We start from the raw sequence: 72,089 nt of genomic DNA on the forward strand, positions 1-72,089 counted from the left end.
TCTCAATCATCTAAAAGAACTGCAGGAGTAAGAACACTTAGTGCTTGGGCGGGGTTCACGGGTTCTCAAGGTTCTAGTACTAGTGATTTTTCACAACTAAATGAGCTTGAAGTTTATTTGTCACAGGGAATTGAGGAAGTGAATCCCGACGGCTCCTTTAATATTTTGGAATGGTGGAAGGACAAAGAAAAATACTTTCCGATTCTTTCAAGGTTGGCCCGAGATATTTTAACTATTCAAGCTTCAACAGTGGTATCAGAGAGCGCTTTAAGTCAAGCAAGACTTCAACTTGGTGATTATAGAGCGTCTATGTGTCACGTCCCAAAATCCCACCACAGACGTCGTGATGACACCTAGTCTCTAAGACTAGGTAAGCCGATTTCTATTACATTTTGAAGCGATTTTTTTTAATTAAATAAATAATCAAAACTAACAGCGGAATAAATATGAATACACAACTTCCCAAGACTGGTAGTACTGAGTCACAAACTCTAACTAAATACATAGAATGATCATGAGGACCGAATATATAATACTGTTTGATTACAAATTAACAGTACAATGAAATGAAAAGACTCCAAGGGACTGCGACGACCAAGCAGCTCTACCTTGAATCCTTACGATCCCGCTTTAACTCTGCTCAAGTCCGATATTTCCAATACCTGGCTCTGCACAAAAATATGCAGAAGTGTAATATGAGTACACCACGGTCGGTACCCAGTAAGTATCAAGACTAACCTCAATGGAGTAGAGACGAGGTACAGTCAAGACACTCACTAGTCTAATAGCTTGTGCAGTATAATGTACAAGATAGTAGGAAACAGATAACAATAAGGATATCATAAAACATCCAGTGATATGCATAGCAAGACAACACAACACCGTTTAATATCGCTCAACAAATAATAATACAAGTACACCCAATTAAATCAAATTCTTCAAATAATGTCCTTCGCATATACTTCTACCAAATACTCTCTTTCAAATATAATTTTCCTCAAATAAATATCTTTCAAATATAATTCTTTCATAATAAAAATCCTTCCAAATAAATATTTTGAATATAATTCTTCAATTAAAAAGTCACCATGTGACACTTCATTTCATAATCATAAAAATACGGGTCTCAACCCATTTTCATATTTTTCATAAACACGGGTCTCAGCCCATTATTAAATTATTATATTTTTCCGGCACATCGTGCCCTCATTTCATATCTCAACTGCACGGACAACTCACATGCCAAATATCATTATCATATAATCACAGCACCTCGTGCCCACATTTCATATCACAACCACACGAACAATTCACATGCTAATATCCTCAATGTATATAAGATCCACATGATCAATTTATTTCCACTAAAGTGAGTTTAAAAATTTTTAAATCAAGTAAAAAATCAACAAAGAATTGAATTTATTTTTAGAAATTATTTGGGTAAAGAAAATAACTTTGCACTTATATCAAAGCATCAGATAAACTACTGGTTTGGTTGTAAAACTATTTAATTTACAATATTATAATAATTCCTTTTATTTAAATCGACTCAATCATCGAAAATCAGTAAGAAAAATCATAAATATACTTCTTCAGAGTCTCGTGCTAAAAAGCCAAAGTCAACACAATACAACTAGGAGCACAAAACACACAATAATAAAGTCAACTAGTACATCACGGAAGAAGATAAGAATTTACATATTAAATGAAAAAAAATCACCCAAGGCAAGAACATGAATAAAGAAATATCAACAGGGCACTCCCGAGGTACCGCATCGTAGTCCCAAATCATAAATAATTTCACAATATCTCATTTACTTATATCACCGCGGGAGCCTTCACATTAAATTTTTAAAGAAATCATTTTTCCGAAATAGCATTCCGCATTTTAGCCACCCTTATCACACCGCATGGCTTCTAGTAGTTCCCCTACTAGCCACGCATTTCAAGCTACCCTTATCTCACCGTATGCGTTTCAACACCCTGACCTTATATCACCGCATGACTTCTAGTAGTTCCCCTACTAGCCACGCATTTCAAGCCACCCTTATCTCACCGCATGCGTATCAATATCACAATATTTTACAAATCGCACCTCAAGTGCCCAAATATCACAGCATAATATAACTTACACCTCAAGTGCCCAAATATCACGGCATAATATAATTTGCACCTCAAGTGCCCAAATATCACAACATAATATAACTTGCATCTCAAGTGCCCAAATATCACAGCATAATATAACTTGCACCTCAAGTGCCCAAATATTACAACATTTCACAAATTGCACATCAAGTGTTCAAATCTTATAACATATCACAGATTGCATATCAAGTGCTCAAATCTTACAACATATCACAAATTGCACATCTAGTGCTCAAATTTTACAACATATCACAAATTGCACATCAGGTGCTCAAATATTACAACTTGCCACAAAATCAACAATACATTATTTTATACAATAAGGAGCCCATGGCTCGACCATAATGTGCACAAAAATCTTAACAAAAATATCCGAAAGTGAACAACTCAACAAAATAATATTTCACATAAAAATCAAGGTGACAATCACACCAAATCATCATGTAAAAGCAATTTCAACAAACAAGAATCTAGGCATGACAAATAGAGGATTTAATAATTGCCAATAATTTTCAATTTAATACATAAGTGCGTCTAAGGATTTTTAATCCATGAAATTTGCACATATAAACTAAGTACGTATTCGTCACCTCGCGTACATGGTTTTCAATTACACAATTTGGCACATAAGACTCGATACCTAAGGGGTAATTCCCCCACTCGAGGTTAAGCAAGACACTTACCTTTTTGAAGTTAGGCCGATATTCCAAAATAGCCTTCTTGCTTGAATTGACCTCCAGACAACTCAAATCTATCCAAATTAATTATATAACTTCATTAAAATTCATCGGAAATAATTCCGGATAATAATACATCGACTTAAAATTTTATTAAAAAAAGTCAACAAAAGTCAACGCGGGACCCGCTCCTCAGAACCCGGCAAAATTTTCATGAAATCCGAACACCCATTCCGATACGAGTTCAACCATACCAATTTTATCGAATTCCAATAACAACTCGACTTCCAAATCTTAAATTTTCGTTTTTAGAAGATTTTACAAAAATCTTGATTTTTCCTCCATTAAATCCGAATTAAATGATGGATTCAAAGACATAATCATGGAAATTAATCGAAACTGGATAAGAATCACTTACCCCAAATACCCACGCAAGAATATCTCTAAAAATCGCCTTCTACCGAGCTCCAAAATTGATTTTGAGTTATGAATTCAAACCCCCATTTTTGGGACTTTTAATTCTGCCCAGATAGGCCTTCTTCGCGTTCGCGAAGGCCAAAACCTAACTGCCTCAAATCCTTCATCGCGTTCGCGAAGGCCAATTGTTTCTGCACTATCATTTCCTCTTCGCGTTCGCGAACCCCTCGTCGCGTTCGCGATGACCAGCTGACCAACTCCTTCGCGTTTGCGTTCCACTCTTCGCGTTCGCGAAGGCCAAACGACCCCAGGCCCCAAATCTTCCTTTCTTCTTCGCGTTCGAGTTGCCTGGGCCGCATTCGCGAAGGCTTGCCCTGCTCCTTCTTCGCGTTCGCATCCATAGCTTCGCGTTCGTGAAGGGTAAACCATCAATCCCTCAAATTCCTCTTCGCCAATGCAGGACTCCCTTCGTGTTCGCGAAGAAGGAAACCAGACTTCAGCAACATCAGTCCAAACAGCTCCAATTTTGTCCAAAACCACCCCGAAACACGCCCGAGCCTCTCGGGACCCCGTCCAATCATACCAACATATCCCATAACATAACACAGACCTGCTCGAAGCCTCAAATCACATCAAACAATATCGAAATCATGAATCGCACCCTAATTCAAACGTAATGAACTTTGAAACTTCAACTTCTACCATCGATGCCGAAACCTATCAAATCACGTCCGATTGACCTCAAAATTTGCACACAAGTCACATTCGACATTACGGATCTACTCCCACTTCTGGAATCGGATTCCGACCCCGATATCAAAAAGTCAACCCCCGGTCAAACTTTTCAAAAATTCAACTTTTGGCATTTCAAGCTTACTTCCACTACGGACCTCCAAATAATTTTTCGGACATGCTCCTAAGTCCAAAATCATCATACAGAGCTATTGACATCATTAGAATTTCATTCTGGAGTCATTTGCTCATAAGTCAACTCTCCGGTCAACTCTTTCCATTTAAGCTTCAAACTAAGGATTGTTCTTTTAATTTAATTCCGAATCTTTAGTAAATCAAACTTGACCACACCCGCGGGTCATAATACATATTGCGAAGCTGCTCGAGACCTTAAGTCACTGAGCATGGCGCTAATTCTTAAAACGACAAGTCGGGTCGTTACACTATGAGTGAGAGCTTGAAAAAATCAGTACTTTTCATAGATTAGATCCATTCGGAAAGAAGAAATTTTGGACTTCTTGAATCACAACCAGAGGTAGACGAAGCTTACGAAGAAATGCTAGCTGAACTTGCGGAGGATGATGCTTCGCCTGGAAGCGGTGATGACCAAGCTTCTTTTCCGCCACCACCAACGGAAATTCCTCCGGACCTTGAAGGATTTATGAAATTTGTAAGAGTATCCCATGTAAATTAATATGTAACTTGTATTTTGGCACATCTTGATTAGTTTCTTTTTCTTCTCAATAGTGGTATTAGCACCTTGTTGTGCTCATTCCATAGGAGGGAGGAAGACTAAGAAAGATATTGCCATGATTTTTTAATGCTATAATAAAATTATAACACATTGCTTTGAATATCTCTTTAAAATATTTTTGTCTTTAAATTTGAATTAAAAGTTTTAGGTCACAATTCTATTAAAAAAATAGAAAGTATCTACAACAAGATGTATATATCTTAAGATGTATACATAGTATAGTATAGTATATATATATAAGCTTATATATATATATATATATATATATATATATATATATATATATATATATACTATACTATACTATACTATATATACATAGTATATAAGCCATATTCGATAGTATACATATGGCTTATATACTATGTATATATAGTATAGTATAGTATAGTATAGTATATATATATATATATATATATATATATATATATATATATATATATATATATATATAACGCATTGCTTTGAATATCTCTTTACAATATTTTTGTCTTTAAATTTGAATTAAAAAATTTAGGTGACAATTCTATAATATAATTTACAAGGAATTGCCTTAGATATTTTTATTACCATTTTTTTCTCTAACTTGTATAAAATTAAAAAAAATAGAAAGTATCTGTTGGGCCCGCTTAGGCCTGCTTGGGCCCGCTTAGGCCCGGGACCGGCCCACTTAACCCAGACCATTAGTTCGTGGTCCCGGTCCCGGACCGGCCCACATAGGACCGACCACTTAGGGGCGGGCCTGCGAAGCCCACTTAAAATCGGGCCCGGCCCACATGCCACCCTTAATGTAGCCAAAACATGTGCAACTTTATTTCCTTCTCGGAAGTTATGCCGGATCATTGGATTCCCCAGTTCCTTCAGTGGTAATCTGCTCTCATAAACAAGGTTAGTGTAGAGGGAATAATTGTTATAGCAAAGCAATTGAAGTATTTCTGTAGCATCGGTTTAATTTCCAAGCTATGAAAATTATTTGTTTGTGCAACATGGAGGTCATTCTTTAGTGCAAGAAGTTTCATGTAGGTTGAGGTGTACCCATAAGAGGGGATATGATAGCCTAGAACCCAGTCCCTAGAGTTATTCCAAAAAATGCCACTAATCCCACCTTTTTAATAACTACCTTTGAACACCCATCAATGTTGAGTTTTAACTCTGTTGCGGTAGGGGGTGCCACTATACAGCTATTTTGGTGACATTGTTATTTTGGTTTGGTGAGTTAGTGGAGTATTTGTATTCCATGCATCGCATGGCGACAAAATTAAGGATGAGTAGGTTACACAGGTTATTGTATTGGTTGTTATTCCTATTGAGCCATAGGTGCCAAACGGTGAAAGGGAAGAATTCATTCCAGGTGAGATTTAAGTGGTCAATATTAATAGGCAAGTCTTTGAGATTTATGAGCCAGTGGTTAGAGTTGAGGTCTAGAGTTTGGTTCTGCGAGATTATTTCTTTCCAAAGGATTGGGCTATTGGACATTAGAAGAGTATATATGGATTATGGATTCATTGATTCCTTTACATATTGAACAAACTGTATCAATATCTAAGTCTATATGATGAAGATATGATTTAGTAGGTAGGCGGTTATGAGAGCATTGCCATAGGAAAAATTTAACTTTATTAAGTGTATACAGTCGAAATAGATTTCGTCCTTCCTATATTCGATCGAGTTCGAATGGTAAGCAACCGGAGTGGGATTTCGGAATGAGTTCCGAAGACAGTACAAACGAGCCTCGAGTTCTTTGAAATGTTACTTCTCGTGTTCTTTGAAATATTTTTTATGCTCCATTCATTACCGATTTCCTTTCATGCAGGTGTAACCAAGGATGCCGTTTTGAGGCCTTCGAGTGGTGAAGAAAGAACCAAGTCCCCGGTCCCGGAACCGGGGAAAGATAAGAAGCGAAAAGCTATCTCTCGGTCAGAGGACCCCAAGCCCAAAACTCGAAGGGTGAGGAGGAAGGCAATCGCTCTTTCGATGGACTCGGTCCAACGACTGAGAGAAGAAGAAGAAGAAGAAGAAGAAGAAGAAGAAGAAGAAGAAGAAGAAGAAGAAGAAGAAGAAGAAGAAGAAGAAAAAGATGATGCCTTGGCTTTGGTGATTCGATCTGCGAAAGCTATCGAGGCCGCCAGAGCTTCTGAGCCGATGGAGGCTGTACCGGTCGGGGTCGGTTCCGGTACCCTGAGTCTCGATCAGAGCGTCCCGAGCGATTCGCTTGGGACTATGACATGGGTCATTTGCCTTCTCTTCCAGCCTTTTTTGAGGAGGCGTTAAAGGAAGCTCGGGAATTGAAGACCCCCGATATGGGCGGAGGCTCTAGTGTAGGGGATCCTTTTTGGGATTGCTTTACTGGAGTCGATGATGCCTCTGACATTGGTGACGCTTCTCTTCTCCTAGAAGAGGCCCAACGTTTCATTTCTCGGGTAATGATTTTACTGTACTTGGTTTCTTCGTTCTTTTCCAAACTTGACTTGTGTTTTTCCCTGCTGTGCAGACCATTAGTAGGTTTCGAGTTGACCTCAGCCAGTGTGAGGTCGAGCTTCAGAAGGTCTCGAGGGAGAGAGATGCCCTGCGGCTTCTTTGCAGCCAAAAGGATGAGGCTATAAAGGACCTCCAAGCAGATTTGGCTAAGGCTCGTGAAGAAGAAGCTTTCTCCTTCTGAGGTATAGTTTTCGAAGTTTTGGCCATTGATATGAGAGAAAGAAAGGCAAAAGAAGATGAAAAGTTGATGGCACCAAACGCTGGTGTAGATGGCTCTGCAAACAGCGAAATAGAGAGAGAGAGGGTAAGAAAATGTGGAAGAGTGAAGACGTAAAAGTGGTAAATATTCGATGGAGGGGTTATTTATAGGCTTGCATCGTGGCGGTTCAATATCAGAGGTGGCCGACCACCGTCTGACATGCATTAAATATCTTGAAAGACTAAATCGATGGGACATCTATCACATACGTCATGATCGAGCCCTGTGAAAACGTCAGCTTATAACCCGATCGAACCGTCGAAAATCATATCGATTCTCACAACATCCTTCCTGAGAAACGAGGGGACTATCTGTATACGGTTGAAATAGATTTCGGTCTTCCTACGTTCGATCGAGTTCGAATGGTAAGCAACCGGAGTGGGATTTCGGGATGAGTTCCGAAGATAGTACAAACGAGCCTCGAGTCCGAAGGTTGATCGAGGAGTCGACTCGATACTATTATCGAGCCCATAACCAAATCGACCCGCAAGGCAACATGAGGATAGTCGGAAATGCGCTACACCCACCCCGAAGGTCGAACTCAAGCCAAAGCCGAGGGCTCGACCCAATAACGAGTTCAAGCCAGTATCGAGATCGCAGACAAAAGCCGTTACAACCGCACTAAGAGAGAGAATCTTGGCGGGAATCGAGGAAGAGACAATTCATCATGGGACCTCCACTATATGTTTTGTTTTATTATAAATAAAATAGGATCCCTCTACTATAAAAGGAGGAATCCTTGTAAGCATACAAGCAGCTCATACACTGTAACTAAAAGATCACTTCTCATATTGAAAAATATCCCCTTGTGCTTGTTTTACGTTATCTTATTCATTCTTTTTGCTCACTATTCTCATTCTCATAATCAAGAATACACATATTTCTATTTCTCAATACGATTTATATCAAATTGTAACGCATATCCTTAGAACCATACACAAATTTAACGTTATCCCATTTTTCGGGTAAACATTAAGAGTATTTAATTTCCAGATCCAGTAGAACTTATAGTTGATGTGGGGTGGCGGCGAGATGAGTTTATAGGTTGTTTTGGTAGAGAAGGAGCCATTAGGAGTAACGACCCAAATTGGTATATCTTTGGAACCTTGTAAGGTGGAAATACTAATAGAGCAGATTTTTGGGATGACATGGAGGGGTAAACCGTAGGAAATTTTGGAGAGGTCCCATCGATTATTATCCCAAAAATCTTTGACTTTGAGGGAAGAATCTAGTTGGTTTAGAGGTACGTGGATAAGAGAGCAAAGTGGAGAGAGGTTAGGGATCTGAGAACCAACTATATAAAATTTGTCTTTGCTTTTAGTATTTATAAAATTTTATATTATCTGCATTATATGTTTATAAGGTTCTCACTATTTTTATTCTCGATTGCGTAAACAAATTTTTGAAATTTAATTGCTACTAATAAAATTATTGATAAAAGTAAATTATTTTTATTATATTTATTCTGCTCATCCTTTTCATTATTAAGCATCGTTAAATTATATGCTTGATTACCATTTTTACTTTTTTCATTTTGAAAATAAAATTTAGTTATTATATAGGTAAGTTTATAGCATAGATATCGAAAAAGAAAAAAATATCTTGATATACTAAGAACATAAAAAAATTAAAAATATAAAAGAGATAGATGTTGATATTATAGAGGTTGAAATATGCATTTTAAAAAGGTTAATTGAGAAATAAGGGAGAGAATGACAATTATTTAAAGTAGAGGGGCAATTTGATTTTTAACAAAATTTGGAGGTGTAAAAAACTTCCATCCATTCATTTTTTTATGTTGTTCATTAATTTCTTCAAAAAAGGTTAGCAAATTTTGAAGATGGTGACCGCCAATAAATAAGCATAAGTATTATATGAAGAAATTAGTAAATGACTTGTTTTAATAAGTTTTAGCCAACATTTCAAAGCTATTCAAATTTAGCGAATTTTTAACAAAAATATCGTTAGCTAAAATACGAAAAAACTCTAGGAACTTTTATACAGTAACATTTATCACAAGTGTTTGAAAGGTGAAGTTCGAACTCCAAGAAAAATTCGTCGAGTTGGAAGTGTGGTAGTTGAAACTCCATGAAAATGAAGTCCAAGTCCACAAAGAAGAGAGTGGAGCAATCATCTTCTCTCACAATTTCACTATCAAGGCATCAAAACGTACTCATCTCACCTGTTTATTGCATTCTATTTGTTTTGGTTTGTATCAAACTGGAGTTGTCCTTCCATGCATCCGGAGATGTAGATGTTTAAGTTACCTTGGCCAGTGCTTCACCCAATTTGCTGCCCCAGGAGTAAAGATGCTGGAATACATAAATGTAGAATAGTATTTGGAACTTTAAAATCAAAGTAAACATCAATATACAGCAAAGATATCTCTGATGTTTTAATCAAACCTTATGAAGGGGTAGTAACTAAATCTTGGTTAGAAGGAGAATTGCCAGTCCATCTAGTAACAGTTATTGCTGTAATTTTAGAATACAGAAATAGAATTTTTTTCCTCCTATGGAATTGTTGTACAGCCAAGTACAAAGACAACCAGCCAGTCAGAATTACAGAAATGGCTAGTCTCCTATGTTCTTTGCTTTTCTTTCAGCCTGCAAACAAACATGTCAAAAATCCAGAATGAGTTTATCAAAGAACTTCTTAGCACAAACTGGAATGGATTTGACATTGTCAAAATTCTTAAAAATGTTGTCTTGCCGTTCTGAAAAATGGTTAGCAAATTTAGAAGGTGGTGACCGCTAATAAATAAGTATAAGTATTATAAGAAATTGGTAAATGACTTGTTTTAATAAGTTTTAGCCAACATTTCAAAACTATTCAACTTTAGCCACTTAAATGCGAAAATGAATTTTTAACAAAAATATCCTTAGCTGAAATACGAAAAAACTCTAGGAACTTTTATCAAACTGAACATTTATCACAAATTGTTCCTGATGTTTAAAAGGTGAAGTTCGCACTCCAAGAAAAATTCGTCGAGTTTGAAGTGTGGTAGTTCAAATTCCGCGAAATGAAGTCCAAGTCCACAAAGAAGAGAGTGGAGCAATCATCTGTTACTCTCTTCTCTCACAATTTCACTATCAGTGACTTGGTACGTACTCATCGCTGTAATTTTCTCACCCAGTTTCATACATATGGGAAATTGGAAGCAATAATTTTTTGAAGAGGAATAGCGGAAACCAGATTTGAAAAAGTAAGAAAAGAAGTAGAGAAATGAATTCACTGGGACATGCAGTTGTTTCCTTCATAGTTTTCTTGGCCAACCATACAAATTGTTTGAAAATGGCGTTCTTTATGTTAAACAGCCAAAACAGAACTTCAGCAGAGAAACCAGCCAATGAACCACATACTCGGAAGAAAAGCCAAAGAACACTAGTCCTAAAACCAGTGAGGAACCAGAAGCTAAAAATCTACCAGAAAAATATCCGTCCCGGAAAAGTAGTACAAGTGGCACTTCAGAAGAAGGAGAGAAAGCAAGTTCTTACAGTGAATCTGAAAATGAATCGAGGAATGCTAGTGAGTAGGCTGCAACGCGAGATGCTAAAGGAAAGCGACAAAATGACTCCTGCTGCTGTTTTAGTTCTTGGTATTGGACTCTATGTCACCACTATCAAAAATCATCATTTGAAATAAATCATAAATGCTAATAAGGTGAAATGATCTGCATCTCATGTATGCTCATTCAACACGACAGATAAAGCATAACAAGTTACGATAGAAGGGAAAATTGGACCAAGAAGCAGGATATCTCTGCATCTCAGGCCTGTAACCGTCAATGCAGCAGTTAAGAAAGAAGAAGAATACTCGGGCATGTCATTTAGTCAACTAAAATATGACAAGATTTTGTCAAATCCAAGACGTCAGTGACATGTCATGTAATTAAGAAGTAGTGCTAGAGCTCTTCACCAAATGCCATAACAGCATCCTTCATTTGCTAAAAACAAAGGGAAATAAAAGAGGGAGAGAGATAAATTAATAAGAGATAAACAAGACCGGTTGACTATTAGATGATGAAGTGATTTACCTTTTGCAAGGAAACTGTTGCCAGTGTCATTAATGCAAGATGTGCAACAGAATCTTCTGCTTCCGCTTCCTCTGCAGTCCAGTTTGCTCCAGGAGGACCATTGAACAATTCACCAGCCACTGCTGAGAGCACGGCTTAACTTCAGTATACTTGCGAGTCTTGAGGCCACAATCAAGGTTAAACCAGAGTATATTGGTATCCTGCAAGCATCTTCTTGATTCTGTCAGCAATTTCATCGGTGGATGGAATCCCGGATGTCGTAAATCCAGGACGAACGCCAGCACCATAATTCACTCTCTCGCGTAACACGGAAATTAGCTTCTCAGCTGACCTGGAGTTCTCAATGGTGTCACGTCAGCTCTATTGTCACAATTATGATTGATGTAATCAAGACCTTAGAAACTATCAAGAATAATGTTTCTACAGCAAATTCTAAGTTACAGATATTCAAAAAGTCAGAAAATGATAATACCTGAAGATAACTATATACCACTGAAAATGATAATCCTAGTAGACTTATAATGTGCACACATAAGGAAACTCACGTTACTTCTCATATTAAGAGTGCAATAAAATATGATCCGGAACCAAAAGCATAGTGGCAAAGGAATTAAAAATCAGAACAGGTGTACCTCTTTAATAAGCTAGCTTGGAAAGCTTAAGCAATGTTCTAATTGCATGCTTTCAGCTTCTGCCATTCCATTGGATGTGATTTCTTTGGCCAAGGTAAAAGGAAATTACATCATATTGATAACAAGTGAAATAAATATTCACTTCTAACTTCCTGAGTGAAATTGTGGTATCATGTTAAGCAAAGAAGGATCCTTTGCTGAAACGTCTATTAGTAACTCTACAGTACTTGCATCAAACGAGAAGTCCCTTCCACTCATTTTCTTCAAAAAAGTGTTCATTTCACTAATTTTGCCACACTTGAGAAATCCTTGCACAATAACATTGTAAGTGCAGTTGTTTGGCGAACAACCATTGTGCTCCATTTTTCTTAGCATATCTTTAGCTTCATCTAACAACCCTTCTAAACATAGTCCATTTATTATTGTAGTGTATGTAATCACATTGGGAAACAATCCAATCAAAGAAAGCTTCTCAAAAATAGCATGAGCTTTGTCGAGCTGACCATTTTTGCACAATCCGTCAATAATAACAGTGTAAAGTTCAATATCAATATCTTCTCTCTTTCTTTCCAACTCATGAAATAGAGACATAGCTTTTTCAACAAGTCCATTCTGAAAATAACCACGGAGCAAAATGCGATTAGTGCATAAATCAGGTATGAGCCCCATAGAAAGCATATCAGCAAAGAATTTTTGCACAATGTCAGTTCTTCCAACTTCAAATAGACCTTGTAAGATAGTATTGTAGGTAACAATGCTAAATTTCAATCCGTTTCGAGAAATTTCATGAAACAAATGCATGGCCTCATCCAATTTCTTTTTCTTACAGTATCCATTTATTAATATGTTGTAGCTAATAATGGTAGGCTCAATGCTCTTATCTATCATGGAATCAAAAAGTCTCCTTGCTCTATCTATTTGACCGCGCAAGCAATATCCATCAATTATCACATTGTAGGTGACCACATTTGGCTCTACACCTTTTTCGATCAAGTGTCTCATTATCTCTTCGGCATCTTCAACTTTCCCTTCTTTGCAAAGTCCATCTGTCACTATGGTCAAGGTGCAGACATCTGGATAAATATTAAGATTTACCATTTCGAAGAACAAAGTCCTAACCTCTTCCCACTGACCAAGCTTACAGAAACCATCAATCAATGAATTATATGTGACAACGTTTGGAGGAATGCCTTTTTGTTTCATCTCTTCAAAAAGGCTAATTGCAGCATCTAACTTTCTATCTTTGCATAGGGCATCTACAACAATGCTATAGATGTATGCATTGGGCTTAGTGCTTCCTTGTTCCATTACCCTAAACAAATCGAAAGTTTTTTCAGTATGGCCCATTTTGCTAAGCCCATTCATGACAATTGAATACATGACTTCATCAGGCTCACAAATATTCTCTCGCACCAGCTTTTTGAACAAGTTAACTGCATCTTTTATCTTACTTTCCGCAAAGAGTCCTCTTAGTAAGGTGCTAAAGGTGACAACATTAAATGGAATGCTCTTCTTCAAGTAAATGGCTAACACCGAAAATCCGCAGTCAGAACTATGCATTAGGCAATAATTGTTGATCGCGATACTCAAGATGAAACCATCAATTGGGATACCCGATTTCAGCATTTGTCGAAAAAGGGAAACAACAGAAGAGTAATGCTTCATATTTACCATATTCTTCAATAATTTGGAGAAGCTAAAAACAGAAGGAAGAGGCTGAGTTCTGACCATTCGACGAAAGAGGCTCAGAGAATCATCTAAACACTTGACATTCTCAATATTGCTATGAGAAGAATAATAATCTCTAATTATAAATTCCGAACCAGAATGAGAATTAGCAAAGAATGAAATAAAGCCGGGAATAGTACCATTGTAAGAGCAACGCAGCAGAGGAATTCTCGTCATCTTCAATTTGGCTGAGGATGGTGTTCTGCTCTATCTCGCTGTGCCCTAATTTCAGTTATAGTTTATGAGCAGAGGGAGTCTGAAGTACAAAATAACGGGTGCCCTAATTTTGCAAGGAAACTTGTTTCTGATGAGCGTGTGTATTAGTTTTTGTTTGTCATGTTTTCTATCCATTGTTTGGTTCAAAACCAGTATAACGAATTTTCAATTTATATGAGTTACGTTATACCAAAATTTTAGTATAATAATAATGATAATACTTCTTTTAGCTAATAATTCCAACAAAAATAAATTTATCCCCATAATTTATACTTGAATAACTCACCTAATCTCTTGAATCAAACTACCCCTTACAGTCTTAACATGTTCAAATCAAAATTTTAGGTGACCGCTCCCTTCCCAACAATTTAAAATTGATAGAATAGTTTTTTTTTTTTTTTTTTAAACGAGCAAAATAGCTAAACCAATTTTTTAAAATAAGTCAATTCCTCAACTCTCGTATTTCTCAATTTTTACACTAATAGTTGATGGCATAAGTACTAATATAAACATTTCTGACTATTAACAATAAATTATTAAGTAAATGTGAAGAAATTATCAAGTATTTATTTTTATCTTCACCGCGATTTAAATATTATTACACATATAATATATGCCGTTATTTCATTAATGATTATTAATGTGTAATATGAGCAATTAATTATTATTGTTATTAATGATGGGTAAATCTTTTGATCAACCATAAACATGTATTTAATCCAAGTATAGCTTTAGAGTTTTTATCTCAACGTAGGATGATTATACATCCAATTAATCGTAGGATGATTGCTCGCCAAAATTACCTTAAACTCGTAGCTCAAAGTCTCAATATTAAGTTAAAATATGAATTTTGCAAAATATGATTCTTTTATATAATTGGTTTATTGCAATTACGAGGCCCTTGACGCGATCTTGGGCGCAAATCGAATCCAGCTTTGTTGCAGTTGCGAATAACCTTCTGCCATCGCGGGAACGAAGAGTTTTTCTAATCACATTTTACTGCTTCTTTTTCCACAAAATCTAAAAGAGGAGTAGAAATAACAGAATTTCATTAATGGGAAATAAGGAAATTCTATAAACCTTAGTGAATACTTATATCAAAAATTTTGTCACCTAATTGTTAGATCATGCAGCCTCACTAGTCTTCTCTTTGAGTCAGAGAATGAAAAATTCGACCCTCGTACTTTACTCCCACACTTCAGATTTCTTATTTAGGAGTTCTTCTCTGTGTTTTTTTTCTAAAAAATTGTGCAAGAAAACCTTGTAGCTAAAAGAAAAGATTTATAAACAAAGTAATGAAATTGGTTAAGGAATAGGTATTTTGAAAGAAAACAGAGAAAGCATCTCATGAAAGTTCTCTTTGAGGATTAATTTTGTGTATAAATACACTACAAAATTCATCCTTTCCATCAACAAGAACAAAGGCAAAAGGGAAAGATTGCAGCTACTGTAACAACTCAAGTATATGAAGATTTTGTGCCTCCTTCAAAGTTGGTTCAAGAAGAACACTCTGACACTCTTCACCTTAATATTGAAGAGACTCATATAGTGGACTCCAACTTGCTGGGAATTATTGTCGTCGTCGTTGATTATCTGTTCTCCTCCTCCGAAACATGCATGCAATACATTGTCCTTTTCCTAGACAATTTATAAATGATTCAAAATTCAAATGCATAGGTGCACCTCTTAATATGTACACATACTTTCTAGAATTTATTTAAATTTTGTTAAACTCAGAGATTGGTCGGATTTGATGAAGCCATGATTAGGGTTTTTAGAGAGAGAATGGAGAAGAAGAACGAGTAAAAATGTGTGTATTGAATAAAGTGTCAAAACTGTTTCAGAATCTTCCTTTAGGCCCTTTTATATGTTGGGCCTCTTATGTACAAATAATACAAAGAAAAACAGATCAATTAAATACAAATAATGGGCATGTGGCCCAAGGCAAACTAACTAGCTAAACTATCTGCAGTCCAGTTATTGCTTTCGCGTAACTCCAACACCCCACCCCACCCCCCTCAAGTTGGAGGGTGGACACACGCCCAACTTGCTGGATAAGGTGCGATGCTGCAAACCTGTCAAAGACTTAGTAAAAATATCAGCCATTTGAGAAGAGGTGGGAACATGAGACAAAGAAATGAGCCCACCAACTAACTTAGTTCGAATGAAGTGGTAGTCCACTTCGATATGTTTAGTACACTCATGAAATACAAGATTTTTGGCTATGTAAATTGCAGCATGGATGTCACACAACAAAGGAACATGAGTAGCAGAAGGAACACCCAGATCAGCCAACAACCGGACAACCTAAGTCAACTCTGCAACCACTTTACTCATGGCTCTGCATTCAGCTTCAGCAGAGGATAACGAAACAATAGGTTGCTTCTTAGACTCCCAACTAATGAGGCTGCCCCCAGATGAATGCAAAAACCAGTAACAGACCTCCTAGAAGCTGGGCATGCAGCCCAATCACTATCACAACTAGCTAATAAGGAGAAATCAGAAGAATTGTTAAGAAAAACCCCATGATCAAGAGTGCCCTTCAAGTACCTCAAAACATGCAAAGCAGCTGTCATGTGAGGAAGTCTAGGAGAGAAATTGGCTTAGATGCTGGATAGTAAAACAAAGGTCTGGCCTAGTATGGGTCAAGTAATTCAGCTTCCCAACCAAGCTCCTATATTTGTCAGGTTGTGGCAACAGATCACCAAAATCAGAATGCAACTTATGTGAATTGTCCAATGGACTAACAACTTCAGAAACATCAGAACAATTGTATTCAGCAAGCAAATCATTAATAAACTTCTTTTGATGCAAAACAACACCTGAAGTGTGATAAAAAAAACCTCAATACCCAAGAAGTAATTGAGAAAGCCCAAGTCTTTAATTCTGAATTGAGCATCCAAGAATGACTTAAGGGCATAAATCTCAGATAAATCATCTCCAGTAAGTATGATGTCATCCACATAAACAACAATGAAAACAAAACAAGTTTCAGTCTTCTTAACAAATAATGAATAATCATTCAAAGAGTGAGTGAAACCTCTAGAGCAAAGGGCTTGTGACAACTTTGCATACCACTGTCTAGATGCTTGTCTAAGCCCATAAAGAGATTTTTGAAGTTTGCATACCAAAGGGACAGAAGTAGAAGAGGAAGAAGGAATAGAAAGCCCGCGAGGAAGCTTCATGTAGACCTCCTCATCTAGGTCACCATGCAAAAAGGCATTGTTCACATCTAGATGAAACAAATGCCAATGCTTTTTAACTACAACAACAATCAAATATCTCACAGTGCATATCTTGACACCAGGGGAAAAGGTTTCATTAAAATCAATCCCTTCTACCTGAGTGTCCCCTCTAACTACCAACCTATCCTTGAATCTTTCCACACTACCATCAACTTTATATTTAATCTTGTAAACCCACTTACAACCTATGGGCTTCTTTCCAACAGGTTGTTCCACAATTTTCCATGTCTGATTTGCTTCTAAGGCTTCAAACTCTTTGGCCATAGCTTCCTGCCAGTCAGGGCTGGCAGCAGCCTGAATGTATGAATGAGGTTCTACTGGAGCATGTTGTGCAGCAGAAAGGGAGGAAGGAGTGGAAGAAGAAAGAGAAGAAGGAAGTTGTACAACAAAATCTCCCAAGTGAGATGGTATTTGGTGGGATCTAGAACTCTTTCTAAGTGCAGGAGTAGGATGAGTTAGAGGTGCGGATTGAGCAAGGTCAGGAATATGTGGTGGGGAAGCTGGTTGAACAGGATCAGTTGTAGAATGAGCATGTACAGATGAAGCACCTGGAATAATGACATTAGGAGGAGATGAGGCAGGAGGAGAAGAAAAGGACAGGTCAGATGGAACATCAGAAGAGAATATGGGAATAGAAGGAGGTGAAGTAAAGGAAGAAGTAGTAGAGGACATCAATTGATAAGGAAACACAGATTCGTGGAAAATGACATCTCTAGAGAACAAGACTGACTTAGTATGCAAGTTGTATAGCTTGTAACCTTTTTTTAGCTTATGCATTATACAAAGTAAGCAATAGTAGCAATTATAGAAGAAAATCAGAGAGATTGTGATAGATTAATGATTTTGTAAGAAAAATGAAAGAATGAGGGGGTATTTATAGTTGAAAATAGGGAAAAAATATAATTATAAAAAGTTTGGGATTAAAACAAAATTTAAGGGGTTAAATGACTATTTTGCAAATAGCCAACGACTATTTTGGCAGACCAAACAGCTAGTTTTTAAATGGCCAAACGGTCAAATTTTTTTTTAAAAAAAATTATCCGTTGGGCCCAGATAGGACCGGCCCAGGCCCACTAAAACCGGCCCATACGGTCCTGGCCCGTTTGGCCCGCGGTCCCGGGCCTGGACCGGCCCACTTGCCAGCCTTAGTTTCAAGTGAGTATGAAGGTGGACTGCCAATAGAACTTCAAATGGTGCCTTGTTGGACAAAACTGATGAGGGAAACCTATTTATAGGGTAAGTTGCTGTTAAGATACAGTCACCCCAAAACTTGGTGGGTAATTTGGATTGAAATAATAAGGCTCTTGAAGTTTCAAGGAGATGCTTGTGCTTTCTCTCCACCACCCCATTCTGTTGTGGGGTGTGGGGACATGTGGTTTGATGAATTATTCTAGTTTCAAAAAAGAATTGAAGGGTTGAATTAGAAGACCCAAGTTCTAACGCATTGTCACTTCTAATGACTTTTATGGGAAGTTGAAATTGAGTTTTGACCATTGTTATAAATGCCTTAATCAAGGTAAAGGCATACCTTCTGGAGTACAACAGGTGTGTCCAGGTTACCCTGTTGTAATCATCAACTATAGTCAAAAAATATCTTGCCCCACAATAGGATTGAGTGTGGTAAGGTCCCCAGGTATCCACATGAATTAGTTAAAACAGAGCAGTAGAGTGAGAAGAGCTATTTGGAAAGGACAATCTAGGTTGTCTTGCCAAAGGACAAACAAGACAAATGAAAGACTGCTTTGCTGACAAACTAGAAGAAATAGATGGTATATTTTTCATTTGTGCAAATGGAACATGACCCAATCTGTGATGCCAAAGAACATCATTTTTATTTATATGTGGATGACTATTACAAGTTGGCAATGAAACATGATTATTAAGAGAATCCAGAACATCTACATTTGCATTCAATGGGAAATAATTTACTTTTGCTATGGAATTAAAAGTAGAAACAGGTGAATCAGAAGCAACAGAAACAGGAATAAACTGTTTATTGTTGTCCATGACATTATGAGAAATAGGTGCAGAGTTATCAAAATTATCAGAGATGGATTGTGCAGCAGAAGTAGATTGGTTGAAGTAGAATTTGTATACTCCATGGTCCATTCTACCAAGCTCTAGAAGCTTCTTCATAGAATGGGCCTGTAGAAGTATACATGAATGAAATGTGAAAAAAACATAACATTTGAATTGAGCAATGAGTTTACTTAATGAAATCAAATTGTGGTGAAAGGTAGGTATGTATAAAACATGATGAAGAGTGAGGGAAGGCAACAAATTAAGGGCTCCAGTACAAGTAACTTTTACTTTGTAACCATTAGGCAAGGAGACTAGATAAGGAACAGGTAGAGGAGTAATGTTGAAAAGAAGGGTTTTATTTGAAGTCATATGGTCAGTGGCTCCAGAGTCCACTATCCATATCCTTCCAGCTACATTAGTCAACATGCGCACATTAGAACTACCATTCAAACATACAGGCAAGGAAGAAGAACTACCAGCAAAATTTGCAGAACCCATAATAGTAGGTTGAGATGATGATTCATTGAGACCAGATTGCTGAAGAAGACTCATCAATTGAGTATACTGATCTCTAGTTAAACCAGGTACCAATGATTCCTCAGCATGTGAATGATTGTGATCAGGAACCCCAGAAGACTGCCCTTCAACATTAGCAGCGGTACCAAACTTCTTTCCCTTTGTGAATTTGAAGTTCTGGGAAAGCCATGCAACTTATAGCATTTTTCAATTGTATGACCACGCTTCTTACAGTACTTGCAAAACAATGGAGCCTTGTTGTGATCAGAATTGAATCTCTGACTAGGTTGATCGAATTTTAGTTTCTGTGGATATTGTTGTTGAGGGGAGAATTGAATCTCTGACTAGCTGATTCTGAATAAGTTTGTGCATTTGGAAGGACTTGTTTTTGTTTTTCATCTTGGAGGAGTATATTGTAGACATTATCAAGGGATGGCAATGGGTGCATCATTAGGATGTTGCTTCTAACTCCTACATAAACTTCATTCAGACCCATTAGAAATTGGTGAACCTTATCTTCTTCCTTTTCTTTTTGGAGACCTTTTTTAGCAGCACAAGCACAAGCACTAGCATGACTGGTGCGCATAATCTCCGGCTCATCCCAAAGTTTCTTAAGTTTATTTAAGTAGGAAGCAATATCTAGAGATCCATGGTAAGTTGAGGAAAGTTCTCTCTTAATCTCAAAGACTTTAGTTCCACTAACAGTCCCATATCTATTATTTAGTTGCTTCCAAATACTCTCAATTGTCTCTGAATATTGTACAGTCTCAGCAATGTCCGGGGATAAGGAATTGGTTAACCATGATATAACCATGTTGTTACATCTATCCCATTACCTATACTGAGGAGAGGTCTCAGCAAGTTTAGTGCACTAACCATCTATAAAACCTATTTTGTTTTTTAGCGGGCAGAGATACTATCATATTACGCTTCCAACCCCCAAAACCTGTCCCAAAGAAGGGCACAATGACAAGAGATACGCTTGGGACATTGGAAGGAACGAGAAACAAGGGACTGGTAGGTTCAGGGACATAAGGACCAGTATTTGAACTGGAATCACTCATAATTTTCAGAGAATTTCTCAAAAGCAAGCAGCTAATTTCTAATAACAAAGAATCACCTAACACAACAAAATCAATAGATGTGTAAAAGCAGGAAAGAGTGTACCAAACTTCTTCGCGACCTGAAGAAGCGAAAGGCCTTAAAATTACTCAGATCTGAAAACCCTAGCTTCGAAGAGAACCTCCAAAAAAACCCTCAATGAATGGATGAAACGTACAAGTCTCCTAGAGATTGACTACGCTCCAACGCAATCGTGTAGAAAACTAGCAGAGCGAACAAAACTAGAAGAAAATTCCGACCTCGACACCGGCGAAGAACAAACGAGAAACTCCGATGACTAAGGAACTAAAAACTTCATGGGGTAACACCGCCGAGCTTAGAGGATGAAGGATCAACGATTTCGTGGCTCTGATACCATGTTAAACTCAGAAATTGGCTGAATTTGATGAAGCCATGATTAGGGTTTTTAGAGAGAGAATGGAGAAAAAGAACGAGTAAAAATCTGTGTATTGAATGAAGTGTCAAAACTGTTCCAGAATCTTCCCTTAGGCCCTTTTATATGTTGGGCCTCTTATGTACAAATAATACAAAGAAAAACATATCAATTAAATACAGATAATGGGCCTGTGGCCCAAGATAAACTAACTAGCTAAACTGTCTGCAGTCCAATTATTGCTTTCACGTAACTCCAATAAAATTTTATATCTAGTGGGGTTCCGTCTTGTGCACATGCGACTGTTTTACCATAATGAGAATTTACAAGGACTTTTTAAAACAAAGATTTTGCTAAACTACTAGATGAGAATTTTCCACTATGCTCGGCATAATTTTAACATTCTCCAAATGAAATGTTCATAATTGGATGAAAATGTCACATTCAATAACTTATTTTCATGCCTTATGTCAATCTGAGAAGTCATGTATTGACATCACAGCCAAATGTCTCCTCTTCATAATTTTCATAGCTAACCTTAAAAGATTATCTTCTACCTTCTCGTACATACTGATTTCATATATGAGAACAAGATTGAAATTCATCGGGTTTCAAGAAGGAACAACTGAAGGTTCACTTGAGCAGAACGAGAATTCCGAAGATCAGCGAACAAAGGCCAATTGGGCAGAACAAGAGGTTTCAGAAGGAATATCCTGTTGCGGAAAATTGTGATTAAAAGCAAAATCAATGCAAAGATTGAAATGGCATTCTTCATGTTAAACAGCCAAAACTAATAATTTCGGCGGTGGCAAAAGGATAAGGAATTGCCAGCCACTGAAGCTGCTGAAAAGACAGAAGACCTCTCTAAGAGATGGATTTACTAAGCAGGATAATGTTGATACTAATACCCCTGCTAAGGAGCCAGCAAAGGAAGAACAAATGAACACTAGTCCTAAAACCAGAGAGCAAACAGAAGCTAAAAGTCTTACAGAAAAGTCGCGAGCAGATAAAAGTAGTTCTTACAGTGAATGTGAAAGTGATGAATCATCTGCTGATACGATAGGTGATGAAACAATCGGAAATGCTAGTTGTTTGACTGCAAACCTGAAGAAGCCTAGGAAAGTGATGAAAATGACTCTTGTTGCTCTGTGGTTCTCACAGTGAAACTGAAAGTGAATCATCTGATGATGCGACAAATGATGAAACAATCGGAAATGCTAGTTGTTTGGCTGCAAATGTGAAGAAACCATGGGAAGTGATGAAAATGACTGTTGTTTCTCTGTTGGTTATTGGTATCAGCCTTTATTTCGTCAACGTGATAAAGCCTGCAAACAAAGCTGAAGAATGAGAATAGTCTTTCTGTAGCCTAAATTTGGTTGGATATTTGCATTTCCTCACAGATATGATTGTGAATAGAATAACTAACAAAGGATAACCTTTTCATTTCTAAAATGTAATCAATAAATTTGTATGATTCTTAAAACCATCATTTGAATAAATCATAAGATCTAATGAGGTGAAATGGTCTGCATCTCATGTATTAGATGAGTAGGCTTCCCCTTTGATTCACAGAATGTGATATAGAATATGGTGGGAGTTGGCGTGTCTCGGTAGGAAAGAGATCACCGGAGTATAGGACAATATCATTCTTGTTGCCACGGGGGAGCTCATACATCCCTCCCCCCCCCTCCCGAGGGGGGTTGGGGGCTGGTAGGAGCCATCCCATCCCAATATCATATATTTGGAGCCCAATATGAAACCCTATTGTTCTAACTAAAAGGTAGAGCAAATGACCAAATCCAAGTCCTAAGTGCTCATCCAACTCGACAGATAAAGCAGAAAAGGTTATTATAAAAGGGAAATGGGATCTGAGGTCTGTAACTATCAAGCAGCAGTCAAGAAAGAAGAATACTTAGGCAAGCCAATTAGTCAACTAAAATATGACAAGAACTTGTTAACTCCAACATGTCTTATGATTAAGAAGAAGAACCGTTAAAGCTCTTAGCCAAATGCCAGAGTGCATTCCGCATTTGCCAAAAGAGAAAGGAAACAACAGGAGGGAACGTCAAAAAACAAACACATAGTTGAGCAGCTATTTAACAGACTACTTACTGATGATCATTTTTCATCGAATGATTTCTAAACCAAAATTATACGCAAGCATATTATGCAACGATCTATCAGTACAACTACAGAAATAGTAACTAACTTGGCATGTTTCTGAATAGTTAAATCTGCTCAATCGTAGCATGTAACGATTGCCTTAAATGAAACAGAAAGACATCTCACAACACCGAGGGGAACAGACCTCCCAGCCAACAAGAGCCTGACCAATCATCATCATCCGGCAGGTAAGGCTCCGAGGACGTCGCCAACTCAGGTGGGGGAGAATGTCATGGGCTGCTTTCCATCATCGACCCATGACCCCTTGGACGAGCCCCGTGGCGTCCCGGCAAGCCTCTCAACGCCTAACGCCACGGTCGGCCCCGTGGTCTCGGCAGCGCCAAGTGACAAGCGCGCATGCGCCTCTGTCACCCCACCGATAATCAGTGCCAGCGCCCAGCGGCTGGCGAATGCCATCAGCGCCGCGCGCACCGACAATGCCGCGCGCGCAGACCCAATGCCAAGCACCAGCGCCCCGCCGATGACAGATCCAAATAGTGCCACGTGCGCCCACAGCAATACGCGCGCAGACCCTGATGCTCAAGACAAAGTTGCTGCCATCGGACTTGCTTCCATAGAAGACTAAGTCCTTTTCATTGTAATTATAGAGTAGTTTTACTTCATTCATTTTCAGTGTGCTTCTACAGCTTTCTTAGGTCAACTCATGTAACTTTGGTTTATTTTTTTTAAGCATTATTAAGGGGGACCAAAGCATTCAAACATTCAAGCATTCAAACAATTCTGTGTACTGGTGTCTCTCCCCCCCGACACCGCATTGCATCTTGTAATAACTTTCGTCATCATCAATACAATCATCAGCTTTCATCATCAATTGCTCATTTTCCGCTGCTCAATTGCTCACGACATTGGTTTTCCCGTACGGCATTGACAATCTAGTCTAGCGTACGGCGAGTACCTCAGTTGGCGCATAGCAACCGCACTGACATCGGTTGCTTAGCCTTACGTCGCCCTTCCAAAGAACATCAGGAAGGCGCCGCGTAACAGTTGGTATCAGAGCCTAGGCTCGACATCGGACGAGGGAACTCATTGCCATCATCATCACCATTTCTGACCATGGTGAATTACGGGGATCGCATCACGACCCTAGAAGAGACGGTTGACGCATTACGGCCCATCGTGGATACGTTGCCTGATCTAAAAACCAGCCTAGTGCAAAGATTGGACGACCTGGACCGCAGAATGCGGCAGGCCGAAAATGACATAGCAAACATCAGTCGCGACTCTGATGAAGACCGGCAAACGGCTGCCGAGGAGGCAACCGAAATTCATGGCAAATTCAAGGACCTCCAACAGGAGCGTGCCGAGAATTTAGCCTATCGGGAACTAGAGGCAGACAGACTGACAGTCATGCAGCAAACCATAGACAACTTGACAGGCCAACTCAATGTTGTCAATGTTGCACTACAAAGCCTGCTCAAAGGAGGCGAAAACCAAATCAGGGGTGCCATGAACATCGCCCCCATGCCACAAAAGCTGAAAATTCCGGAGCCCAAGCCATACAACGGAGCCCGGGATGCTAAAGAAGTGGAAAACTTCATCTTCGACATCGAACAATACTTCGATGCCGTAGGACAGTTGGAAGAATCCAAAAAGGTAGCAACTGCTGCCATGTATCTTCAGGGTGATGCAAAACTCTGGTGGCGAGTCAAATACGAAGCCATCAGGGCCGGTGAAGATACTCTCCAGACATGGGCTAGAACTGAAGACCGCCATACGCCTGCAGTTCTTCCCCGAAAATGTGGAATACAATGCACGGAGAAAGTTGCGTGAACTCCGCCACACCAGGTCGGTGCGGGACTACGTGCGTGAATTCTCCGCACTCATGCTAAACATACGGGATATGGGGGACAAAGACAAACTGTTCGCATTCATAGAAGGTTTGAAACCTCATGCTCGTATGGAGCTGCAAAGACAACGGGTAGATACCCTGCCCAAGGCCATTCAAGCTGCAGAGTGCCTTGGGGATTATCAGTTGGAAACTCAGAAGGATAGGCCCCAGCCGCCTGTCCGAGGGGGATACAACGGGAGCCAACCTAGCAATGGTGGTCCCAACAGAAACGGAGGAGATCGAGGTGCATCCAAATCCAAGACTCCTTCCTCAAGCAGCAACAGTGCTGCATCAGTCAACAACAATCAGGGGAGAAAGCCCCCATCAGAATGCCGTCATTGCTGCGGGGAACATTGGAACAATCAATGCCCCAATACACAAATCAATGCTCAACAAACTGTTGGCGACGATGAGTCAGATCAGGACGGCTCAGCTGACGAAGAACAAGTAGGGGCCTTCAACGCATTTGTTGGCTCCATTCATGATACCTTGGCGGGAACCAGTGCTGGCAACCCTAAGAAGAAGGCATTCCCAATCGACAAGAAAGGGAAAGGAAAGGCAGACGAGAGGCCTCCCACATCACAAAAGAGGACCTTAATGTTCGTTGACATGAAAGCAAACGGCAGACCTATTCGGGCATTAATAGACACGGGTGCTAGCCACAACTACCTGGCCTCAACTCAGGTGCAACGCCTCGGTCTAGCAGTGCAAAAATGCAAGGGTCGTGTCAAGGCTATCAACTCTCCATCTCAGCAAGTGAGTGGAATAGCCAAAGAAGTTGCCAATCAAGCTTGGCCCATACAAGGGAATATTCGACCTACACATAGCTATCATCGATGACTTCGAACTGATAGTGGGATTGGAATTCCTCAGGCAGACCAACACCATCCCGGTGCCATATGCCAACATGCTCCTAATGATGGGAGACAACGGGGCCAAACCCCACACCATACCATGCATATCCAAGAAGATGGCCGCTGGAAACATCACGGCCATGCAGTTTAAGGAGGAAACCAATAGACCTGAACCCACGGTTCCGGCTACCCTCAACATCATCAAACAGACATCACATCATCGGGGTCCAACAGCTCATGGCGCCCCTCATTGTGTGAAGACTTGTCAAGCAGTCCAAAAGGACAAGTCGGATCACTCAGCACAAGCGGGACTCTTGGAGCCGCTACCTGTCCCACAGAGACCTTGGGAAAGCATTTCCCTGAATTTCATCACAGGATTACCCAAGGTCGGAAATCATGCAACCATCATGGTGGTAGTAGACCAATTTTCCAAGTATGCTACCTTCATCGCAGCCCCACAGAACATATCGGCAGAAGATACAGCTCGACTCTTCTTCTCTCATGTTGTCAAACATTGGGGTATGCCCAGCAACATCATTAGTGACTGCGACCCACGCTTCACTAGCAAGTTTTGGACCCAACTCTTCAGTTGCCTCGGATCCAAATTGAGTTACAACTCAAACCATCATCATCAGCAAACATATGATCAAACAGACCGGTTCAATGACATGCTGGAGGAATATCTCCGCCAATTTGCAACCGGGTCACAAACACATTGGGTGAAGCTTCTGGATGCTGCTCAGCTGTGTTTCAATTCACAAAAGTGCGCCCATACAAACAAAAACGTTTTTGAAATTGTTACCGGACAGCAACCGCTACTCCCACAAAATGTGAATGCACCAAACATGCCATCATCTCATCGAGCTGCCAGTTTCTCGACAAAATGGGAGCAAACTTTGAAGATAGTGCGGAGCTATCTTGGCTTTAATCTTGTCAAAGCCAAGGAGAGGGCAACGAGGTATGCCGAACAAAATCGTCGTTTTGCCCAATATCAAGCAGGGGACAAAGTGATGGTAAGAACCCCGAGGCGGAACTTATTTGCAAAGAGGACCCAAGATCCTCACCTATTGCAAAGCTACATCGGGCCTTTTTCCATTGAAAGACGCATCGGGAAATCCACATACAAGCTGAACACACCAGCCTGGTGGAAAATCCATCCAGTCTTCCATGTCAGCCGCCTCCAACCATTTCAGAAATACATGGAAGATCATTCAGAAAGACATCTCACAACACTGAGGGGAACAGACCACCCAGCCAACAAGAGCCTGACCAATCATCATCATCCGGCAGGTAAGGCTCCGAGGACGTCGCCAACTCAGGTGGGGGAGAATGTCATGGGCTGCTTTCCATCATTGACCCATGACCCCTTGGACGCGCCCCGTGGCGTCCCGGCAAGCCTCCCAACGCCTAACGCCACGGTCGGCCCCGTGGTCTCGGCAGCGCCAAGTAACAAGCGAGCATGCACCTCTGTCGCCCCACCGATAATCAGTGCCAGCGCCCAGCGGCTGGCGAATGCCATCAGCGTCGCGCGCACCGACAATGCCGCGCGCGCAGACCCAATGCCAAGCACCAGCGCCCCGCCGCTGGCAGATCCAAATAGTGCCACGCGCGCCCACAGCAATGCGCGCGCAGACCCTGATGCTCAAGACAAAGTTGCTGCCATCGGACTTGCTTCCATAGAAGACTAAGTCCTTTTCATTGTAAATGTAAACCAATTGCTCACGACATTGGTTTTTCCGTACGGCATTGACAATCTAGTCTAGCGTACGGCGAGGACCTCAGTTGGCGCATAGCAACCGCACTGACATCGGTTGCTTAGCCTTACGTCGCCCTTCCAAGGAACTTCAGGAAGGCGCCGCGTAACAGATCTAATGAGGTGAAATGGTCTGCATCTCATGTATTAGATGAGTAGGCTTCCCCTTTGATTCACAGAATGTGATATAGAATATGGTGGGAGTTGGCGTGTCTCGGTAGGAAAGAGATCACCGGAGTATAGGACAATATCATTCTTGTTGCCACGGGGGAGCTCATACATCCCCCCCCCCTCCCGAGGGGGGTTGGGGGCTGGTAGGAGCCATCCCATCCCAATATCATATATTTGGAGCCCAATATGAAACCCTATTGTTCTAACTAAAAGGTAGAGCAAATGACCAAATCCAAGTCCTAAGTGCTCATCCAACTCGACAGATAAAGCAGAAAAGGTTATTATAAAAGGGAAATGGGATCTGAGGTCTGTAACTATCAAGCAGCAGTCAAGAAAGAAGAATACTTAGGCAAGCCAATTAGTCAACTAAAATATGACAAGAACTTGTTAACTCCAACATGTCTTATGATTAAGAAGAAGAACCGTTAAAGCTCTTAGCCAAATGCCAGAGTGCATTCCGCATTTGCCAAAAGAGAAAGGAAACAACAGGAGGGAACGTCAAAAAACAAACACATAGTTGAGCAGCTATTTAACAGACTACTTACTGATGATCATTTTTCATCGAATGATTTCTAAACCAAAATTATACGCAAGCATATTATGCAACGATCTATCAGTACAACTACAGAAATAGTAACTGACTTGGCATGTTTCTGAATAGTTAAATCTGCTCAATCGTAGCATGTAACGATTGCCTTAAATGAAACAGCTGATGAGTTTCACCAAATATGAGAGGGAGAGAGAGAGAGAGAGAGAGAGAGAGAGAATACATACGTGGTATCAATATGTGTGTGTGAGGTATGTATGTGTGTGTTAAATTGAGAGGATGAATGTCCATGCCAGAAGTCATACTTTGTTCACCTAATAATCCTGAAGAACAGCAACCACAACTAAACAGAATAAAGACAATACCTAAGGGGCAACAGAAAATCCCCTGCTAAGTTCGTAATAATACTTCTTAACTTCCACAAACAATTCAATGTTCCAGAAAATAAAATATACAAATACTTTAAAAATATGGTAGCTTTATACATCCTAGATTCAATTCAGCCTTTGTGTTTAAGAAGATGATAATGTAACAAAACATGCCTTTACTGTCACACATAATTGGCTACGGTTCTCATTGGGGTATTTCAAGCTCAGAGCAAACCACTTATCTTCACCAATAGGAAGCACAATAGTACCTGTAGGGAAGACCTCATCTGGAATGGATTTGTACACTCTGACCCAGTTGCAAAGGAGGTAACTTTTGGTTTCTACAGACTTTGTCGCACTAGAATTTGCATTCGAGCTGGTAGATGAGTCGAATGGTTTCATTTCAGTTAATGATATAGTTTCTCGAGGAAAATAGCACAGTGATTCCACTAAAGAAGGTGATCGCACTAATCTTTTCAGCCCTCATGTACTGTGGAGATGTATGAGAACAATACTTGTTTCGCTCTGTAAAAAATTAGTGTTGGGATCAAGGTTTAAAAAAACAGATTTCTAACTCAATATTAGAACTTGAAACCGGGAAGGAAGTATCTTCAGGAAATCTCTCATTTGACATCTAAAGTATAAGTCTTTATTATATCTTTAGTTGTTGTCCAAGCAACGGCAGAAGCTATTTTCCTATTCAAGCATTGTACAAGCATGCAACATAAACTTCACTGTCTAACCTATAGCTCATTTTTTTTGAGAAGGTAACATTAATCTATAGCTCTTTCTCCTAAACAATAATGTATCATCAGCGAGCCAAACTATATAGTTCCAATAATCCTAGACAAAAAAGAAGCGAGATACACGAGGAGTTAAATGTGATTGAGTCAATCATTTGTTCTTAGTTGCTCATGGACTTCACATTTTAAACACTTGATATTCATAGAGTTGCACGCATTAAGGAAGTATCATTGTTTTCTGTAAACTATACAAGAAGGAAACATGAGTGCATAACATAATATGGAGAGAGAGATTGAATTCTCCACACCCTTAATTTAAAACAAACTTCAAGTGGCAATCAATCAACCAATCAAGAATTCTTCAATCACAAACTAATTGAAGACGCTAATTTGAATTCTCTGTATCTATTCCACTCTCCTAATAAATTCAGAGGATTCGTCACAGCTAAATTATTTTATGCTGAGAATTCTTATTTTTTATCCGGACCTGGGACCTACTATGCTTTTCATATAGACAGTTAAACAAACTTCAAGAGTGAAAAAAAATGAAAAGAAAGAAGAGAAAAAATGATTTTTCTATAACAAAATTAGAACAACAACTATGCCTCTGTCCAAGCTAGTTGGGGCAGTTATATGAATCCTCAGTATCATTTTTGCTCTCTTTCGGTCCATAATATTTCAATACTCTGTATTTAAGGATTATTTAACACTAGGGGTTCACTAACATACTCTAATGATTATATCACTATAACAAACTTGGAGAAAAAACATCAGATCAGACTTGACTATTTGAGTTCGCAAATTAAAGAGTAAAATTCAAGGGGAAGGCTAAAACCAGAGCTTTTATGTGGAAAATGATCAAATAGATCAAAAAATGGGCATCAATACTAGTCAAACAAACACCTAAAAACATAACTTTATTTAGAGATATACTTCGTACACCAGAAGTAAAATGAAGGAAAGCAAACTTAGCAGCTTCATTATGGGTTGTGATCTGCTCCATCTTGCACGTCTTAAGGCCATAGTCGGGGTTGACCCAGAGGATGATGGTATCAAGGACTGCAAGCATTTTGTTGATTATGTCAGCAATTTCTTATGTTGATGGAATCCTTGGTGAATGGATGTTGTCCACGGCCAATGCCAGCACCGTACTACACTCCCTCATGGAACACAGAAAGAAGCTTCTCATCTGACAGGAAGTTATGATATGATTCTCAAAATGCCAGAAAATGACAATACGTAAAGTCTACTAAATACATTGAAAATGCTATTCCTAGACTTAAAATGAGTACCCACAAGGAAATTCTATCGTTTCTCACATTCAGAGTGCAATAAAATATGATTTCCAAGATAAAGTAGAGTGGAATAACAATCAAAATACTAGAACTGATGTACCTCCTCAATAAGTTTGCTTGGAAAGCTCAAGCAATGTTCTAATTTCCATTCTTTCAGCTTCCGCAGCTCCATTAAAAGTGATTACTTTCGCAGAGGTAAAAGGAAATTCTATCACGGTGATAAGTATAGCTGAATAACTCAAGTGAAATAAATATTCACTTCTTACTTCCCGAGGGAAACTGTGGTATCATGTTAAGCAAAGAAGGATCCTTCGCTATAACATCTATTAGTAACTCTAGTGTACTTGCATCAAACGAGAAGCCCCTTTCATTCATTTCATTCAAAAAAACTTTCATTTCACTAATTTTGCTAAACTTCAGAAATCCTTGGACAATAACATTGTAAGTTGCATTGTCTGGCGAACAACCATTCTCCTCCATTTTTCTTAGCATATCTTTAGCATCATCTAACAACCCTTCTAGACAAAATCCATTTATTATTATAGTGTATGTAATCACATTGGGAAACAATCCAATTAAAGAAAGCTTCTCAAAAATAGCATGAGCTTTGTCGAGTTGACCATTTTTGCACAATCCGTCGAGTACAACATTGTAAAGTTCAATATCGGTATCTTCTCTCTTTATTTCCAACTTCTGAAATAGCGACATAGCTTTCTCAACAAGTCCATTCCAAAAAAAAAACACCGAGCAAAATGCGATTAGTGCATAAATTGGGTTTGAGCCCCGTATATAGCATCTCAACGGCTAACCACAGGTTAAAGAGCTTAAGTATTTCTGGCATCTATAATGTGAAGAGAGCGCAAAGTCAGTTTTTCCAACTTCAAATAGATCTTGCAAGATAGTACTGTAGATAGCAATGTTAGGTTTGGGTCCATTTCGAGAAATTTCATGAAACAAATGCATGGCCTCATCCACTTTCTTCTTCTTACAGTATCCATTTATTAGTATGCTATAGCTAAAAATGTTAGGCTTAATGCTCTTATCTATCACGCAATCAAAAATTCTCCTTGCTCTATCCATTTGGCTGCGCAAGTAATATCCATCAATTATCACATTGTAGGTGACCACATCTGGCTCTACACCTTTTCCAATCATGTGTCTGACTACCTCCTCAGCATCTTCAACTTTCCCTTCTTTGCATAGTCCATCTATCACTATGTTGAAGGTGCATACATCGAGATAAATATTCAGATTTACCATTTCTAAGAACAAATTCCTAACCTTTTCCCACTTACCAAACTTACTAAGACCATCAATCAATGAATTATAAGTGGCAACGTCCTGAGGAATGCCTTTTTGTTTCATTTCATTCAAAAGGCTAATTGCAACATCTACCATTCTATCTTTGCATAAGGCATCTATAACAATGCTATAGATGCATGCATCGGGATTAGTGCTTCCTTGTTCCATTACCCTAAGCAAATCAAAAGTTTTTTGAGTATGACCCCTTTTGCTAAGCCCATTCATGACAATCGAATACATGACTTCGTTGGGCTCGCAAATATTCTCTCTCACCAACTTTTTGAACAAGTTAACTGCATCTTTGATCTTATTTTCCGCAAAGAGTCCCCTTAGTAAGGTGCTAAAGGTGACCGCATCAAACGGAAAGCCACTCTTCAAGTAAATGGCTAACACTGAAAATCCGCATTCAGAACGATGCATTAGGCAATAATTAGTAATCGCGATACTCAAGATGAAATCATTAACTGGGACGCCTAATTTTCGCATTTCTCGAAAAAGGGAAACAACAGCAGAGTAATGCTTCATATTTACCATATTTTTCAATAATTTGGAGAAGCTAAAAACAGAAGGAAGAGGCTGCGTACTGACCATTCGACGAAAGAGACTCAGAGCACCATCTAAGCACTTGACATTCTCAATATTGCTATGAGAAAAAGAATAATATCTGATTGTAAATGCCGAACCAGAATGGGAAATATCAAAGGAAATACCATTGCAAGAGTAACGCAGCAGAGGAATTCTCGTCATCTTCAATTTGGCGGATGGTGCTTTGCTCTATCTCGTCATCTTCAATTTCAGTTTTTGGATTCTGTAAATACAAAATAACGGTGTGAACTTTTTCTTCCTTTTCTTCACTTTTCCAATTAAAGTTCTACTAAAAACAATGTCTTTAGAATATGCTATCCCTTTATCCTACATAATATTTATTTTGTTCTTGTCGTTTTTAATTCCCTTTTCTATATAATAATTATTTTACTAATTTCTATATCCGTGTTTAACATATAACGCCCCAACTAAGGAAAAAAAAATGAAAAAACAAAAAATAAAAAAGTAAAGAGATTGATTTAGAATATACAATACGACTGGGAGCGAACAATATTACATTTCATGCAATTTATGTTTTAAACATCACTTTTTTTAGCTAATTCATATCATGTTTATCACAATTATGTTTAAATTATTTATATGAACAAAGTGGACAAGAAAGTCTTTTGGTGGATATATGAGAATAATTTACCGATTGAACTATAAGAACTTATTTCTTATAGTGGCTTTTTTATTATAAGAATGAGAAGAAGCTTTTGGTATTTGAAAATGTCAACAATGTATGTTAGACTTGCGGTCTATCTACACGCGCTACCAGTCATAATCTTATAATTAATCGATTATAACTCTTTTCTCTCCTATTCGACCTCATTCTTCTTTTGTATTGTTTTCTTTCTTTCTCACATATGATATTAAGATTTAATTGATCTCGATTAATACATTTTCATGACCCAAATCCCACTGTAGGCCGTGATGGCACCCAATATTGTCGTTAGGCAAGTCAACAACTTAACAACACACCGATCAATAGTTCATAACACATTTTATAATAAGTGATGAAATAAATAAGCGGAATTTCTCTGTTTTTATATAAAAGTACTGATATAATATTAAATGGTCAAACGTGGTTGAAATATAAATTTGAATATCATCACATCTATACAACCAAGAACGAGAATCTAAATCCCCAAAACTCGGTGTTACAAGCACATGAGCATCTACTAGAATATACAATACTATTGTAACAACTGTCTGCAATAAAATAATAGACATAGTACAGTAAATAGATAGGACGGGGACTCTATGTGCTACGGATCATAACATAAAGAGCAGTTCACCACAAAATCTCCTCAACAATTGTGCCTACGAGCTCAGATGACCGCCAAATGTGCATGCCTCGGTACCTGCACAATTAGTACAGAAGTGTAGTATGAGTACATAAATTGTCACGACCCGAAATTTCCACCTTCGGACCGTGATGGCAGCCTAACATTTCACTTGCTAGGCAAGCCAACGTTAGAATAATATTAACTAATTTTTAAATAATTTTAAATTATTAATAATCCAAGAACAAATGCGGAAGCAAGTTTGAAATATAGTGAATAATCCATAAAAATAATGGTGTCTAAATATCATCCCAGAATTGGTGTCACAAGTGCACGAGCTTCTAGAATAAATACAAATAAAGGTCTGAATAAAATAAAGTTGTCTGGACATAATCACACAGCTAAAGTAAAATAGGCGGGGACTTCAGATCTGCGTACGCCATGCAGTTATACCTAGGGGTGTCAATGGATATTTGAAAACCGACTAAACCGATCGAACCGTACCGCACTGAACCGACTTTTAGGTTTCTTTAAAAGAAATTGTAGGTTTTTATATAAATCTATAACCGCACCGATAATTAGGGTAGATTTTTTATTTTATTAAATCGAAAAAATACCGAACCATACCGAATAAATTTTATATGTGAAAAATATATTTATAAAGTATGTTTAAAATAATAAAGTATTAAATTTTTATTTGGGCCTTGGAATTATGAAAATTGTTACAAGCCAATAAGTAATTAAACTCAAAATACTAATTCCTAAAACCTATTATGCTACTTCTACTTAAACTAAGTTATTCCAAGTATCTTTATTAGCAAGACACAAAGTATTCTAGCAATTATGAGTAACAAACTACAATGTATTGAATATGTTTTCTTTCATATAATTTAGATTTATCTTTTTGAATATTTAATCTTCTATAGACTTTATTCTTGAGTCCCAACTTGGTTAATATATTTCCACTAGTGTGATTTATATTTTCTTTGCCTTTGCTTGGTTTCTTTTACGTTGCTGTAGAATAGCTGATGGATCTATACTCTACCCATCTTTCATGTTTTTTACTTTATCACCCTTTAAACAGTAAAAATGTCTAGAGAGTTTTGCTACGTCCTATAAAATAACGTATGTTATTGCATTATAGTATTATACTTCTACTGGGAAATTTTACATGACATTTTAAAAAAATACCGAAAATTAATCGAACTGTACCGATATCGAAGAAAAACCAATATGATTGAGACGGTTTCGAAAAATTTATTTTTGGTTATACATAATAGAATAACCGAAAATTGGCATGGTACAAATTTTATAAAATAACCAGCTGAACCGAACCATTGACACACCTAGTTATACCTCAAGTCTCCTCTGGTAGCTGAAATCCGAGAAAATCTATGGTACACCACTGGGACCAACTCCGAAATCTGCATAAGAAATGCAGAGTGTAGTATCAGTACAACCGACCCCATGTACTGGTAAGTGTTGAGCCTAACCTCGACGAAGTAGTGACGAGGTTAAGGCGGTTCTCTTACATTACATGTACGCAATATTAGTAACAACAACAATAATAGAAATAAATCAGGTAACTCATTTATAATAATTGAAGTCAATTCAGCAGTCATAACCAATTATCCTTTCCATCAATTCAGTTGCAGCGTGCAACCCGCTCTCACAATATATTCACATTCAATTCTGTTGCAGCGTGTAACCTGCTCTTACAATATATTCATTTTTAATCAAGTCTGTTGCGGCGTGCAACCCGATCCTCCAATATAGACTTTTAATAAGTCTGTTGCGGCGTGCGACCCGATCCTCCAATATAGACTTTTAATAAGTCTGTTGCGGCGTGCAATCCGATCCTCCAATATAGATTTTTAATAAATCTGTTGCGGCGTGCAACCCGATCCTCCAATATGGACTTTTAATAAGTCTGTTGCGGCGTGCAACCCGATTCTCCAATATATTCATTATAATCAATCTTGTTGCGGCGTGCAACCCGCTCCTCCAACATATTCATTTACCAATTCTTATAGAAGAAATTTTTTTAATAAATGTAACAATTAATATAAAATTATAAGACAACAAGCATACAATAATTATGGTTTAATTATGAAGCAAACAATGACAAATAACAAATTATTATGGAAATCAGGGAGCAAATAGACAGTTTAATATTTAATATGCTAAATGTCAAATAACAATTAAGGCACATAATTCAAATAACATGCAACAATTAATGCAGGAATTCAAAAATTAATATTTGACAAAGAATAAGAGAGAAACAATTATTATAATATTTAATTTATGATTAAAAATAATTTATGATTTTTCAAGTAAGCAGGCAAACAATTAATTTGACGACGTATAGATACTCGTCACCTTGCCTATACGTCGTTCACATGCAATTCACATAACAAATAATTTAAGGGTTCTATTCCCTCAAGTCAAGGTTAACTACGATACTTACCACGCTTTGCAATTTCCAATCAATTATTCAACCACAACTTTTCTTTTTAAATTTGCCTCCGAAAGCTTCAAATCTATTCACAAATAATTCGATATATTCAATACGAACCATAGGAATTAATTCCATATGAATTTACAAATTTTTCGGATAAAAATCCGAAATTTATTAAAATATTCAGCAGTAGGACCCATGTCTCAAATCCCAGGAAAACTCGCGAAATCCGAACACTCGTTCCGATACGAGTTCAACCATACAAAATTTGTCCAATTCCGATATCAAATGGACCTTCAAATCTTAATTTTTTATTTTTGAAAGATTTTTGAAAAATCTGATTTTTCTTCCATAAATTCTCGGATTTATGATATAAACGAGCATGGAATCATAAAATATAATCAATATAGGATAAGGAACACTTACCCCAATGTTTTCCCGTGAAAATCGCCCAAAACTAGTCTCTTGAGGTTTTAGGTTTTGAAGATTTGGGAAATGAATCAAAAATCCCGTCCAAAAGTCATTTTGTTCAGCTGCAGGTGTCGCAATTGCGACTTGAGCTTCGCAAATGCGAAACTCCCAAATGCGAAGAAACACTCGCAATTGCAATGCCCTTCACAATCCCGATGCCTTCGCAAATGCGAAGATTATGTCGCATTTGCGACAATTGGCCTTATGCAATTGCAAAGATAAACTCGCAATTGCGAGAACTGTTGGCCTAGGCTTTCTTCGCAATTGCGATAAAAATCTTGCAATTTTCATACCTGCTTGGTTCGCATTTGCGATGTCTGATCTCGCAATTGCGAGATCAGGGGCCTGCAACAGGTTCAGTTATACCAGCAAAATTTTCTAACTTCAAAACATCCCATGGCCTATCCGAAACTCACCCGAGCCCCTCGGGACCTTATCCAAATATCCCAACAAGTCCCGTAACATCATACGGACTTACTCGGGGTCTGAAATCACATCAAATAACATTAAAATTATAATTCACACCTCGATTCAGACTTTGAGTTTTTTAAACTTTTCAATTTGTAAATCTCGTGCCAAAACATATTAAATGAATCCGAAATGACTTCAAATTTGGCACACAAGTCATAAATGACATAACAGAGCTGTTCAAATTTTCAAAATCAGATTCCGGCTCCGATATCAAAAAGTCAACCCCGTGGTCAAAATTGGAATCTTTAGCCTTTAAATTGCTAGTTTCGTTAAATGGTCATAATTTGAGCTAGGGACCTCCAAATTAAATTTCGGGCATACGCCCAAGTCCCAAATCACGATACGGAGCTACCGAAACTGTCAAAATACTGATCCGGGTCCGTTTGCTAAAAATGTTGACCAAATTCAACTGACTTGAATTTTAAAGCTCTATTTCACATTTTAATTCATTTTTCATATGAAAACTTTCCAGAAAATTGTACGGACTGCGCACACAAGTCGAGGAATGATAAATGATGTTTTTCGAGGTCTTAGAACACAGAATTACTTATTAAACTTAAATATAATATTTTGGGTCATCACATAAATCAACGCGTACCTAGTAAGTATCTAGCCTAACCTCGAAAAAATAGTGACAGGGTGTCAATATCGATACTTACTAGTCATCTAGTAATTAAAGTATAATAAAAGTAGACATGTATGAGGCATAGCAGATAAAAATAATAAAACATATATATGTACATAATACAATCCTCAACAAAAGAGTAAATACGAAGTTCTCAATTGCGAATTACTACCTCGAATGGAATACATAATGATCAACACCAGATAAAATGTCACATCTCAAGTCAGAAAGATTTATAGGTACGATGTCTCCGTATCAAATGTTACGCACGATTCTGCTAAGGCGAACAACCCAATCTCATTAGAGTGATGACACGATATTCTGTCGTGGCGTATGACCCGATCCATAATAATAGTGTACACTGCCGAGGTCATACGATCTGATCCATAAATACATCTCATAATATTGCCGAGGCGAACGGCTCGATCCCATAATAGTACTACTGAGACGTTCAACTCGTTCCCACATGAATAGTGAAACCTTGATGGGTCACTCGCCTCACTCACGAATATAAGTGTGAGTTGTGATATTTATGAAACATTCAGACAAATACGTACAACGTGGGAGAAATCCGTAAAAGGAGATATAATTTTCGCGACTAATCAGGTAGCACATCAAGTATCTAAAATAGCAAGTTCGATATTCTATGCAAGTCTAGTCTCAAGCTAAAATATAATTAAAAGCATTTAATTAGGCAAGATTAACTCAAGTAATACAATTAAAACATGGTGTGAGTCTAAGTCTACCCGGACATGATCAATAATCTAGCATACGCACGGACACTAGTCATCTCATACGTGCGTAGCTCCCATTACACATAACACGTAACAAATATAGCACATATATGGTAAATTACCTCTTATAAGATTAGACAAGAGACTTATTGACGAGTTTCTTGCGTGTATATAATTTAAACTCGTACTCTGTCAAATAATAGTATAGAAAGATGTCGAACCCACAGAGATTGGTATATCTATTCTATAGACGTTTCTTGTTTTAATTACTATTTGAGAAAATCAGAAAGAGTTGAGTTGTGAAATAACTAACTAAGAATGTATGAATAGAGCAATAGAGAATATTTTATTTTTCACAAATATAATAAAAAGACGTTGGGGTCCTGACTTCACTTAATAATTTTATTATATAGTTGATATATTTATTCTTCAATTTGTGTTTCTCAGAAATGTTATAAATGCCTCTCACGATTACATTTATATATTATTACTATAGTTGAACAATTAAATGTACTCCTCTCGGTTATACAAATTAATCGTTAAAATGGTAATATTAAAGAACTAGAAATATATACTTGAACTAAAACATGCTCTTTTTAGTAAGTCTCTTTCGGTTACTTTACTTGTTATAATTGATTATTACAATATTCGCCTCTTTCGATTACAAATAAGTGTAGAATCAATTTTAACATATAAGAGCTAGATGTCACTAAATACAAGTTAACATCTATTAATACCAAAATTAACTATTACTTCTTCCGCCTCTTTCGATTACAGAATTAGTAAGAAGTTAATATGTAGTACGAAATAGATGGATGTTAACAAATTAAATAACACCCAACTATAAAGCAGATAAAATTTAAATAAAAAGTTTCAACTCAAGCATGTGAAATTGAGAAATAATATCTACTAATTATATAGAAATACTAAAATCCGTCATTCTCCTAACACAAAAGAAAGTTACTTCATACTGGAATTAGTACTACTAATAAAAATATTCTTGTCCATTAAATAAAAAAATAGAAAGAAATATTTAAGAAGAATAATTCCTGTTATTTAATTAAAAGGAGGAACCAAATAATTTCCAATATTAATAACTGAAGAAACTAATAACTGCAGACTTCTAAACATAGAAACACTTATTTGCTTTTTTCCTCCCTCGAAGTCCGTTCCCCCAACTTTATAAAATGACGGTATTTATAGATATTTTCATTGTTTTTGCCGTGTACCACAAAGTTTCAGCTTTCATCTTGCCAACATTGAAATGAATTTTGATGAGAGAAAGGTGCACATCAAGTGTACACGTGACTTTTGGTGATGCTAGCTCTTTTCTTTTCCATTTTCAACTTCCTCACGGTCCGAAATTTTCCACCGACAGGACCGTGATGACGCCTAATATTTCACTTGCTAGACAAGCCAACGTTAGAGAATCATTTACCAATTTCTTATTTCCATTCAGTAATTAACATTAATTAACTACGACGAAATATAACAAATGCGGAATATCATAAATCTGTATTAACTACTACCACCCGGATCTGGAGTCGCAATTCACGAGCATTCTAGAATTTACAACAAGTAATAGTCCGAAAAAAATACAACTGTCTGAATGAAAGAAAACAGTAAGACATAAAGGATAGACGGGGACTTCAAGGTCTGTGAACGCCGACAGATCTACCTTGAGTCTCCGAACAGCGGACCAGTAGCAAATCTCGATCAACCTGAGCCGATATCAAAATCTGCACAAAAAGTGCAGAGTGCATCATCAGTACAACCGACCCATGTACTGGTAAGTATAGAGCCTAACCTCGGCGAAGTAGTGACGAGGCTAGGACAAGACACCCACATATAACCTGAACAGTGTAATCATGGTAGTGGCAACAACAATAAATAAGAAATTACGCAGAAATAATGGGAGGGGAACATACATTGGGGGAATACAACATAAAGAGTGAGAATAATGAAAAGACAAAATTAAACCGGAAATCCTTAAACGAATTGAGCAATCAAGACAGCAAGGAAAACTGCACGGCATCACCCTTAGTGCTTTTACTCTCAACTTCACCAAGTAACAAATAAGACTGCACGGCATCACCCTTCGTGCTTTTACTCTCTTCCTCACAATATAAATAAATCATGCATGGCATCACCCTTCGTGCTTTACACTCTTCCTCACAATATAAATAAATCATGCACGACATCACCCTTCGTGCGTTACACTCTTCCTCACAATTCATAGAATCAATAACAACGGATAGAGAGAAGTTTCAAAAGGAATCAATATTTCATCCATGATTACTTTCACAATTTTATTGACCTTGGTGGAACCGGGTACAAGTCTCCCAACATTTCAACAACAACAGTAAGCATGGATAACAAGATTTAAGATTATAAATTTGCAAGAAAAATGGAATTTCACTCACATGCTATGACTCGACCACAGCGTATAGATGCTCGTCACCTCAACTATACATCGTATTCAATAACAAAACACGTAGCAATTACTCACACAATACCTATTCCCTCAACCAAAGTTAGACACGACACTAACCTGCTCTGAATGCCACTTAATTCTCAATTACAGCTTTTCCTTTGGAATTCACCTCCAACCCACTCGTATCTATTCAAAAATGACTCAATAGTATCAAATATTGCTAAAGGAATCAATTACATTGCATAAATCTAGATTTCCTAAATTTTTCTCCAAAAAGTCAAAAATCGACCCCGGGCCAGCTTGGTCAAAACCCGAGGTTCGGACCAAAATCCATTCACCCATTCACCCCCGAGCCCGAATATATAATTGGTTGTGGAATCCGACCTCAAATTGTGGTCTAAATCCCCAAATTTCCGAAATTCCTAGTTTTATCCTAACCCCTAATTCTACCATGAAAACTCTAGATTTTAGGTTGAAAATTCAAGAAATGTAATGGGTAATTGGAAGAAAATAGTTTAGAATCACTTACCAACAATTTGGGGAAGAAAATGACTCTTGAAAATCGCCTCTACCCGTTTGATTCTTTAAAAATGTTGAAGAAATGGCTCAAACTCGTGTTTGGAGTCTGTTTTAAGTCACTGGATACGCCTTCATCACGTTCGCGAAAAGCCTGTCGCGATCGCGATGCACAGCGGCCTAAGGCCTTCGCGTTCGCGAGTCTTTCTACGCGTTCACATAAAGGCAGCTCCCCCAAGCCTTCTCATTCGCGACCCTGTGGACGCGTTCGCGTAGAAGAACATGACCCCCCCTCCCCGGGTCAGTTGAACTATAGCGTTCGCGTAGAAGAACATGACCCCCTTCCCCAGGTCAGTTGAACTATCGCGTTCGCGTGAGACCACCCCCAACGATTCGCGTTCGCGAAGAAGTAATTTCCCCTACCCCATTTTACCTTTCGCGTTCGCGCCACTACCTACGCGAACGCGAAGAAGGGCACATAAGAACAGCTGCTGCAGCAAAATCTCAGATTTTCTAAGTGCAAATCACCCTATAGCCTATCCGAAACTCACCCGAGCCATCAGGGCTCCAAACCAAACATGCACACAAGTCTAAAAATATCATACGAACTTGCTCGCGCGATCAAATCGCCAAAATAACACCTAGAACTACGAATTTAGCACCAAATCAAATAAAATTCTCAAGAACACTTTAAAATCCATATCTTCTCAACTAGACGTCCGAATCACATCATCTCAACTCCGTTTCTCACCAAATTTCACAGACAAGTCTTAAATATCATAATGAACATGTACCGGACTCCAGAACCAAAATACGGACCCGATACTAACAATGCCAAGTATCAATCAATTCTTAAAAATAATTAATTTTCACTTTTAATTTTCATCAAAAATTCGTAACTTGAGCTAGGGACCTCCGAATTAGATTCCAGGCATACGCCCATATCCCATAATTCGATACGGACCTACGGGGACCGTCAAAATATGGATCCGGGCATGTTTACCAAAAATGTTGACCGAAGTCAACTAAAATCAACTTTTAAGGCAAAAAAATTTATTTTCATTAGTTTTCAACATAACATCTTTCCGAAAACCTGTCCGGACTGCGCACGCAAATCTAGAAAAGTAAAAATGAGATTTTAAGGCTTAAGAGCGTAGATTCGAGTTCTAAAACATAAGATGAACTTTTGGGTCATCACAATCTCCACCTCTAAAACAATCGTTCGTCCTCGAACAAACATAGAAAAGTACCTGGGCTGGTGAAAAGGTGGGGATATATACTCCGCATATCGGACTCGGACTCCCAAGTAGCTGCCTCAATAGGCTGACCGCTCCATTGTACTCGAACTAGAGGGTAACTCTTTGATCTTAACTGGCGGACTTGCCGGGCTAGAATTGCCACCGGCTCCTCCTCGTAAGTCAAATCATTGTCCAATTGGACAGAGTTGAAATGTAATACATGGGACGGATGACCGTGATACTTTGAAAACATGGACACATGGAATACCGGATGAACAGCTGCTAAATTGGGTGGTAACGCAAGCCTGTAAGCCACCTCTCCCACTCTCTCCAGAATCTCAAAAGTTCCGATATACCTAGGGCTCAACTTGCCCTTCTTTTCGAACCTCATTACACCCTTCATGGGTGATACCCGAAGTAACACTCTCTCTCCGACCATGAGTGCAACATCACAAACTCTACGATCCGCATAACTCTTCTGCCTGGATTGAGTTCTGCGAAGCCGATCCTGAATAATCTTGACCTTATCCAAGGCATCTTGTACTAAATCTGTACCCAATAATCGAGCCTCCCCCGACTCAAACCACCTAACTGGTGACCTACACTGTCTACCATATAATGCCTCATAGGGAGCCATCTGAATGCTCGACTGGTAGCTGTTATTGTAGGCAAACTCCGCTAACGGCAAAAACTGATCCCAAGAACCTCCAAAGTCAATAATACATGCGCGGAGCATATCCTCCAAGATCTGAATAGTACACTCGGACTGCCCATCCGTCTGAGGATGAAATGCTGTGCTCAACTCAACCCACGTACCCAACTCACGCTGAACTGCCCTCCAAATGTGCGAGGTAAAATGCGTACCTCGATCAGAAATGATTGACACGGGTATACCGTGAAGATGGACGATCTCACGAATATAAATCTCTGCCAACCGCTCCGAGGAATAGGTAACTGCTACGGGAATGAAATGCGTTGACTTAGTCAGCCTGTCCACAATGACCCAAACTACATCGAACTTCCTCTGAGTCCGTGAAAGTCCAACAACAAAGTCCATAGTGATACACTCTTACTTCCAATCAGAAACATCTAACCTCTGAAGTAAACCACCAGGTCATTGATGCTCACACTTTACATGCTAGCAATTTAGGCACCGAGCTACATAGGCAACTATGTCCTTCTTCATTCGCCTCCACCATAATGCTGTCTAAAGTCCTGATACATCTTGGCGGCACCCGAATGAATAAAATACCGGAAACTGTAGGACTCTTCAAGGATCAACTCATGAAGTCCATCCACATTAGGCACACAAATACGACCATGCATCCTTAAAACTCCGTCATCTCCAACAGTACCCTGCTTGGCACCCCCGTTCCGCACTGTGTCTCTAAGGACAAGTAAATGAGGATCGTCATCCTGCCGATCTCTGATGTGCTCAAACAAAGAACACCGAGCAACTGTACAAGCTAGAACACAGCTGGGCTCAGAAATATCTAACCTCACGAACTGGTTGGCCAAGGCCTGAACATCCAATGCAAGCGGTCTCTCCCCAACTGGAATATATGCAAGGCTACCCATACTGACTGACTTCCTACTAAAAGCGTCGGCCACCACGTTGGCCTTCCCGGGATGATACAATATGGTGATATCGTAGTCTTTCAATAGTTCCAGCCACCTCATCTGCCTCAAATTGAGTTCCTTATGCTTGAATAAATACTGCAAGCTCCGATGATCAGTCAATACCTCACATGGCATGCCGTAAAGATAGTGCCTCCAAATCTTCAGCGCGTGAACAATGGCTGCCAACTCTAGATCATAAACATGGTAATTCTTCTCGTGAACCTTCAGCTGCCGCGAAACATATGCAATAACCTTGCCACCCTGCATCAATACCGCACCCAGACCAATACGAGATGCGTCACAATATACTGTATAAGATCCTGAACCCGTGGGTAATACCAATACCGGTGCCGTAGTCAAAACAGTCTTGAGCTTCTGAAAGCTCGCTTCACACTCGTCTAACCACCTGAACGGGGCACCCTTCTAGGTCAATCTGGTCAACGGGTCTGCTATGGATGAAAACCCCTCCACAAATCGACGGTAATAACTCTCCACTAAATATGTACTATTTTTCCTTCACTATGTTTTTTACTACTGGATTTTCCTAGTAAGGTTTTAACGAGACACATTATCTTTTAATGAATATCCAAGGGGTAGTGTTATGGAAATATTATATTGTGGATGTCCATTCATTACTCTGTTACAGATAATCTTCCTGAAGAAGATTATCCATTTAGTACTCTATTGAAATTTATCTACAAGCAACTAAAAAAAAGTTTTGCAGCTGCTTCCTGAAAAGACTCGCAACTACTTCCTTTCTTTTATAAATAGAGGAGTTTTCAGTTCATTATGAACATAACTTTGAAAGTTGAATAAAATATCAATTTTTCTCTATACTTGTCTTCGGTTTATTTCTTTTATAGTCTTTATTTTATAAAAGAGTTGTTATTGAATCCTTAATACTAATATTATTATTCTCTTGTAGGTAATATCAAAATATAAATAAAGAAATAAATAAGAATGAAGGAGGATGTCATGACCCGAAATTTCCCACCGACGGGACCGTGATGGCGCCTAACATTTCACTTGCTAGGCAAGCCAACGTTAGAGAATCATTTACCAATTTCTTATTTCCATTCAGTAATTAACATTAATTAACTATGACGAAATATAACAAGTGCGGAATATCATAAATCTATATTAACTACTACCACCCGGATCTGGAGTCGCAATTCACGATCATTCTAGAATTTACAACAAGTAATAGTCTGAAAGAAATACAATTGTCTGAATGAAAGAAAAACAGTAAGACATAAAGGATAGACGGGGACTTCAAGGTCTGTGAACGCCGACAGATCTACCTTGAGTCTTGGAACAACGGACCAGTAGTAAATCTCGATCAATCTGAGCCGATATCAAAATCTGCACAGAAAGTGCAGAGTGCATCATCAGTACAACCGACCCCATGTACTGGTAAGTATAGAGCCTAACCTCGGCGAAGTAGTGATGAGGCTAGGACAAGACACCCACATATAACCTAACCTGAGCAGTATAATCATGTTAGTGGCAACAACAATAAATAAGAAATAACGCAAAAATAATGGGAGGGGAACATACATTGGGGGAATACAACATAAAGAGTGAGAATAATGAAAAGACAAAATTAAACCGAAAATCCTTAAACGAATTGAACAATCAAGACAGCAAGGAAAACTACACGGCATCACCCTTCGTGCTTTTACTCTCAATCTCACCAAGTAACAAATAAGACTGCACGACATCACCCTTCGTGCTTTTACTCTTCCTCACAATATAAATAAATCATGCATGGCATCACCCTTCGTACTTTACACTCTTTCTCACAATATAAATAAATCATGCACGGAATCACCCTTCGTGCTTTACACTCTTCCTCACAATATAAATAAATCATGTACGACATGATTTGAGGAAGAGTGTAAAGCACGAAAGATGATGTCGTGCATGATTTATTTATATTGTGAGGAAGAGTGTAAAGCACGGAGGGTGATGTCGTGCATGATTTATTTATATTGTGAGGAAGAGTGTAAAGCACGAAGGGTGATGTCGTGCATGATTTATTTATATTGTGAGGAAGAGTGTAAAGCACGAAGGGTGATGTCGTGCATGATTTATTTATATTGTGAGGAAGAGTGTAAAAACACGAAGGGTGATGTCGTGGGTGATGCCGTGCAGTCTTATTTGTTACTTGGTGAGATTGAGAGTAAAAGCACGAAGGGTGATGCCGTGCAGTTTTCCTTGCTGTCTTGATTGCTCAATTCGTTTAAGAATTTCCGGTTTAATTTTGTCTTTTTATTATTCTCACTCTTTATGTTGTATTCCCCCACTGTATATTCCCCTCTCATTATTTCTGCGTTATTTCTTATTTACTGTTGTTGCCACTAACATGATTATACTGTTCAGGTTATATGTGAGTGTCTTGTCCTAGTCTCGTCACTACTTCGCCGAGGTTAGGCTCGATACTTACCAGTACATGGGGTCGGTTGTACTGATACTACACTCTGCACTTTTTGTGCAGATTTTGATACCGGCTCACGTACCGCTTCCTCAGCCGAGCAGCAGCCAGAACCTCCAGTGACAGCGCCTACACGGGGTAGAGGTCGAGGCCATGCCAGAGGCCGAGGCAGGATGCAGCCTAGAGCCCGAGCAACAGCCCCAGCAGTGGAGCCTCAGATAGAGCTTGACAAGGAGGTTCCAGCCCAGACTGTTCCTTCCGGACCAGCTCAGGTTCCGGAGGGGTTCATTGCCACCCCAGTACTTCAGGACGCTTTGGTCCGTTTGGTGGGCCTTATGGAGAGAGTGGCCCAGACTGGCGCATTTCCCATGGCACCAACAGTCTCTCAGGCTGGAGGAGGAGCCCAGACTCCTACCACTCCTGCTCCAGAGCGGATAGCTCCCTAGTATCAGGCTCCAGCAGCTCAGCCAATCAGATTAGTTCAGTCGGTTATTGCGGCACAGGTCGGAGATGGGCCAGCTATGTCTTCTAAGGCCTTATGGAGATTAGACAGGTTTATCAAGCTCTTTCCTGTTCACTGCTCCTTCAGAGGATCCCCAGGAGTATCTTGACAGTTGTCACGAGGTTTTACAGAACATGGGTATAGTGGAGAACAATAGGGTCGATTTCGTTGCATTTCAGATGACTGGTCCCGCCAAGAAATGGTGGAGAGATTACTTGTTAACCAGACCAGCTGGGTCGCCTGCTCTTACTTGAGACCAGTTCTCTCAGCTCTTCATAGAGAAATTTCTGCCTATCACATTGAGAGAGGAGCGTCGCCGTCAGTTTGAGCGTCTCTAGCAGGGCAGTATGACTGTTACTCAGTATGAGACCCGTTTTGTGGATTTGGCCCGTCATGCTCTTCTTCTGCTTCCCACTGAGAGAGAGAGAGGGCGAGGAGGTTTATTGATGGACTTTCTCAGCCTATCAGATTGCAGATGGCTAAGTAGACGGGAAGTGAGATTTCTTTTCAGGCGGCTCCTAATGTCGCCAGACGAGTAGAACTGGTTCTTACTTAGGGAGGTCAGGGGTCTGACAAGAGACCTCGTCATTCCGGTGAGTTCAGCGGTGCCTCACCTAGAGGCAGGAGTACTTTTGGTAGAAGCCATCCTCCCAGGCCGTTTTATTCAGCGCTTCAGGCATCTCACGGTGCCTCAAGTGGTCGTGGCCCTCAGATGCATTATTCCGACCAGCTAGTCTACGGTGCACCACCAGCTCCTATTAGTGCACCTCCACTCCAGAGTCATCGGGGTGGTTATTCAGGTCGACAGGGTCAGTTTCAGGGTCAGCAGTCACAGCAGCCGAAGTTATGTTATACTTTTGGTGATTCGAGGCACATTGCTAGATTTTGCCCTCGGGCAATGGGCAGCTCACAACATCAGAGTTCTCGTGCAATGGTTCCGGCACCAGTTGCTGCACCACCTGCTCAGCCAGCTAGAGGCAGGGGTCAGGCAGCCAGAGGTAGAGGCCAAACTGTTAGAGGTGGAGGTCAGGTCATTAGAGGTGGAGACCAACCAGCTAGAGGTCATCCTATGGACGTAGTTCAGGGTGGTGGGGCACAACCTCGGTGTTATACTTTCCCAACCAGGCCTGAGGCTGAGTCATCTGACGCTGTTATCATAGGTACTGTTTCAGTTTGCAGTAGAGATGCTTCAATTCTATTTGATCCGGGATCTACTTACTCCTATGTGTCATCCTATTTTGCTTACCCATGGGATCTACGGCGGGCTATTACCGTCGATTTGTGGAGGGGTTTTCATCCATAGCAGACCCGTTGACCAGATTGACCCAGAAGGGTGCCCCGTTCAGGTGGTCAGACAAGTGTGAAGCGTGCTTTCAGAAGCTCAAGACTATTTTGACTACGGCACCGGTATTGGTGTTACCCACGGGTTCAGGATCTTATACAGTATATTGTGACGCATCTCGTATTGGTCTGGGTGCGGTATTGATGCAGGGGGGCAAGGTTATTGCATATGCTTCGCGGCAGCTGAAGGTTCACGAGAAGAATTACCATGTTCATGATCTAGAGTTGGCAGCCATTATTCACGCGCTGAAGATTTGGAGGCACTATCTTTACGGCGTGCCATGTGAGGTATTGACTGATCATCGGAGCTTGCAGTATTTGTTCAAGCATAAGGAACTCAATTTGAGGCAGATGATGTGGCTGGAACTATTGAAAGACTACAATATCACCATATTGTATCATCCCGGGAAGGCCAACGTGGTGGCCGACGCTTTTAGTAGGAAGTCAGTCAGTATGGGTAGCCTTGCATATATTCCAGTTGGGGAGAGACCGCTTGCATTGGATGTTCAGGCCTTGGCCAACCAGTTCGTGAGGTTAGATATTTCTGAGCCCAGCAGTGTTCTAGCTTGTACAGTTGCTCGGTGTTCTTTGTTTGAGCACATCAGAGATCGGTAGGATGACGATCCTCATTTACTTGTCCTTAGAGACACAATGCGGAACGGGGGTGCCAAGCAGGGTACTGTTGGAGATGACGGAGTTTTGAGGATGCATGGTCGTATTTGTGTGCCGCCAAGATGTATCAGGACTTTAGACAGCATTATTGGTGGAGGCGAATGAACAAGGACATAGTTGCCTATGTAGCTCGGTGCCTAAATTGCCAGCATGTAAAGTGTGAGCATCAATGACCTGGTGGTTTACTTCAGAGGTTAGATGTTCCTGAATGGAAGTGAGAGTGTATCACTATGGACTTTGTTGTTGGACTCTCACGGACTCAGAGGAAGTTCGATGTAGTTTGGGTCATTATGGACAGGTTGACTAAGTCAACGCATTTCATTCCCGTAGCAGTTACCTATTCCTCGGAGCAGTTGGCAGAGATTTATATTCGTGAGATCGTCCGTCTTCACGGTGTACCCGTGTCAATCATTTCTGATCGAGGTACGCATTTTACCTCGCACATTTGGAGGGCAGTTCAACGTGAGTTGGGTACGTGGGTTGAGTTGAGCACAACATTTCATCCTCAGACGGATGGGCAGTCCGAGTGTACTATTCAGATCTTGGAGGATATGCTCCGCGCATGTATTATTGACTTTGGAGGTTCTTGGGATCAGTTTTTGCCGTTAGCGGAGTTTGCCTACAATAACAGCTACCGGTCGAGCATTCAAATGGCTCCCTATGAGGCATTATATGGTAGACAGTGTAGGTCACCAGTTAGGTGGTTTGAGCCGGGGGAGGCTCGGTTATTGGGTACAGATTTAGTACAGGATGCCTTGGATAAGGTTAAGATTATTCAGGATCGGCTTCGCAGAACTCAATCCAGGCAGAAGAGTTATGCGGATCGTAGAGTTTGTGATGTTGCACTCATGGTCGGAGAGAGAGTGTTACTTCGGGTATCACCCATGAAGGGTGTAATGAGGTTCGAAAAGAAGGGCAAGTTGAGCCCTAGGTATATCGGAACTTTTGAGATTCTGGAGAGAGTGGGAGAGGTGGCTTACAGGCTTGCGTTACCACCCAATTTAGCAGCTGTTCATCCGGTATTCCATGTGTCCATGTTTTCAAAGTATCACGGTGATCCGTCCCATGTATTACATTTCAACTCTGTCCAATTGGACAATGATTTGACTTACGAGGAGGAGTCGGTGGCAATTCTAGCCCGGCAAGTCCGCCAGTTGAGATCAAAGAGTTACCCTCTAGTTCGAGTACAATGGAGCGGTCAGCCTATTGAGGCAGCTACTTGGGAGTCCGAGTCCGATATGCGGAGTATATATCCCCACCTTTTCACCAGCCCAGGTACTTTTCTATGTTTGTTCGAGGACGAACGATTGTTTTAGAGGTAGAGATTGTGATGACCCAAAAGTTCATCTTATGTTTTAGAACTCGAATCTACGCTCTTAAGCCTTAAAATCTCATTTTTACTCTCCTAGATTTGCGTGCGCAGTCCGGACAGGTTTCCGGAAAGATGTTATGTTAAAAACTAATGAAAATAAATTTTTTTGCCTTAAAAGTTGATTTTAGTTGACTTCGGTCAACATTTTTGGTAAACATGCCCGGATCCATATTTTGACGGTCCCCGTAGGTCCGTATCGAATTATGGGATATGGGCGTATGCCTGGAATCTAATTCGGAGGTCCCTAGCTCAAGTTATGAATTTTTGATGAAAATTAAAAGTTTTTTAAGAATTGATTGATATTTGGCATTGTTAGTATCGGGTCCGTATTTTGGTTCTGGAGCCCGGTACATGTTCATTATGATATTTAAGACTTGTCTGTGAAATTTGGTGAGAAACGGAGTTGAGATGATGTGATTCGGACGTCCAGTTGAGAAGATATGGATTTTAAAGTGTTCTTGAGAATTTTATTTGATTTGGTGCTAAATTCGTAGTTCTAGGTTTTATTTTGGCGATTTGATCGCGCGAGCAAGTTCGTATGATATTTTTAGACTTGTGTGCATGTTTGGTTTGGAGCCCTGATGGCTCGGGTGAGTTTCGGATATGCTACATGGTGATTTGCATTTAGAAAATCTGAGATTTTGCTGCATCAGCTATTCTTATGTGCCCTTCTTCGCGTTCGCGTAGGTAGTGACGCGAACGCGAAAGGTAAAATGGGGTAGGGGAAATTACTTCTTCGCGAACGCGAATCGTTGAGGGTGGTCTCACGCGAACGCGATAGTTCAACTGACCTGGGGAAGGGGGGTCATGTTCTTCTACGCGAACGCTATAGTTCAACTGACCCGGGGAGGAGGGGTCATGTTCTTCTACGCGAACGCGTCCACAGGGTCGCGAATGCGAAGGCTTGGGGGAGCTGCCTTATGCGAACGCGTAGAAAGACTCGCGAACGCGAAGGCCTTAGGCCGCTGTGCATCGCGATCGCGACAGGCTTTTCGCGAACGCGATGAAGGCCTATCCAGTGACTTAAAACAGACTCCAAACACGAGTTTGAGCCATTTCTTCAACATTTTTAAAGAATCAAACGGGTAGAGGCGATTTCCAAGAGTCATTTTCTTCCCCAAATTGTTGGTAAGTGATTCTAAACCATTTTCTTTCAATTACCCATTACATTTCTTGAATTTTCAACCTAAAATCTAGAGTTTTCATGGTAGAATTAGGGGTTAGGGTAAAAACTAGGGATTTCGGAAATTTGGGGATTTAGACCACAATTTGAGGTCGGATTCCACAACCAATTATATATTGGGGCTCGGGAGTGAATGGGTGAATGGATTTTGGTCCGAACCTCGGGTTTTGACCAAGCTGGCCCGGAGTCGATTTTTGACTTTTTGGAGGAAAATTTAGAAAATCTAGATTTATGCAATGTAATTGATTCCTTTAGCAATATTTGATACTATTGAGTCATTTTTGAATAGATACGAGTGGGTTGGAGGTGAATTCCAAAGGAAAAGCTGTAATTGAGAATTAAGTGGCATTCAGAGCAGGTTAGGATTCTTATTTATTTCTTTATTTATTTCTTTATTTATTTCTTTATTTATATTTTGATATTACCTACAAGAGAATAATAATATTAGTATTAAGGATTCAATAACAACTCTTTTATAAAATAAAGACTATAAAAGAAATAAACCGAAGACAAGTATAGAGAAAAATTGATATTTTATTCAACTTTCAAAGTTATGTTCATAATGAACTGAAAACTCCTCTATTTATAAAAGAAAGGAAGCAGTTGCGAGTCTTTTCAGGAAGCAGCTGCAAAGCTTTTTTTTAGCTGCTTGTAAGTTGTCTGCATGAGTTGCTTGCAACTTGCCTGTTTAATAAGAAGCTGTTGCAAATCATTTCATTGAATTGTTTGCAACCTGCCTGCATCAGCTGCTTGTAGATAAATTTCAACAGAGTACTAAATGGATAATCTTCTTCCGGAAGATTATCTATAACAGAGTAATGAATGGACATCCACAATATAATATTTTCATAACACTCGCCCTTGGATATTCATTAAAAGATAATGTGTCTCGTTAAAACCTTACTAGAAAAACCCAGTAGTAAAAAACCTAGTGAAGGAAAAATAGTACACATATTTAGTAATTACGCATTTCTAGCTGCCTCATTAAAAATCTTATAAGGAAAACCCTCTGGGAAAAACCTTAGTAAGGAAAAAAGAGTGCATCGTGTATTTTACTCCCCTTTGTGAAAACCTTGTTTGAAATATTTGAGTCTTCGCATTCCAATCTTGTATACCATCTTCTCAAAAGTTGAAGTTGGCAAAAATTTAGTGAATAAATCTACCGGATTGTCACTTGAACGGATTTGTTGCACATTAATGTCACTATTTTTCTGAAGATTATGTGTGTAGAATAATTTTGGTAAAATGTGCTTCGTTCTATCTCCTTTTATATAATGTCTTCGTATAAAATTGTGAATCTTTTATCACACTTCAAACTATATTTTTCTTGAATAAAATGAATCACTGATCTCAAGCATATGCATTCTCTGCTTGCTTCATGAATAGCTATTATCTTAGCATAATTTGAAGAAGTAACAACAATTGACTACTTTGTGGAGTACCATGATATGATAGTACCTCCACATGTAAACACATACCCGGCTTGAGATCGAGCTTTATGGGAATTAGCTAAATAACCTGCATCTGCATAACCAACAAGATTTGCACTACCTTTGTTAGCATAAAACAAACTCATATCAAGAGTTCTCTTTAAATATCGCAAAATATACTTAATCTCATTCCAATGTCTCCGAGTAGGAGAAGAGCTATATCTTGCTAGTAAATTAACAGAAAATGTTATGACGGGCCTTGTAGCATTAGCAAGATACATAAGTGCACCAATTGCACTGAGATAGGATGTTTCAGGACAAAGGAGTTCCTCATCCTCTTCTAGAGGTCGGAACGGGTCCTTATTCACTTCAAGTGACCGAACAACCATTGGTGTACTCAATGGGTGCGCTTTGTCCATGTAAAAGCGTTTTAAAACCCTTTCTGTATAGGCATATTGATGCATAAAGATCCCGTTTGCTAAATGTTCAATTTGCAGTCCAAGAAAAAGTTTTATTTTTCCAAGATCTTTCATCTCAAATTTTTTCTTAAGATATTCAATTGCCTTTTGAAGCTCTTCTGGAACTCCAAGATTTATGTCATCAACATAAACAACAAGTATAACAAATTCTGATGTCATTTTCTTTATAAAAATACATGGGCAAATAACATCATTTATGTAACCCTCTTTCAGTAAATATTCACTAAGGCGATTATACCACATGCACCCACATTGCTTTAAACCGTACAAAGATCTTTGTAATCTGATTAAATACATTTCCCAAGATTTTGAATTTGCTTCAAACATTTTAAATCCTTCAAGGATCTTCATATAGAATTAATCAAATGAGTCATATAGGTTATGACTTACATTTAAATGGCATGACATCTTCAGGTGTCTGGACTACAGGTCTGATCCTCATAATCTTTTACAATATTATACACTATATTGTATCAAATATATCATCGACGATCATTTCGTATCAGTTCGCAAGCGACATAACTTGTTAAGATCTCATCACTTTCTTTATTTTCAGATACCTGAACTTATTCTAGAGTTTCATGAAATGTTATGTCGTGGGTGTCACACCCCTTTTTCACCTCACTAAACCTCTTTGAAAAAAATAGTGATTTTAAAGCTCAAAAGGGTTTTTCAAATTTGAAAGTGACAAAGTATTGTTTCAAAGGGATTTTCTCAGAGTCGCCACTTGGCATATAATCTCGGTGTGCCAAGTCACCATTTAAGAACACATTTTTCCTTAAAAACATATTTGACTCTAAACTAGTTTGCATCAGAGATTCTAGATAAGGGGGTTCATTTGACTAGGGGAGAAGATGTTAGGCACTCCCCAAGTCCCGTAACTAGTACGGTTGCATACTTAATCTAGTTGGTTTTAAAGAATACTCAAATTGATGCAAAAAGCGCACAAAAGAGAAAACAAACACACAAGAGGCTCGAGGTTGTCCCCACCTAAATAAAATAAAAAATAAAAAGAAAAGTATACTAAAATTCTATAATAGCACATACCAAAGCTTCCTCGATGATGTCCTCATTTACTTCTATTTACATATACTACGGGCCATTCCCCTGAATAAAATAATATTTACAAATTTTTTGGGGAATTTCCCTGAATATAAACTAAAGGGAACAACCTCTCACCTCGAATAAAAATAAAATAAAAGACCTAAGGTTTGCCTACCCAAGTGGCCGGCCTAAACATACTCCTACCGTCTTAAAAATTCTATCAACAAACAAGATCTAAACCATATGCAACTCAAAACGTCACATACCAAACAAAAATCCAGTTGAAATTGTCACTGAACCCAATATCACTTTAGCCTAATACACTTTCATTTTTACCTACAAACCCCACGATCCAATTAGTTTAATAATCCAAGCCAGTTTATCAAACCTTACTTTCTTTTTTAATTCTTAATTTCCTAATTTTTACTATCTACTCATGTAATTTGAACTATAACAGAAGAGTATCAAGAGTTGAGTACAATCTGCAAATAACTCATTTAACATTCATTTCAATTGATCTCAAGCAAACAAAAATTAAAAAAAATCATCAATTCATTTAAATAAATCATGTAGTCACACAAAATATATATTTAAAAAATAAAAGAAAGAAGGTAAGAAATGGACCTTAAAGGGTTTTCGCCAAACAGAAATTCGGATCTAATTTTAAACAGCGATTGGAACCTCAACGAACAACCTCGATCTCGACCGCATCTCAACCACGGCGGATGAAAATGAATTCGAAAATGAAGAGCAACTTCTTTATTGTGTCCCTGTATTCGACCCCTTTGAAGCAGAACTTTGTACTGTCCCAAATGAAGTGGTAGATGAAACTACTACAATTAATGATAGAGACATTTTGTTGAACAGTGATGCTGCATGTGATGATTTAGGGATTCCTGAGATTCTTTCTTCTGAAATTGAACTTGCTGAATTCGCAAAGAAGAAAACTGAGCCACAGCAGAATCAAGACTTGGTGCTAGCTTTGGCTGCTCATTAGATTCTTGAAAAACAAAATTTATGTGTTTGCCATTTTCTGTTTGAATGGAAATTGAGTTCTGTTTGCTAGACAACGGAGAGTGGACCACCTTAGACCATGTGCAAATGGGGTTGTGTACAGGTAATTTGCATCTGAATATTTTACTAAGGTTTTGTCTTTGTGAGTTTGTTAGGCGAAGAGTTTAAAGTCGTAGAAGAAGATGAGCAGCGATGGGTGCGGAGTTGATGGTGTGCGGCCCGAGGGGGGTTCTGCTAGGTTGGAGGAAAAGTTGGGTAGGGTTTCATAATTGAGTATTTTATATGAAAGTGCAAAAGGGACGATGGCCATTGGATTAGAGATGAATAAATGACTAAGATTAAATCTTGTATTTTAAGTGAAGAGTGAGCTAATGGGTTGGGAAGAATGGACTTTTGTTTTGGTGAGTCACTAAAATCTAAAAATAAGCTTCCAATTGGCCCAAATTCAATTCTTTCTCAATGAACAAAAATAAAAATAAAAATACTACCAAAATATACTAATTAATCTTAGTTAATAAGAATAAACTACTAAAGTGAACTATATATATAAATAAAAATATTTTTGGTATTTGTTTTAAATGTTATAAAAAGGTAGAGAAAACTATGTTAAAGTAATGGTAAAAATTAAAATATTATCATTATAAAATACTAATAAGCCTAAATAAATAAAAAAGAATAAAATAAAAAGATATATAATAAGAGAAGAAATATTATAAAATTATTTTTTGCGTTTTTAAATTTATGTTTTAAAATTAAAATTAAAAGTTGATAGAAATTCTATTAAAATAAAGATAAGTAAATATTTTTAAAATAATGCTTTCAAAAGTTGCGCAGGTAAAAAAATTACGTGCTTACAGTGGACTCTTCCAGAGCTTATTTCCTCCTTATTATGATCATTTTGATCATTTGCTCCTATTTTTTTCAAGGATTGTTGCCTTTGGAACCGATTGGTCTACCATGCTTCATGCGTACAGTAAACTCTATCCTTCAGGGACTTTAATTTGAATAGGAGCATTTGCAGTTGAAATATGATATTTAATCTTGGATCAATAAATGCTTCTGGCATTTGACTTGAATTATCTTCTAAGCGATGGTCATATTAATGATAATTCGATTCATATATCATATTTTCCAGCTATTTTATTCCATCCCCCAACTGTTAGAAAAACTAACTCATATTCTCAATCTTCTTGGGAAACATATCTTTGTGCATTGTGATAGAGAAATTAATCATATACCACACATCAAAAGTTATTAGATAGTAAAAATATTTAGTTTTTGATCCTAAACCAATTGTGAGGGGAGGACTTAACATATTTTGTTGGTCTGATGCATACAAGTAATGTTGTATGCAATTTAGAAAATTTTAGACCAACACATGAAGCTTTGTTCTCATAAGAAATTGTTTAGCCATTAATAGGAGGTATTTAATGCTAAACTAGCTTGGATATAAACCAACATCATCAAAATGAACTATCTTGATTTATAATCTGGAAATTATGCTCTTAATTGAGAAAGGCAATTTCAAATGTCAAACTGCAGGTTGACAATAAACACACATGTAACCATCTCATATATACATCTATAAGTGGTTTACATGATAGGTGAATGGACTCATATTCACCTTTTATATATTCCAGAATTCAAGGGTTTTAGTCCAACTTTAGCTAGTATAATCAATTTATTATGAGAACAAGCAACACAAGAGAATTCTTGAAGAATCTTCTAGTTCTTTAGTATATGCTTATCTAAATTTTCAAATAGCTCATTTAAAAATGACAAATGAAAACTTCAAGTTTATCATGATACGTGCTATCTCTAAGTAAACTTCTGGTTTACTATGGCATAAATTTTTGCATCAGTAAACTTCTAATTTACTGTGGCTACTTTTGTATCAGTAAATTTATGGTTTACAATAGCTACTTTTGCCTCAGTAAAACTTCTGGTTTACTGTGACCACTTTTGCATTAGTAAACTTTTGGTTTACTGTGATACATGATATAGTATAAATTGAAGAATAAGGCGGGTCACTTCTCACATACATATTATTTTACCCTCTATGATTGTGGAAACATGAAAATTTTCAATCTTTCAGTCATTTGTAGTCTCAATATGATAGCCATTTGTATTAGTAAACTTCAGCTTTACTACAATATATGTTTTGACCATAATCATATAATATGAATGACATATTATTTGTATATAAGCTCTTCGAGAGTCTTCATTTATTATCCACAATCTAATATTTATTAGACACTACTTGTGTCATGTGTCTTCTAGACAAACAGTTAGCTCTTCAGGAGTTGTTGATACATTTTGTACTATTAAATATTGCTCGGACACTTATGGTATCATGAGAGAAAATCATGATCAAATAAACTATATAAAATAATTGTTTAAGCACAAGAAAATACCTATTCATAATATTTTCCTACTTCATGAGGAAATTTCAATTGTGTTACTTCTCTAGGAGAAAATTTAAAATACGAAATATTGAGTATATATTCTCTCAATCATATTAATTCTTCTGGAGGTGAATTATAATATATTTACATCAAGAGTATGTTCATATTTACGGCTTTATTAATATTATCACATTCACTTCAGGGAATGGATTAATATTTATCAAAAGTTCTCTTCCTTCAGGAGATAGAACATAATTATCTTAACGTGCATAATCATATCAAATTGTGATTCTTCGAACCTCTTTTAAGATATTTGCTACTTCAAAAGCAAATCGAGGTATGCATATAATATAGAGAATTTTCTCTAACTTATCTTCATTGTAACCATAACAAGCCCAAATTATCACTTCTGGTGGTCATAGACATATAACACTTTTAGTGATTATCAAAATTTAGTTACAATGAGATATATGAAACATAGCCGCTTCTGGTGACCGTACTCTGCTGGAGTTCAACTGAACCATGAAGTTAAGTCATAACGAGACTTAGAAAATATTACCATTGTTGGTAATTATATATTTGTCATAAACTCTGCTGAAGTTTAGATAGATCTGACATTGTTATTCACCTTTTAATCCTTCACTAAACGATCAAGGAGGAAAATAAGTACAAAAATAGCAATTGTATAAGTATACATAGTCCCCAACTATTTGCCATATAAACTACATGTGTAGTCTCGCGATCATATAATAGCTTAAGTAAAATCATTTTTTCATTCCAATTTTGCGAGATCGCATTCAAGTAAAATGACATTTGCATCATTAGTTGGCTAGAAAGACGTGATGAACATGCATGATAAACATATATTTAGAAAAAGAAACTTCGTACCTTGGAGTATTTGCTCGAGATGACAGAGTCTCGTGCTGATAATGCGTTATAAAATAAAGACTATAAAAGAAATAAACTGAAGACAAGTATAAAGGGAGATTGATATTTTATTCAACTTTCAAAGTTATGTTCATAATGAACTGAAAACTCCTTTATTTATAGAAGAAAGGAAGTAGTTGCGGGGCTTTTCAGGAAGCAGCTACAAGGCTTTTTTTAGCTGCTTGTAAGTTGTCTGCATGAACTGCTTGCAACCTGCCTGTTTAATAAGAAGTTGTTGCAAATCATTTCACTGAGTTGCTTGCAACCTGCTTGCATCAGTTGCTTGTAAATAAATTTCAACAGAGTACTAAATAGATAATCTTCTTCAGAAAGATTATCTATAGCGGAGTAATGAATGGATATCCACAATATAATATTTTCATAACACTCCCCATTGGATGTTCATTAAAAGGTAATGTGCCTCGTTAAAACCTTACTAGAAAAAACCCAGAGGAAAAAATCCTAAACTAGTTAAGGAACGTGCAAACCAATCAAAAATATAGTCAACGACTCATAATTTAACAATTAAAAATAATTTCCCACTCCACATGAAAAGTCAACAAGATCAACCTCCGAAATCCGAAAACTTTTGAAGATAATTATTACCTATAGCACCACGAACTCAAATATATGATTTATTCCTAGTTTCATGTTCAATTTCGTGGTCAAACTCAAAAATATTATTTTTAGGTTTTCTTTCAAAATTTCATAATTTCACTATTTTTTATGTTTAAATCCATATATAATCCATGTATTTGACTCACAACAAGTAGGAATAACTTACCTTATGATATATGGCGAAAATGGTCCTCAAGAATCACCCTACACGTGCTCCAAAAACTTAACAATGAAGAAATGAACTCAAAATTCCGATATTGGATGTTTAATACACCTTCCACGCCTTCTTCTTTGTGATCGCGGTTAACAAACATTCCAGCATAATTTTCTTCATCGTGATCACGACCAAGAAGCACCGTGATCGCGGTGTACAAATTTTGTTTTCCTCTTCACATACACCCTTCAATATAATGGCCATAACATTTTATACAAAATTATAAATGACAAACGGTTTGATTTTCTGAAAACTATATTCAAAGGGATACAACTTTTATTTTTGGATCATCCCTAAATTTCTTATAAATTGCAAGATATAAGCTCCTGAAGTCAGACCACTGACAGTAGAAACTCCTTCTACGCGATCGCGGTCATACCTTCTGCGATCGCGATTCACAAGGCCTGCAATGCACTTTGCTCTTCACCATCGCGGCCCAGACCTTCGTGATCGCAATTCACACCCCTGACATCAGTTATCAACAGTTCAAAATGGCCCAAAAGTGGTACGAAATCACCCCAAAACTCACCCGAGGTCTGAGGAACTCCGTCCAATCATTCTAACAAATTTATATATTATGTAAACTTGTCCAAAGGCTTGAAACACGAATTACAACATCGAAACCAATAATTAAAGATCAAACTCAATTTCTTAAACTCTCTTAGCTTTCAAACCTTCATTTTTTATCGAGCGCATCTGAATCCTACTTAGACATTCCGGATCACGACTAAACTTCACATACAAGTTTCAATCAACTAAATGAACCAATCCAAGGCCCCGGAACACCGCCCGAAATACGATTACACCAAAGTCCACTCTAAGTCAAACTTAGCCAATTCAAAACCTTCCAAAACACAAACTTCCGATAATAAGCATTGAATCACTCCCGGACCATCAGATACTCAACCAGAACATATGTCCAAATCCGAAATCACCTTACGAACCTATAGGAATCTTTAGATGCCGATTTCGAGATTATTTACTTAAAGGTCAAATCTTGTCAACTCTTCCAACTTATATCTTTCGAATTAAGAATAATTCTTCCAAATCAATTTCGAATTTCTCGAAAATCAAAACCGACTACACGTGCAAGTCATAATATATAAAGCGAAGCTACTCAAGGTCTCAAACCGCCAAACGGCATGCTAGAGTTCAAAATGACAAGTCGTGTCGTTACAACATTATTTTTTATTAAAACTAAATATTCTTCCATTATTGAAGAAAAAATGAATCAAATCAATATAAGTAAATTTATCTCATGTTTATTTCATTATGGTAATTAGCATGCCTAGTTTAAATATGTTTTTTGCATGTATTTGTTCTCCATTGAAAACGAAATTCTAATTACTCTTAGACACACATTTAAATAAAATATCTATTTTTCAGTTCAATTGAAGCAACATTATAATTACATGAAAGTCCCAAGCCCCAACTACAAGGTTGCATGCTTGATTAATTATTAGATTTAAAAATTCCGCCCTACAATTTGCACTCTTTTATTACAAGTTAGTTTTAATTCTTAGAAGTTTGTGTCACAAACTCGGCGGCTCATTTGATATGTTGAACTTTTTATCACGTTAATTTATACATCATACTAACTCTTTTAAGTGTGTGTAAGAATAAATATTTTATCACCGAGTACTCAAAATTTCCAATTTTAATGGACTGTTAGAATCCAAAATTTTATTATGCTTCCCATGTTAATTGGTTTGGTGACGCCCCCTATCTTTTTCATGATTTCTTCTCCCTTAATTAAATTAATACTCCTTGTATATTGTAAATAGTTAATAGTATCATCTTATTTACCATTTCTAAAACTTTTAAAAAAATTATATGCTACTTTTTATGAACCAATAACTAAATTATTATATACCTTATTATAAATTATAACTTAAATTTATAAAAATTATAAACAAAATGGTCCTTTTATAAATTTATCACAAAATTTATGATTTTTATTATAATATAATGTGTATTAAGTATATATTTAAGTTTGTTATAAAGTTTGCCCTTGCTTGTAATAATTATCAAATTTTGTATTACCCGCATTGTATTATATATTTATAAGGTTCTCACCATTTTTATTCTCGATTGCGTAATAGATTTTTGAAATTTAATTGCTATTAATAAAAAAAATTATAAGAGCAAATTAATTTTTTTATTTTTATTCTGCTCATCCTTTTCATTATTAAATGCTTGATTACCATTTTTTATTTTGAAAATAGGATTTAGTTATTATATAGGTAAGTTTATAGCATAGATATCAGAAGGAAAATATCGTGATATAGTATAAGCATTTAAAAAAACGTAAAAGAGATAAATGCAGATAGTATAGAGGTTGAAATAGGCATTTTAAAAAAGTTAATATAGAAATGAGGGAGAGAATAACTATCGTTCCAAGTAGAGGGGTACTTTGATTTTTAGCAAAATTTGGGGGTGTAAATAATTTCCGTCCACTCATTTTTTGTTATTCATTAATTTCTTGAAAAATACTTAGCAAATTTAGAAGGTCGTGTCAACTAATAAATAAGCATAAGTGTTTATGTGAAGAAATTGGTAAATAGCCATATTTTAATTAAGTTTTAGCCAACACTTTCAAAACTATTCAATATTTAGCCACCTTTTAATGCGAAAATAATTTTTTGACAAAAATATACTTAGCTAAAATATGAAAAATCTCTAGAAACTTTTACTAAAGTTATCACCAATTATTCCTGGTGCTTGAAAGGTGAAGTTTGAACTCCAAGAAAAATTCGTCGAGTTTGAAGTGTTGTAGTTCAAACTAAGCGAAATGAAGTCCAAGTCCACGAAGAAAAGAGTGGAGCAATCATCTTCTCTCACAATTTCACTATCAAGGTATCAAAACGAACCTATCGCTATAATTTTCTCACCAAGTTTTATGCTACAGTTCAATTGCACGCCCTTTTAAACTCATATATATGTGAGATGATCTGCATCTCGTGTGCTCATTCAACATGACAAATAAAGCAGAACCAGTTATGATAAAAGGGAAAATGGGACCAAGAAGCAGAATATCTCTGCATTTCAGGCCTGTAACCATCAATGCAGCAGTTAAGAAAGAAGACGAATAGGCGGGCATGTCATCTAGTCAACTAAAATATGACAAGATTTTGTCAAATCCAAGACATTTGCGACATTTCTTGTAATTAAGAACTGCTAGAGCTCTTAGCCAAATGCCATAGCAGCATCCTTCATTTGCTAAAAACAAAAGGAAATAACAGAGGGAGAGACCTAGATTAATAAGATAGTTAAACTGCACGGTTGAGCAGATATTTAGCAGAGTATGTACTCTGATTATCTTTGTTTATTGGATTTCTATCTAAAACTATATGAAAGTACATTTTGCAATGACTTGTCACTAATACAAGTGTAGAAAGATTAACTGACTTGGCAATAATGTTTCTAAAAAGTAAAATAAACTCAATCTTAGCAGGTAAGAATTGTCTTGTACGGAGCAGGTAGCTAGATTTCAACGAGAGAGGCTGTTAGAGGCTACTCTCTCGTTGAAATCTAGCTACCTGCTCCGTACAAATCTTAGCAGCCTCTATTCATTTGATTGTCCTTTCCTACCTGAATAGAGGCTGTTAGAGCCTAAAGTGATGTTCGCTGCACTGAAAGAGTCTAAAGATCTCATAGTTGATTCAATTCAACTAGCTGCTAAAGTGGCTTCCGAAAGATCTCATAAAAGAGATGTTCGCTTCTTCCTCTTTTATGGCATTTGCTCAGTCAAGCCTGCCATTGACAGAAAGATCAAATTAGTAATACCACTTAACTTCCACAAAACACTTTTTAAGTTTCAGAAAATAAAATGGAAGTTGCTTTAGAAAGATGGTTGCTATAATCATCCTTGATTCAGTTTAGCCTCTGTTCAAGGGGACGATAAACATAAGTAACATGCCTCTATTGTAGTACATAATTAGCTAAACTTCTCATTGGGGAACTCCAAGTTCACATCAACTCACTTATCTTCACTAATAGGAAGCACAATAGTACCTCATCCGGAACGGACCTGTGCACTCTGACCCTGTCACAAAGGAAGTACCTTTTAGTTTCTGCAATCTTCGTCGCACTAGAATTTGCATTAGAGATAGTAGATGAATTGGATGGTGTCATCGCATCTGATGATATATAGTTTATCTAGGCAAATGGCACAATGATCCAGGTGAAGAATGTGATTTCTCATTTACAATGAGCTCTTACACGTCCCGTGAAATTGGAGCATTAACATTTTCAGCACTTATGGACAGTGGAGAGATGTGTTTAGAGTGAGCCATCTCCTCTTCATCTGCCAAAGGCATGAATACTTGGTTGCATCAGAAACATTACTAATATGCCAATCACATTAGTCGGAAACGAAAACATCGTGAAAAATGACCTCTGAACTTTTCTTGACTAGCAGAAATGGACACTGAATCCATGCAAGGTTCAGTTTTGAAAAATTTCACCTTCCAAGTCCGAGGAAATAGTTGAATGATCACTGGTACAAAAGAATTTGCCTGAAATTGTAAGAATTGTCAATTTGCGGCACAGAAGTAATTTATTCAATAGTCTTCCAGCTGCACTAAAATTCCATTCTTGTTAATCTCAAGACAAACATCGATTAGCCTGAAAAGTTCTCTTAACATCAATTTGGCTCAAGAGTGAAGAGGGAAGAAGAAAAATGCTTATATTTTGTTAAAGCCATATAAGCAACCTTGGCTTCTTCTGCCTGTTTCTTGGACTGTGCAGCATCCCCATGAAAGACTTCTCCTTCAATGTCTACAACTTGAAAAGAATATTAGATTCAGACAAGCAAAGTTCTTCATGTTGTGCCAGTTATTTGCAGGAAATTCTTGTAACTGCTAGTATTACTCTGGGCCAAAACGAATAAAGAGAACCAAAAAATAAAATAAAAGATAAGGTCACTTATTCAGACTATAAAATCCATAGGGGTCGTTTGATAGGGTGCATAAGAATAATGATGAATAAGGTGTATTAGTAATGCTGGTATTAGTTATGTTGGCATTGGTTATGCTGACATATTTCCTATCCATCGTTTGGTTTGATATATTAAAGCATTGCACAATCTCTAAAAGAATTGTTTGTTTACAAAAATACCCTCATAACGAGTCCATCATTATATCTTTTTAAAAGAAACATATGTTGAGGCAGTGTTGTAAATAGTGACCGCTACGTCGCTAATAGCGAGTAGCGACGCGAGGCTCATACGCATTTTTTTGGTCTGTTGCGATGCGGTTTTAAAAAGCGCCGACGAGGCGAAGTAGCGCCGGCGAGGTAGCGACAGAGGCGTCACTTTTAAAATAAAAAAAAAAGACTTAAATAAAAGTTAGGGTTTTCTCGACTCCGAGGTACCTCTTTGTTCTTCTTTCTTCTTTCTTTCTTCTTTTCTTCTTCTTTCTTTTCTCTTTCTTTTTCCGGCAGTAAGCTTCTGTTTTTCCGGCGTCTTTTCCGGCAGTAAGCTTCTCTTCTTTCTTTTTCCGGCAGTAAGCCTCTGTTTTTCCGGCGTTTTTTCCGGCAGTAAGACTCTCTTCTTTCTTCTTTCTTTTCCTTTTACAGGTATTAAGTCTTCTTTGTTCTTCTTCTTCTTTTCCGGCAGCAACTGATTTCCAGCAGAAATATTCTTTCTTTCTTTTCTTTCACCTTTGTTTTCGCCTCTTCTCTTCTTTCTTCTTCTGTTTCTCTCTTTTGATTTTTTTCTCTCCAGTTTAGTAAACAATTACTTGCATATTAACTTCTCTCTATAATTACAATAACAATTAACTGTTATTTTCTCTCTTTTATTACAATTAATTTCTCTCTATAAACAGTATATTAAAATATTTGATTTCTATCCATTGAGGTTTTGAATTTATATATTTATTAATATGTTGTTGTTATTGAGTTTTTAGTTATTTATATATGCAAATTTAATATTTTATTTTTTTGTATTAATTGGCGCTTCACATCAAAAAGGCGAGCGCTACGCTTCTCGCCTCAGTGGAGCGGACCCTCATCGCTTTTTGTCGCCTCACGCTATTCAAAACACTGTGTTGAGGAATGTTTTATTATGAAAAAAGTTTTAAAAAGATTATTTGATTTGTCTACCAATATTGTAGTATAGAACTGAATATTTATTTATAAAAAAGAAAATATGCTAAGTATTTATTTATCAACTAGGATATAATTTTATTTTTCACTTTCTTGGATTATTAGGCAAAGAAAGTTTGAATTAAAAAAATACAAGGAAAATGAGTTGATTACAAGTGCATTCCAATACGTAGTAGTAGAGTACATATTTATAAATTTACAATGAAGAAATTGGCGGAGTATAGATATAAATAGCGGGAGCAATTTCAGTGTCAAACTTTACATCAAACTTGCATTAATATAATAGCATATTTTAATCAAGCATAAATTTTGAAGGGCAATTTTGTCTTTAACTAAGCTAATGCATGCATTAAAACTCATTGCATTATTAATACCATGGTTTCCTATGCATTAGTTATGCATAGGATAATACCAAATAAGATGTATAACTAATGCTAGCATAACTAATGCATAGGTTTAAAAGTATACCAAACAAGGTATTATTAATACACAAACCTAATCCATGCATTATTTTATCTAATGCATCCTACCAAACGACCCCTGAGAGTAGCGCATGAATGACATCATAGATTGTCAACTTCCGTGCCAATTTGCAATGTGAAAACTGAAAAGACTACCCATTCGATTCATATTAGCTGTCTTTTAAGGTTTTTGCACATCGCCCTTAAGGATGAATTAATGATACACTAAATGGAACAATAAGGATGAATATGGAAAAGAGAAATAAAGGCTTCTTCTGTTTTCTGAGCCAACGGGTTTTACCTTTTGAAAAGCAACTGTGAGCAGTGCCATTAATGCAAGTTGTGCAACAACAGCTTCTGCTTCCTCTGCAATCCTGTATGCTATTCATAGACTTATAATGTGTACACATAAAGAAACTTGCATCATTTCTCATATTAAGAGTGCAATAAAATATGATTTTCAAAATACAGTAGAGTGGCACAACAATCAAATATCAAAACTGATGTACCTCCTCAATAAGCTGGCTTGGAAAGCTCAAGCAATGTTCTAATTTCCATTCTTTCAGCTTCTGCAGTTCCATTAGATGTGATTTCTTTCGCAGAGGTAAAAGAAAAATGCATCACAGTGATAAGTATTGCAGAATAGATCAACTGAAATACATATCACTTCTTATTTCCCGAGTGAAATTGTGGTATCATGTTAAGCAAAGAAGGATCCTTCGCTATAGCATCTATTAGTAACTCTACAGTACTTGCATCAAATAAGAAGTCCCTTCCAGTCATTTTCTTCAAAAGAGTTGTCATTTCACTAGTTTTGCCAAACTTGAGAAATCCTCGCACAATAATATTATAAGTGACATTGTCCGGCAAATGACCATTCTCCTCCATTTTCCTTAGCATATCTTTAGCTTCATCTAACAACCCTTCTTGACAAAATCCAATAATTATTATTGTGTATGTAATCACATTGGGAAACAATCCAATAAAAGAAAGCTTCTCAAAAATAGCATGAGCTTTATCGAACTGGCCATTTTTGCACAACCCATCAATTAGAACATTATAAAGTTCAATATCATTATCTTCTCTCTTTACTTCCAACTCATGAAATAACGACATAGCTTTCTCAACAAGTCCATTATGAAAATAACCACAGAGCAAAATGTTATTAGTGTATAAATCAGGTTTGAGTCCTGTAAATAGCATATCAGAAAGGATTTTTTGCGCAAAGTCAGTTCTTCCACCATCAAATAGACCTTGCAAGATAGTATTGTAGGTAACCATGTTAGGTTCCAATCCATTTAGAGAAATTTCATGAAACAAATACATGGCCTCATCCAGTTTCTTTTTCTTACAGTATCCATTTATTAATATGTTGTAGCTAATAATGTTATGCTTAATGCTCTTATCAATCATGGATTCAAAGAGTCTCCTTGCTTTATCCATTTGACCGCGCAAGCAATATCCATCAATTATCACATTGTAGGTGACCACATTTGGCTCGACACCTTTTCCAATCATGTGTCCCATTACCTCCTCAACATCTTTAACTTTCCCTTCTTTGCATGGTCCATCGGTCACTATGGTCAAGGTTTGCACATTTGGATAAATATTAATATTTACCATTTTAGAGAACAAAGTCCTAACCTTTTCCCACTGACCAAACTTACAGAAACCATCAATCAATGAACTATATGTGACAATGTTTGGAGGAATGCCTTTTTGTTTCATCTCTTCGAAAAGGCTAATTGCAGCATCTAGCATTCTATCTTTGCAAAGGGCATGTATAACAATGTTATAGATGTATGTGTTGGGCTTAGTGCTTCCTTTTTCCATTACCCTAAGCAAATCAAAAGTTTTTTGAGTATGGCCCCTTTTGCTAAGCCCATTCATGACAGTCGAATACATGACTTCGTCAGGCTCACAAGTATTCTCTCTCACCAACTTTTTGAACAAGTTAACTGCATCTTTTATCTTATTTTCTGCAAAGAGTCCCCTCAGTAAGGTGGTAAAGGTGACAATGTTAAATGGAATGCCATTCGTCAAGTAAATGGTTAACACCGAAAATCAGCAGTCAGAACGATGCATTAGGCAATAACTGTTAATTGCTATACTCAAGATGAAATCATTAATTGGGATGCCCAATTTCAGCATTTGTCGAAAAAGGGAAAAAACAGCAGAGTAATGCTTCATATTTACCATAGTCTTTAACAATTTAGAGAAGCTAAAAACAGAAGGAAGAGGCTGCGTACTGACCATTCAATGGAAGAGACTCAGAGCATCATCTAAACACTTGACATTCTCAATATGGCTATGAAATGAAGAATATTATCTGGTCGCCGACGCAGAACGTGAAATAGCAGAAAAAGAGATAAATCTGGGAATAATACCTTTGCAATAGTAACGCAGCAGAGAAATTCTCGTCATCTTCAATCTCTGAAATTTCTGAAACGAATTTGAGGTTTTTACCAATATTGTCCCTTATGTTTGAGGTAGGTTTATTTTGATCCCTTCAATATTGTCCCTTATCTTTGAGCTAGATTTATTTTAATCCCTCCAATATAACTCCGAACATATTTAGTCCCTTAAATATGCTAAAGTGAAGCACCTTTAATCTCACTGACACAATATATTCAAAAACTAACGGTGTTACCCAACTCTGATTCATAAAGCAAATCTTCTGCTCTAAAGCAAAATGTTTCCTCTCATTTTATTAGATAACGTAAATTATCACTTTAATTCCTCATTTTTAGATAATGCCTTCTAAAATTTTGATCTTGAATATATCCCATTCTCTGCCAGTTTTCAATGAGAAAATGACACTGTATAACCGCTGTTAAAATAATAGCCGAAAAAATGTATAAAATTTATAAATTATTTTGTGTATATATATACATTTAAAAATTTCGGTTGATTTTTCCAAAAAGAAAAGTTAAAATTTAAAAAAAATAGAGCTGCCAGGATCACTTCTAGGCATATTATTGAAGCAAACGAATAACCAGGTTGTATTATCATTTTTAGCCCGTGCCAAAAATTATTTACATCTGGTAGCGGAATAAGTATATAAAGTTGGTATATTATGCCTAGAAGTGATCCTGGCAGCTCTATTTTTTTTAAATTTTAACTTTTCTTTTTGGAAAAATCAACCGAAATTTTTAAATGTATATATATACACAAAATAATTTATAAATTTTATACATTTTTTCGGCTATTATTTTAACAGCGGTTATACAGTGTCATTTTCTCATTGAAAACTGGCAGAGAATGGGATATATTCAAGATCAAAATTTTAGAAGGCATTATCTAAAAATGAGGAATTAAAGTGATAATTTGCGTTATCCAATAAAATGAGAGGAAACATTTTGCTTTAGAGCAGAAGATTTGCTTTATGAATCAGAGTTGGGTAACACCGTTAGTTTTTGAATATATTGTGTTAGTGAGACTAAAGATGCTCCACTTTAGCATACTTAAGGGACTAAATATGCTCAGGGTTATATTTGAGGGACCAAAATAGACCTACCCTCAAAGATAAGGGACAGTATTGGTCAAAACCTTTGTCAGTGAGACTAACGATGCTCCACTTTAGCATACTTAAGGGACTAAATATGCTCAGGGTTATATTTGAGGGACCAAAATAAACCTACTCTCAAAGATAAGGGACAATATTGGTCAAAACCTCAAAGGAACTTTATGAACCCTAATTTTAGGGTATGCAAATTTTGTATAAACATGAGAAATTCAAGACCCTCATTTCTAAATATTTGCAACTTTAGCCGCTTTAAACCAAATGGCCCCTCACACTTTTAACATGTTCAAATTGTTATAAAATAAAGAAAGTAAAGTAAAGACAAGTATAGAGAGAAACTAATATATTATTCAAACTTCAAACTTATGTACATAATGAATTGAATTCTCCTCTATTTATAAAAGAAAGGAAGCTGATGTGTAAGCTGCTACTACAAGCTGCTGTGTAAGCTGCTACTAAAGATGTTGCTGCAAGCTGCTGCGGCAAGCTGCTTGTAAGCTGATGTGTAAGCTGCTTGTAAGCTGCTACTCTAAGCTGTTGTGCCAGATATAGATAATCTTCTATCATGGATAATATTTATACATAACGGAGTACCGAAAGGATAAGCTTATTCAGGAGGCTTATTTCCAATAGAGTACTAAATAGATAAACATATTTACGGCGGAGTCTCATATGGATAAACTTCTTCAGGAAGCTTATTTACAACGGAGTACTAAATGAACATCCATAATATAATATATTCATAACACTCCCCCTTGGATGTTCATTAAAAGATAATGTGCCTCGTTAAAACCTTAGTAGGAAAAATCTCGTGAAAAATAATTCTAGTGAAGGAAAAAGAGTACACATATTTAGTAATACACATTGCTAGTTACCTCATTAAAAACCTTATAAGGAAAACCCTGTGGGAAAAAATTTTAGTAAGGAAAAAAAGAGTACATCGCGTATTTTACTCCCCCTGATGAAAACCTTGTTTTAAATATTTAAGTCTCCGCATTCCTATCTCGTATACCATCTTCTCAAAAGTTGAAGTTAGTAAAGATTTAGTGAATAAATCTGTCGGATTGTCACTTGAACGGATTTGTTGCACATCAATGTCACCATTTTTCTGAAGATCGTGTGTGTAGAATAATTTTGGTGAAATGTGTTTCATTCTATCTTCTTTTATAAATCTCTCCTTCAATTGGGCTATGCATTCAGCATTGTCTTCGTATAAAATTGTGGGTCTTTTCTCACATTCCAAATCACATTTTTCTCGAATAAAATGAATTATTGATCTCAACTATACGCATTCCCTACTTGCTTCATGAATAGTTATTATTTCAGCATGATTTGAAGAAGTAGCAACAATAGATTACTTTGTGGAGCGCCATGATATGTTAGTACCTCCACATGTAAAAGCGTACCCGGTTTGAGATCTAGCTTTATGGGGATCAGATAAATAGCCTGCATCTCCATAACCAACAAGATCTGCACTATCGTTGTTAGCATAAAACAAACCCATATCAAGAGTTCCTTTTAATATCG

At 37.6% G+C, this 72,089-nt stretch overlaps 4 protein-coding genes and 1 long non-coding RNA gene across 11 annotated transcripts; all 5 read right to left on the bottom strand.

The window, feature by feature from the left end:
- Window positions 1-9,339: 9,339 nt before the first annotated feature.
- LOC107789438 (uncharacterized) lies at window positions 9,340-14,221 on the bottom strand. 6 transcript variants are annotated; one of them, XM_075239550.1, is made up of 5 exons: window positions 12,131-14,221; window positions 11,499-11,829; window positions 10,960-11,408; window positions 9,868-10,068; window positions 9,340-9,774 (listed from the first exon to the last, which is right to left on the bottom strand). In XM_075239550.1, exon 1 carries the CDS (start codon window positions 14,033-14,035, stop codon window positions 12,275-12,277), a length of 1,761 nt encoding a protein of 586 aa, XP_075095651.1. In that variant the 5' UTR covers window positions 14,036-14,221; the 3' UTR covers window positions 9,340-9,774; window positions 9,868-10,068; window positions 10,960-11,408; window positions 11,499-11,829; window positions 12,131-12,274. The 6 variants fall into 6 exon arrangements, with proteins under 6 accessions (XP_075095651.1, XP_075095652.1, XP_075095649.1 ...); XM_075239551.1 differs by having other exon boundaries at window positions 10,960-11,081; window positions 12,131-14,208; XM_075239548.1 differs by having other exon boundaries at window positions 11,499-14,214.
- Window positions 14,222-15,860: 1,639 nt separating this feature from the next.
- Window positions 15,861-33,271, bottom strand: LOC107789440 (uncharacterized). Of its 2 annotated transcripts, XM_075239553.1 has the most exons (3): window positions 31,196-33,271; window positions 19,818-30,989; window positions 15,861-16,149 (listed from the first exon to the last, which is right to left on the bottom strand). In XM_075239553.1, exon 1 carries the CDS (start codon window positions 33,142-33,144, stop codon window positions 31,900-31,902), a length of 1,245 nt encoding a protein of 414 aa, XP_075095654.1. In that variant the 5' UTR covers window positions 33,145-33,271; the 3' UTR covers window positions 15,861-16,149; window positions 19,818-30,989; window positions 31,196-31,899. The 2 variants fall into 2 exon arrangements, with proteins under 2 accessions (XP_075095654.1, XP_016466737.1); XM_016611251.2 differs by having other exon boundaries at window positions 15,861-30,989.
- LOC142173356 (uncharacterized) lies at window positions 18,970-20,671 on the bottom strand. The gene is made up of 3 exons (XM_075238937.1): window positions 20,240-20,671; window positions 19,573-20,034; window positions 18,970-19,464 (listed from the first exon to the last, which is right to left on the bottom strand). Exons 1-3 carry the CDS (start codon window positions 20,669-20,671, stop codon window positions 18,970-18,972), a joined length of 1,389 nt encoding a protein of 462 aa, XP_075095038.1.
- A 19,586-nt stretch (window positions 33,272-52,857) lies between the features above and the next one.
- On the bottom strand, window positions 52,858-56,619 carry LOC107779300 (uncharacterized). The gene is made up of 2 exons (XR_001646585.2): window positions 55,917-56,619; window positions 52,858-53,863 (listed from the first exon to the last, which is right to left on the bottom strand). It is a non-coding gene; the product is annotated as an uncharacterized LOC107779300 (long non-coding RNA).
- A 10,177-nt stretch (window positions 56,620-66,796) lies between these two features.
- Window positions 66,797-69,407, bottom strand: LOC107779306 (uncharacterized). Its single transcript, XM_016599703.2, has one exon. It carries the CDS (start codon window positions 68,942-68,944, stop codon window positions 67,703-67,705), a length of 1,242 nt encoding a protein of 413 aa, XP_016455189.1. The 5' UTR covers window positions 68,945-69,407; the 3' UTR covers window positions 66,797-67,702.
- Window positions 69,408-72,089: the final 2,682 nt, after the last annotated feature.

This window comes from Nicotiana tabacum, chromosome 19 (assembly GCF_000715075.1).
Source record: "Nicotiana tabacum cultivar K326 chromosome 19, ASM71507v2, whole genome shotgun sequence".
Taxonomy (NCBI): Eukaryota; Viridiplantae; Streptophyta; class Magnoliopsida; order Solanales; family Solanaceae; genus Nicotiana; species Nicotiana tabacum.

Excerpts from the sequence above, each read along its gene's own strand:
- LOC107789438 (XM_075239550.1), bottom strand. The coding sequence starts at position 14,035 with ATGACGAGAATTCCTCTGCTGCGTTGCTCTTACAATGGTACTATTCCC.
- LOC142173356 (XM_075238937.1), bottom strand. The coding sequence starts at position 20,671 with ATGGTTATATCATGGTTAACCAATTCCTTATCCCCGGACATTGCTGAG. Across the intron at positions 20,035-20,239 it reads AAGATGAAAAACAAAAACAA|AACTTCAAATTCACAAAGGG; the intron begins GTCCTTCCAAAT and ends TGGCTTTCCCAG. Across the intron at positions 19,465-19,572 it reads CTTCCCTCACTCTTCATCAT|GCCCATTCTATGAAGAAGCT; the intron begins GTTTTATACATA and ends ATACTTCTACAG.
- LOC107789440 (XM_075239553.1), bottom strand. The coding sequence starts at position 33,144 with ATGACGAGAATTCCTCTGCTGCGTTACTCTTGCAATGGTATTTCCTTT.
- LOC107779306 (XM_016599703.2), bottom strand. The coding sequence starts at position 68,944 with ATGTATTCGACTGTCATGAATGGGCTTAGCAAAAGGGGCCATACTCAA.